Source organism: Martes martes, assembly GCF_963455335.1.
Source record: "Martes martes genome assembly, chromosome: 6".
Classification (NCBI taxonomy): Eukaryota; Metazoa; Chordata; class Mammalia; order Carnivora; family Mustelidae; genus Martes; species Martes martes.
Genome location: NC_137893.1, coordinates 61,961,269 through 62,033,357, shown reverse-complemented (window position 1 = coordinate 62,033,357; position 72,089 = coordinate 61,961,269).

Sequence of the window (72,089 nt, the reverse complement as noted above, 5' to 3'; positions counted from 1 at the left end):
GTCCAAAATTTAAATACTCGTTACTGGGTGTAATTCTCTTCTAATAAACATGAAATTTCCAACTGGAGAGAGGCACATTTCTGGAGTTAATGTCTCTCCTTGGGAAATGAAAGGAAGGAAAAAGTTCTTTAAGGATTTGTATGGGAAAACAGAGATGATAACTGTCTATGAGCTCCGTGTTTTTTTCTCTGTTAATCTCATTTTAATAAATGTAGAACATTGCCTTTTGTCCATTTTATCCATAATGAAGTCATTCATTTTTATTTCTGTTAACAGAGAATTCACGCAAAAGTTGTAGATAGGTTTAGTTATTAATACTTCCTGTCTATGTATATTCAATTGTATGTGTCATGTATACATTTATTTTTTGAAAATGTAGGTTTTTATAGTGAATGTTTTAAGATGGTAACATAAGATACACTTGAGAAAATGTTTGCATTTAGATTCTCTAATTTCTTTGTAACTCTAAGTACCTATTGGTTTATTGTGGCTTTTTTATTTTTCAAGTGTTTCTGTTACCTCTGCTTTGATACTTGCATTTCTGACTTTCTTTGCTACCACTATTTGTAGAGTAGCCACAGGGAAGGTACCTGTATTCCTTGTGATATTGAAGCAAATAAATCATTTGCCTTTTTGAGGAGGGGAAGAGCAAGCAATTTTCTCACCTTCTTTGATTCCTTTCCTTTTTTCTGCAGCTTTGATATATCTAACAGCTCCTCTGTAGACTTCCTCCTTCTGTAGTGCTAAAATAATTTCTCATTAGCCAGACAGTCAACACAAAATTAATGCCACTGCAGTATTAGCTAGTCGTAGGGGTGGGGGTTTAAGTGACTGAGGGGGCTAGTTTCAAAGAACTAGAAAGCAGAAGCTTTCCTGTGAAGCAGCTGAACTCTCAAGGCAACAAGGCACATAGGAAGTAATGAAACTGAGCAGTGTGTCCTCAAGTGCAAACTGACACAGGACAGATTGAGAACGCAATGCTGTGAGGGGAAATGTAAGGGGAGATGTTAATCTTGAAGATGACTGCTGATGCTCATCAGAAAAGCTATCTCCCCAGGTGACCAGAGAGGAAGGAGGTGCACATGCAAATGAGCTAGTCTTACCTGAGTCCCACCTGAATTTGCTTAACTTGTTACAAATGTAATGAGCAATGATGCAAAAGTTCACCTTTTGGAGAGGGGCGGGTGATGAGGAAGGAAAAAATCGAGTGAAGAATGTGCCAGAGCCTGTTAGTGTCTCAAACTCTTCACACATCATTCTATCAATGAAATTTTCATGATACAACGTGGGACGCAAGTGTTATTTTCTCTTTGCAGATGATCAAACTGAGGATCCGAGAGATTAAATAATTTGACCAGTGCTCACACAAGAGGTGTATGATAGGGCCAGGAGTCAGTCTTACTCTCTATGAGCTGTATGTAGCTTATAAGTGCATCATTTCCACTGTGAATATGTAAAAATTGTCTTGGCTACCTTTCATGTTACCAATGGGCATACATTTTTTGTATTTGTATTTTAAAGAAAAATCTCCTCCATTCCCTCACGTTAGAGAAAAAAACTCACATCAACACATTAGTAGATCAGACTGGAGAAATTCAAAATCAATTTAAAAATATAAATTGTACCCAGATCATCAGTATTTGATTATATGTTTTGAAAGTATTTATGTATCTAAAGAAAAGTATAATAATTGAAATATTGGGTTTTATGAGGAAGTAGAAAAAGGTCATCATTATCAGTGTCCTTTCTAGTACTCTCTAAGAAAAGAACTACCTGTTCTGAGAAATTGGTATGTCTAGACACAGAGATAGACCCAATTGACACAGACACTTTAGGCTCTACCATCAAACATTCTCTTCATCTTTAAAACCCTCTCTTTCTCTCCTTCTAATTCAGTGCTCACCAGGGCATCTTAGGCTAAATGCCTATAAAACTTCTACAGGGAAAGAATGTCTTGTTAGCACTTACATCTCCAAAGCATCTTAATAAACTGGGATGGAACTTATCATTCTCTGGGAGTGTGGGTGTTAGGAGTTCATTCTTTAGAAGAGGTTTCAGTGTGGGGGTGGGAAAAGTCAAGTTCCTGGATTTGAAATTCAGAGCAGGGAATTCCCCTTCTGGGGGACTTTGAGCCACTAACTGGACATCCCAAGGTAGTATGGTGTCCGGTGACTTTTTCTCTTGGAACTTCTTCAGTGATAACACACATTGAATCAGGGGCAACTTTCAGGTTTCTAAATTGCAGCATAATATGTACTGTAGTGTTTTTGTGGGAAGGATTTAAATATTTACACTCTATGTAAAGGGGACATCAGTAAAATATTACATAAAGTGTGAATTAGACCAGAATTTTTATAAAGATTTTATTTATTTATTTGAGAGAGAGAGAGAGAGGGAGAAAGGAAACACAAGAGGGGGGAGGGGCAGAGGGAGAGAGGGAGAACCAGACTCCCCACACAGAGCAGGGACCCAAGGCAAAAAGGGGCTGGATCCCTGGACTCTGAGATCTGACCCTGAGATCATGACCTGAGCCAAAGGCAAAAGCTTAACGGACTGAACCAGTGCCCCTAGACCAGAATTTAATGTAGAAACATTTTATGTGGAAAATCTTTAGATGCTAATATATGTACTGAAATCTCTTTCTTACATTTTTTTTTCTATATTTGGAGAAATACCACATAATGGTAAATATTTTTGCACCTAAATACAGTTGACTGTTGAACAATGCCAGGGTTAGGGGCACCAATCCACTGAATGATTGGAAATTCACATGTAACTTTTGATATTCTCAAAAACCTAACTACTAATAGCTTATTGTTGACCAGAAGACTTAGTGATAACATTAACAGTCAATTAATACATATTTTGCATGTTATAGGCATTATATACTATGTTCTTATGATAAAGTAAGTTAGACACAACAGAATGTTATTAAGAAAATCACAAGGAAGAGAATATACATTTTTATTTTTATTTTTATTTTTTTAAAGATTTTATTCATTTATTTGACAGACAGAGGTTACAAGTAGGCAGAGACGCAGGCACAGAGAGAGAGGGGGGAGGAAGCAGGCTCCCTACTGAGCAGGGAACCTGATGCGGGGCTCGATTCCAGGATCCCAGGACCCTGAGATCATGACCTGAGCCGAAGGCAGAGGCTTAACCCACTGAGCCACCCAGGCGCCCGAGAATATACATTTTTAGTATTGTATTGCATTTATCAAAAAAAAAATCCATGTATAAGTGGACTCATGCCGTTCAAACTCATTGTTGTTCAAGGGCCAACTGTGGGTCTAAATGGCATGAAATTTTGCTCAGACATCTTTTTTGTTGTGGTTAACTTATTTGGAAATGTGAGTGACTTAACAGTGATTCTATCAGGATGTGATATTCTTTGGAAAAAGTTGTTTCTATTTTTTGAAGAATAGACTTTGCAAAATGGAGATGGAGTGGGAGGAGGGGAGGGCATCTGAAAGTGTGGCATTATGGGGAAACCTCAGATTTTGAAAGCAATTAATTCAAGGGGCCCCTTTAGGGAGAGGAAATAACCAAAGAAAAAGAGAGAGAGAAAAAAAATCTCAAAAGAAAGAGAGAGAGAGAGAGAGAGACGGAGCAAGGGAATGAAGAGAGTGAAATGCTAAGGAAAAGGAAGAGAAGGTAAAGACGAAGAAAGTTCTTCCTGTGAACTATAAGGCACATGATAAATATCTCTTGGGTATTTGACTATTTATTAAAACAACCGATTAACTCATGTACTGCTTTCAGCTTGCTGTTTCTCTCTGCCTATCTTTACTTGCTACAACTCTGAGTGTCCTTACATCTGGGAAGCGCATCTGGCAAGAATATGTTTATGATTCCTTTGCTGGTATTCAAAGTAGAAATTCTCAACCTGCTACTCAGCCGTTTTTGGGGATGGCCCTTTTCATTAAAAGGGCTTGTTGGTGTTATTTGGAACTGACGTTCAGACTGTAATTCCCCTGAGAAAACAGTAGTCTGTCTAAGCAAACCCTTGATTTCAGCATGCTCATGTACATTTTTATTACCATTTCAGCCATTTTATGTGGTCATTAATTACTACAAAATTGAACCTCAGTTCATTTTGGAATCCTGCAGCTATGACTGTCATTTTATCTCTTTGAAATATAAATATTCCCTGTCCAATATTATGTCTGTTTTACAGAGGCTGAGAATTCTATTCTCAAATTAATGACCTGTTTATTTAAATGATGACGATCATCCTCAGAAGCAGAGGAAAACCATTTGTTGAATCTGACAGCCTGATACATTCTTTGTGTTTAGTCATTGTTCATGAGGCTTCAGAGACTCTGAGAAGTACAGTTGGAGGTCACCTGGGAGGCCTGGTGGGTGGATACCACATCTCAGCCCACTCTCCTACCACATCCAGAATGCATGGGAATCTAGTCTCTGTGTGAACACATGGAGAGGCAAGATTCTCATTATTTTATGAAGCAATCAAGGCCATTGTTGGACAGTGTTGATGGCTAGGCAATTCTTCATAACAGGAAACTAAAGTCTGTCCCTGTTTCTGGGAGCAGGATAAAGCAGCGTTGTTCAGCTTTCCTATAATAGTCCTGATGGCAGAAGGCCCTGTCCAAACTACCCGCAACCTCTGCTGGGGTAGGAGACACCTGGGCATATTAATGTGAGCATTTTGGTTCCCTTGTCAGGACCATGCCAACCATGATGCAACTTCTTGGGAGTCTATTATGTGCCAGGCTCTGTTAGTCTTAAATATCTACTCTTTCTAATCCTTATCACGAATCTGTGCCATATGCATTATCTTCAAGATATAGACACTGAAACCCAGAACCAGTATATTGAACAACCAACCAAGATAACATGGCACCCCAAGAGGTGGAGGGGGAGATGTTTGTAGTTCTGCCCATATCAAAGCACATTTTTTTTTCTTCTCCACATTACGTTTCCACTCTGTGTCTTGCATTAATTAATACTTGCTTCCAGAAGAATTAGGTTCTTCATGATATAATTTCTAGACTTTCGTCATCCTGATTATGGCTTCTCTCCACTCCCTGAACATAATCCAGTTGTCAGTAGTTCAGTATTGAAATGCAGATTCAAGCACGATCTGTGCACGTGTGAGATAACCAGCAGATTTTCCATGAAACACTGTTAAGCCACATGTTTCTATACATGCAGACTATATTTAAAGCAATGTATCTAAATTATATCAAAGGGCTTCCTAACTGGTTTTGCACCACAGATCCTTACGTCACTGGTTTAAAATGTCCATTTCTCAGAATAACGTTTTTAAATGCATAAAATATAATGCATGTAATTACAAACCAACAAATTATGTAAAAATACAATTATAAAGTACTGAAAAGAAACTGATGGTTTAGTGTTATACCGTGTGTATGTATACATCTCGTCATTCATATATTATTATAAGGCCTACTGGTGGGTCTAATAATTATACTAATTTTGAAATAGTAGAGAATAAATACCATTTTGAGAAGTATATGCAAAAATTATAATGTGATAGGAAAATATCTGTGATTGCTGTTCTGACAAAATTGCAGTACTACTACTACTACTGTGATATTTTAACTATTTTCATAATGGAAGACAATGCTAAATTTCAGTCAGAGGTTAGTGAAAATTACCATACATACTTTCTCCCCCTTCAAGTTCATGGAACCCTTAAATTCTATCCATGGACTACTAGATTGTTGTGAATCTGTTAGCTTACCCTTCATTTCTAATTAACTAAAATTACCAGGCCTTTTATAAAAGCAATATACCTATCCAATTGATTATTTAACTTGTAAGTAAGATTTAATTTTTAAATTTTAAAATTTTTAAAATTTAAAATTTTAAAATTTTTAAATTTTAATCTTATTATTAAGATTTAATTTATAAATTTATAATTTTAAATTTTAAATTTTAAATTTATAATTTTAAATTTTAATCTTATTATTAAGATTTAATTTATAAATTTATAAATAATTTAATATTATTATTAAGATTAGCATTTCAGGCTATTAAGATAATTTTGAATCTTGTTTGTTGCTATTTCTTCTAGCTTTAGGAGATCCCTTCTATCTTTAGCCAACTTACCCATTTGAAAAACAAGACTGGGGACCCTGGGTGGCTCAGTTGTTAAGCAATCCAACTCTTGATTTTGGCTTGGGTCATGATCTCAGGGTTATGAGATGGAGTCCCACATCAGGCTCTGCACTGGGCATAGAGCCTGCTTAAGATTCTCTCTCTCCCTCTGCCTCCACCCCCTACCAAAAAAAAAAAAAAGCAAAACAAAAACAAACAAACAAAATAAAAATTAAAAATTAAAAAAAAAAACAGAAAAAAGACAAAAAACCCCAAGACTGTTCTGTGGACTAAGGTTTTAAACAACATATTAGAAACCACATTTTTGGTTAATAAAATCCTTTTAATAAACACTTTTTTGATATGTGTCATGCAGCTATGATTCTACATAACTGTATAAAAAATCAAGAATATCACAAAGCCACGTTCAATAACTTTTGAAGGTTAGATTCATTATATTGGTCTTCCAGTATAGGCATCCATATGAATTTATAATCCAGTGACCCACATAAAAAATAAAATAAAGGCTAATTTACATAACTTTTTCTTAGTGAATCATGCCAGGTTTTAGTGTTCACAGTGCTATTTTCTAAAAGCCTACCTAGTTAGTGTCTGTTTAACAAATCATTCTAGAAAATGGCTGGGGATCAACTTCAAACTCACTACTTACTACATGAATTCTGGAATTCATCTCACTCTCTTTTCTGAGAATTAGGACAACTATCTTTAAGCTGGGATACAATTTGCTGTAGATTCTAAATATTTTAACTTATTTACAACAATAAAATGTGCTTATAATATCTCATAATCTGGCTCCCTTCTTTCTTTTTTCCCTCAGTCCATCCCTCTCTTTCCTCTTTCCTTTCCTCCTTCCTTCCTCCCTTCCTTTTTCAGTGTGGAATCATGTTCAGCTACTGGGGTTACACAGGTAAGTAAGACATGTCCCTAAAGTCAAAGGACTCACATCTTGCCTTCCATAGAAACATTGACCTTCTTGGACTTGATATTTTAACAGCTGGTCCATTTAGGAGGAGCTACTCTTCGTAACAAAGATCAATTCTGTCCAGGATACGTCCTGATTAGTTTTTTTCATCTTACCCTCCTTCCTCTCAACTTGAAATTTCTAGCATACTTGAGAGCTGGGTATGAGTTTTTTTTTTTTTTTTTTTTTGATAGTCATCTATTAACATTAAAGCATTTTTTTTTTTCCTTAGCCATCAATTATTTTTGGTTACCTTTTAGCATTTTGGGGAAGTTTCAGTTAGATTTCACTTTAGCTTTCTGGCACCAAACTAAGCTTTCCTGGTTGTGTATCATTCATCTTCTACTGTTGGTATACATTCATTTTGCATATGAGTTATGTATAGTTTCCAGGATATTAATTTTTCCTTAGTTTTCCACTAATTTTATTATTTGAAATTTATTTAATAGTGTGTTTAGTGTGCTAAGGACTTCCTGATAGAGTATATATCTACTAAATAATCAGTTCATGAAAGAAAATGTTCAAATTTGTTATATACATATTTGATGATTGTTAATGGAAAAGTTTAGTTTATGAACAATATGTGTAGGTTTAGGACAAAAATTTAGGTAATGGACAAAATTATTAATTTCAGCTCTGTTTGTCTTCACTCCTCTTTCTACACTTTGCAAGAATTTTTGATGTTGCAATATGCTCTCTGAACACTGTCTTTTGTTTTATTTACTCTTCCCATTGATTTATGTTGAATAAATTTATTCTGTATAAAAGTTGATTAGTTGGGTATAGCTATACCCTTGTGAAATCTATCATAAATGCAGTGTGAAAATCTTTGTAAATTTGATCACATAATAGTAAATTCATTTCTTTCTTTTCCTCTCTTATTCAGTATGAAAAGTAGCCTAATAACATGATTGCAAGAAGAAGATAAAATATATTTGCAATGTTAATTTAAAGAAGTGGGCATTTCTGCCATTTCTGCTTGGGATACTTTTTTATTTATCTTGGGTACTTTAGATAGCTTTGAAATTAAAAACAAAACATTGCAGTTCATAAATGTATAAAGCAAAGCTATATTTTGTTTGTCCCGAAGCATTCTCATCTTTTTGCTACTTATGTGTGTAAATTGGTATATGCCATGGCCTAAGAACTCTTCTTTGACCAAATGCAGAATTTCTGGGAGACCACCATATGATAGGGAACACTCACTAAGATGGAGAACTCAACCTGATAGATTCTGGATTTCCCAGGGAGCCCAGTGATTTCAGATGTCATGACCAGGTCACCCTCACATCTGTGTGTGTATATGTTATAGGCAAACATTTATACAAACCCCCATAAATATACTTGGTCCCCCGCAGCAAAGAGTCAACATTTTTCTTTGTCTCTATCTTCTTGCTCCCTTTTGTTACACGTGGTCCCCACGGAATTGCCACAGCAGAACAATTAAAACCTAGATACAGTACATTAAATGTTCTCTAAAAGTACTAGCAGTGTTTATATAGCATGACCACCCTGGAGGGAATTTTCAACAACTGTCTCAAATCACTGTCTACTAAGTGTTCCCTTGTTGTGTCCACAAAATGAAGTGAAGTGAAGCATTAAACATTTATTGGATCAATTAAAAGATACTTGATTTTGACTTTCAAGCATTTCATCATTTTTTATTTAAATTATTGGGATCATTTTAGGTATAAGAGCTGAATTACCTGAGTCATCATGTATTTACTTTTCATATTTAGTTGAACATTTCATTAGTTTCTGGGATATTATTTTTCTTTTCATCTAAACAATTCCATAGCAGGTTATTTGCTTCAGTAGCCAGAACAGGAAATGACATTCTGTATCATTTTACACTGTAGAGTTGCATATGGAACCTTAAGTTCTCTACCGACATTCATAGTGAAGGCTTATTGGAGGATGATGTTGGTCACCTATAAAGCAGTATTTGAGAGGCTCCAGGAAAACCTTCCAGATTATCAATAGCCTGTGACAAATGCCTTCATTCCACCATTAGTTAGTGTAATCCTTATGCAAATTCTTGGGTGAAAGAACATATTAAGACATAAATTACGTAGTGGAAATTCATTTTATTAAACAGGTTTTGTTTTTCCTCTGAAGCAGGGATGTTGGGTCAGAAATCAGGTCCTGGGTGCTTGGCAGGCAAAGGCACACTGGGAAAGTGACTGCAAGGAAGAAAGGGCAGGGATGAAGAACAAGACATCTCTGGACTATATCATGATTTCATTGACAACTTGTTACCCAATTCTTGTACACTGGTATTACTGAGTCTTCAAAGAAGGAGGAATCCATGATGGAGGCATGTTGAGGCCCGAGGACACAGTAGAATGGCCATTTTTATAAGGCATGGAAATGTAATAAGAGAAGCTTAAATAAATCTGGACATATGTATAACTGTATTCTAAATGAAACAAAACAAAAAATCTGCATAGTATACCTCTGAGTATTACCACTTTCCAGAACATACTGGCGGGCTTTGAGAGGAAAATGCTGGGGCAGGCTAAGTCACAGAGCCTATTTTCTTTCTATGTCTACATGAGTCCTTATTTAGCATCCTCTGCATATAAAGCACAAGTAAAGTTCATTTCATATCTACATCACTACTCTGCCATTAAGTCTCTCCTCTGGGTCAAATCTTTCTCTCAGATTTATAGCTACTGCTTCTCTTGACCTCCATAAGCAGGAAATACCTCCAAATACAGAAAAAAAAAAAATGTACTGCTGAGTGTTCAGAATCCTTGCTGTCCACGGCAGCCAAACGAGATGACTTCCTCAGCAGTGGACTTTGAGAAGGTTAGAGCATACCTTGAATCAGAAACAAAAACAAAAACACCAGCCATGTGAGGTGTCAGTTTCTTTTTAGAGGAAAGTAAGATAGAATTCTGACTTTAAAGCACGATTTTGTCATGAAGCTTTCTGCCATGTGCTTCTAAGGAGACACTGCTCCTTGGACTTCCTGAAATCACATCCCTAAGCAAATTCCAAGTTTTATGCTCTGGCAATAGGGGATGCAAATTAAAATTGCACTGAGTTCTTCTCCTCTTCCTTTAAGCCACTTCAACATAGCTTGTAATTGGTTTGGAGGGATTGTTTTTAAAAATAACCTTATAATATTTGCTTAAAATGATATTAAGGATGTTTTACAACACCTAGAGGACCACACAGCACTTGAGTGGTGATTACCTTTTTTTTTTTTCCCCCATTTTCATTTGCATCTCCTGCTGTAAGAGTAACAGTGCAATTTGGGAATCCTTCTGGGCCTCAGATATTGTTTCTACAAGTTATAAAGTACAGTGGAGAGTAAGGTGTTGTCTAATTTATTCGATCAAGCTTAGTAGCTAACTTGGAAAATTGGCCTTCTCAAGTGATTTCTTACAGGACCTGTCTGGTGTGCCAGCATACACTGGAAGGGCTCTCCATTGTTCCTCTAACTACATCCACTCATTTAACAGAAGGGTTGCAACGTTACATTGTTCTGCTGCATATTTCAGCTAATTCGGCATTTTTTTCTAATAAACACAAGATGGGTGGTTGAACAGTGTCCTTTTGTTGATTGGGATGATCAACTTTAAAACGTTCCAAGATCCACCGGACCGAATTAGAAGACCACCAGAAACCCTGGAAAAGGTGGGGTCAGTGCCCAGACACAGAGCGCTCGTTCCTTCCATGGGTTCTCTGGACGGTGTTCTCTGCTGTTTTTTTGGTCCCCTTTCTAGGAAAATGCAAAAAAAAAAAAAAAAAAAAAAAAAAAGCTTTTCTTCACACCACTGGACAAATTACCTCAGGATAAATTGAATCCTGTTTACAGCCCAGTGGTTTTATGTAATCAATTTTTTTTTAAACCTGGTTTCAAACTGGAACACTTCAATAATACCAAAAATCTGAGTGGTGCTAGAAGCCATCCTTCTCCCAGATGGTATGGGTAAAGAGCAATGTGACTAAAACTGAAAGTTTCTGTCTAAGTTCAGGCTTGCTTTCACCAACAGCATGGCCTTCAAGGGTCCTGTATAACTCTCAGTATCAATGCCTTTTTTTTGGCGTAATAATACCACCTCGGTGTGTTTGTTTTGTGAATGTCAATGACACAATGTGAACATGCTTTTAAATTCTAAAATGTTAACAAATGTCGAATTATGATTTTGATGATTCTTGTTCTCTTCTCCATAAACTGGTCAACAGCCTCACGCATGAGCCATCTTCTTTGTAAGCTTTATTGTATCGACAATAGCTGGATGATGGGAAAAGGAGGACAAAGGGGGGCTGTCAAATGAGACAAAGGAGACAGTGAGGGCACAGGAAGAAAGACTGGCATATGGTGAGGTGGGGGAAGGGCAAGGCACAGAAGTTACTGGTCAGAGGAAGAAACATACAAACACGCATACGCGCAGACACAGACACACAATCAAACATGCTTCTGGAGAAGAAGCTCTTCTATGAAAAAATGGATGGTAGGGTGGAAATGTTCCCAAATGATGGTTTTTTGTTTTTTGTTTTTTGTTTTGTTTTTTGTTTTTTGTTTTTTGCCAAGTGTTGTCTTGTAAAATCAACTGTCAATTCCAGAGTGGCAGCTGCAACCATGACTATTTAAAAAAATTAATCTCTATCTCATTTTGTGGTTGAAAAGAGGCCTTTAGATGATATCTTACAGGTTTGTTCTTAGGTCTTTCCCTGTAATTACCTATTAAATAGACTAGTCCTCGTGTCCACCAAATACCAGGTTTAAGGTGGTGCTCCGGCTTCTGGGACATGTGAGCAGTTCTGGAAACACCCTCCAGGTGACATGATCAATAGATTTCTCACCTCCAAGTGGCCCTGGAATTACCTGAGCTTTGGTTAGAATGCAGATTCTGCAGACCTTCAAACCGATCACATCAGCGTCAGTTTCCGTAAGCCTGGGAATCTGTATGACGAATGAGATGTTTTTAGGTGGTAGCTGCCCACACAGCAGGGTGACAGCCCCTGCTGTGGACAGCTGCAAGGGCCCTGGGGGGGGGGGCAGCCTCAGCAGGAGGAGCTCCAGGCTGGCTTCGAAGCCTAAGGCTCCCCAGCAGTTGTCCCGGAGGCTTTTCCCTGGAGGAAAGGTACAGGGTCCTCAGCCTCTCATCCTCCTTCAGCCTTTTCCAAATGAGAAGCTTAGAGACACTCCAGGGGCAGTTTCCTCCCTGGGTTTCTTTGCCTTTTATTTTTCATCTTGAGTCTCACTCAGGCCTCTCAGTTTCAGCTTGCTGGTTTAGTTTTGGTTACGGTTGGTGAGTCACAGAAAACACGAGGCATTTTTATCTGCAACTTTTGGTGCGCTCTAGGACTATGCTCCGTATATTTGGACTGAAGGAATCTCTTTTCATGATTTGGGAAAAATGCAGAAGAGAAAGAAAACTTGATACTTAGCACAGAGGCTACTGTCATGCATCAATCTACATCAAAAGAACCGGTGGCTTCCGGCCCGCCTCTGTTCGCCATCTGAAGCCTTCACAAGCCTCAGACCATGCTCGGCTAAGGAAATGTGCGGAAGTGTGTTTTTCACAGGAATTAACTCTTGCAGCTAAACAGGCCCATCAGGCTGCTTTAGATTCCTTACCTCATAAAGGGCCATGTTGTGTTTTCCTCGTCCACACTGGTGTTCTGTTTTGTTATAACTTTGCAAATTCAATGAATGTTTTGCAGGTGAGGAAAAAAAAAAAGCCCATGGAATCTTTATTGCCTTATTTAAAAAAAAAAAAAAAAAAGTCTGTGGAGCAAGAAAGAATGTGACGGCATTTTTATTTATGGTCAATAAGCCCAGATGAATATGTGGTAAACCTTGCTGAGACAGTCACAAAGCAAATCACCATGTCACATGAAATATTATTAAATTCTATAATTTCCTTTTCTGAAAATAGTTTCTCTGTATGGAGTTGGAAAAAGAAAATTACATTCAATATTCACCTTAACTGAAAAGCAGCTGAGTGTGGTGGCTGATATCCTATAAATAGCAGATCTGTGACCTCATTCCTGTTCTCTCCCTTGCTTAGCTGTTTCCAGTTTCAAGCTGAATAGAAAATTGTCAATCATCTGGTGAATCTGGGCATATAGGCCAGCTTCTGTGGAGAATTCTGACCCAGTCCTTGTTTTTCTGTAGTCAGTCAGGTACTGCACCTCCCTTTAAGCAAAGCTGGTCCCGGTCTGTGTCTGTTGCTTTTTTGCCTACATTGCACAGGTAATTGTGATTGTGTGGAAATGGCCTTTCCTGACCTTGGAAAACTGCTTAACCTTTCAGAGCCTCAGGTTATCCATCTGTAAAGCGAATATGGTAGCTGCCTCTCCCTCATGTCAATGGAATGCTTTGAGAATTGATTAGATAGTGTGCATAAAGCAAGTTGACCTCCTCAAGAAGGAATACAATGTATGATTTTATTTCTGGTCTCCCAGCTCTGCGGCCAGGCCTCTCTAGTACAACGTGGTCATTATCTGTGCTTTTGGACTGCCTGGAGAGGAAATTCACACCATTCAGGGCAAAAACAATCCACTCCAGTTTCTAAATGGTGGGGATTGTCTATCTACGGAGCACAAATTCAACAGATGGTTGCCAACCTTCCACTTGATTTTTGTGGCTCTTTAAACTGGGTTCATTAAAACTTCAAGTTGCAGACAGCTTTGTAGAGACTTGAAGGGATATAGGAAAGGCAGTGTGATATAACGGACCCAGCCCTGGTCTTATGTCTCTTATTCTTAGAAGCAGTGGTTAAATTAACGTGTAAAATAACAAACAGGATCACTATCAATAAGTAGAAGGGCTTGCTTCCCACATGTTTGTGAATCTCTTACTGATGGCAATATTTTGGAACTTCGCTAATAAGGATGTTTTGCAGAATACGAGCACAACCGTTTCATATTGAATTTCAAGTTCCCTTTTTTCAGAAGGCGGAACACGAATGCATACCAAGGTTTTGGGGAAACAGAGACCAAATCTGTTTCTGTTTTTGTTTTACCATCTTTGTAGAGACTTACAATGCCATGGCACTTTTTATTTAAAAGTTGGCATGACTTATTTATTCTTTCTCCCTTTCTTCTGTGGGCATGCATGCAGACATGTACTCAGTATTTAGCTTGTGAAGCTTTCATTTATTTAGCAAATGCCTTGGTTTACTGAACATTTTCACTATTTCCTTAGACTGTTTTGTTGCAAGAAATAAATGTGTTCTTTAAATGATTTATTTCTTTTTCTATCAACTTGGGAACCAACATAAAATTGACATTCTCAGAAAACAAAGGTGCTGTAGAACTTGAAAACATTTACTCTGAAATAAAAATTTGTGTTTACTTAGAGCTCAGTTTCTGTTGAAAAACAAACATCACAGACCCTCAGAAAAAGAAGAGAAGCCCCCTGCTGACACATTCTCTCATTGACTGGTGATGTTGGCTTGGAAGAGCAGCTTCAGAAATGGCAATCAGGGAACAAACTAGTCGGGTTTTATTCAATAAAATGCCTTTTAAAAAAAGAAAATTCTTCTCAAAATTCAAGGAATTGCATTTGAAATGTGTGAAACACAGAGGTGCAAGTTAGTCTTTGAAAAACAAAGAAAACGGGATTGTGCCTTGCTCTCATTCCTATGACATCAATCCAGTTTGAAGGACACGAGGCCACACTACAATGTGTGGTGTTATGTGTTGAGAGAGACACATAAATAGGAGTATGACTTCTCTGTCTTCTACTGGATCATACAAACCTAGTACGGGCCTGACCTGAGAACTATATACTGAACTATGTATGCACCAAGATGGAAGTATGAGGCTAAGCATAATAAGGGCTTATGAAACCTTGACAGTGGACCAGGCACAGTGCATTCTGTGTATTAACTCAATTTATCCTCAGGTTGGCTTTATGATAGTCTTTACTCTACAGATGAGAAATGGTACAGAGTGGTTAAGTCAACAGCTAAAGATCACACAGCTAGAGAGCAGAGCTGAGATTTGAACCTAAGGAGTCTGATTCTAGAGTTTATCTCTTGTTAATCTATGACAATTCACTTTGTGTATTAATAATAATAATAAGTCCTTAACACCTTGATTAGTTAGCACAAAGATAATTTTCTGAATTTTCAGTGTTCTCATTTTTCAATCTCTACTTTCAGATATTTTCAAGCTTTATTTTGCTTTTCATTTCTCTAATGAGTTCTTTTATTTTACTGTAAGATTTTTGAGCCTATATATGACCCAATTTAACTCAGTTCATGAGCACTTTCTTTTTGGTTGCTGTGGGACTTTATAAAATTACTTAAAGCAGGTATAAATCTCTCTTCCACTTAGTTTTAACTTTTTTTTTGACATGAATAAAGTATATGTTTTAAATCCTACTTTTAAAGAATAATTTCGCCTACTTATAATAGTATCTGTGTTTTCTTCTCAAGATTTTTAGGAGGAAATAGTGATTTTTGGGTCTTTTCAATGTTGCTGTTTTATCTTCACCATCCGCTCCTGATTTGGGGGTATTGTGTTTATTTTTTTTTTACTCCTCCATTCATACATTAGCAGAACTGTTTATGATAATAAAAGGAAGTCACTTAAAAGCTTCCTAACCATTTATAAAACACTAAAATTAGAGCTTTGATATTTAAAAGAGCATGTGTTTGGAGAGTAAGTTTATGGGACCCTTCCTTGAGGTCTTGGCAGGATTTTATATGTGTATGACTGGGCTCTTGATTTATCCTCAAACAGAACAAATTAGGGAACTTGATTCTATACTACTCATCAAGATTTCTAATTCAATGCTAATAACAATCTGAAGAGTAGCGCACTGACAGCCTTGTGAAATATTAATAGGAAAAGCCTCAAGGTGGTAGGTCTGAAACTTTTATATCATTGCAACACTTACCTGTTACTTATGGTCTTCCCTGGAGCCACGCTGTTGAAGTGGAATCTTCCCTTAAATGTTGTCCACCAATCTGAATGAAGAATCTAATCCACCCTTGCAACATGGTATTGATTTGGGTAGCCTCAATACTTTCATAGTAGAGGTTCATTAAACAACAACTATAGCAAAACCTCATTAAATGAGAAAATTAGGGTGAGTTGCCCAGTTTCCTTTGAAACTCAACAAACCCACCTACCAGGTAGAGAAATTTCCCAGAGTGCTGAGGAGTGAGCCTGTGTGTCTTTGAGTAACTATGGCCTCGATTATTCCACTTATCTGGAGCAAAGTCTTTTAAGTGGTACAAAACAACTGAATGTATTTTTAAAGCTCTGATAAAGATTCAGAAGGTGAAAAGTTTTTCAAATGAGTCATACCATGTACCAAGATGACTAGGCAATGAGTCCTCAAAAGTATTTTCTCCAGAGAATGCAGAACAGTTTAAAAATCATAATCAGGAGGCGATACTGTTACTGGAACTTGTTAGAAAGCCAGAATAAAATAAGAAAATGCAATAAATATCTTCATGAGAATTTGCGGAAACCTGACCCTTCTGTAGATGTCTCTATGTTCTCTAATTTTGCTCATTTTTTTTTTTTAAAGTAAAGTATCATTACTTCATGATTTTCAATCTCTAAATTTCCACTTCGGAACCAATGAATTGTTAAGACTTTTAGTTGTCTTGGACATTTCTGCTTGGAGACACTAAATGCAGACATTTCTTGCAAGATGTTTGGCAGAAAAATAAGGAAAAGACGTAGTGGCTAGAAAGAGAACTATAGGCAAGGGAAGGTTCAAATGAGTTTTCAATTCAAATGAGTTTTAAATCAGAAGATCTGAGCCTCTTTCCTTCCTCTATATTAACTCACAAATTAGTTCTTGTAATCAAATGAGCTGATTGTCTGCCAAATATACATCAGGCGTTGTACTAGGATCTTGGGAAAGACAACTTTTATTTATTTATGTATTTTCACATATATTTATAATTTGCCTCATTGCACACATTTGACGTAAGAGAAATGAAAATTACTTTTAAGTTGCCCTTCAGTGATCAGCGTCTACCAAAGGATAGATTCAGCCGTAGAAAAATTTCAATACAATATAAGTAAGTGCTATTACAGAGAGATGGGCAAAGCAGTGTGGGAGCACAGAGGGCATACGGACTATATCAGCAATCTGTTGATTTTCAGCTGCTTCTTTCACTGAGTCTTTAAAATTTATGTAATTTTACTACATGCGCCAGGAGAAGCCTAGCTTCCTAGACTAAGCAGAAAATTTGGAGTAACCATACCACAATCCTAGATGAACAACCTGCTTAGTAAAGGGACTCTGATACATTTATTAGATCCATGGGCAATTATTAGTTTGTCTGAATCCCCATAGGACAGAAGCACAGATGGTCTAGAATCAATCTCTAAAGATTTTGAGCTTCTATGTAAGAATTGACTATGCCCAGAGATCTTGGGTGTTTAAGCAATGACTATTCTAAGATCCTGCTATTATAAGTAAGGGAAGTATATTTTTCTTCAAATTTTTCAGTTTCAATGGTGATATTTGTGTGTTTGTTTCCTCTGGAGAAACAAAGAAAAAGAGGAAAGAAGGGGAGGAGATTGTGGTCTAAGGATAGCAAATAATTCTTTGCAGTATGTGTTCTTCTGCTTGGACAGAATTTTATTTTCTGTCCATTTTATTTAAAAATAAAAATTTTTATTTTTATTGTATTTTAAGTTATATGTGGGGAGACCAGAAGACGAGGCTGAGTAAATACATAGGTAATTATCTGGCTTCCTTTTTAACTTTGCTCTTAGCAAATGAAGACAATTTGCCCGGGATTGACCGTGAGCAGCTTTACGTGAACAGGTGAAGTCAAATTATGTAGTATCTGGCAATAGTATTTTGCATTGTGCTAGTAGCTTTAAAAATTATTGTTAAGTACTTTTTATATTGCAGCTTCTCCTACACCTTCCGTGAAAAGTAAATTCATGCTGAGTCTTGGCAAAATTCGTGCTTTGTTTTACTTCTGCAGGAGTGCAAATGATAAAAAGTTTTAAGACAGGAAATCCAGAGATTTTCCACATTCCCATCTTAGGTTTGTGTTATAAAGAGATCCACTTTAAGTGTATATTTTAATCTCGGTAATACAAAGGTCAATATCTTTCTGACTGCCTGTTCTATTTCCTAATACAAAGAGTTAATCACAAGTATTTCCTCAATGAAGTGATGACAGATGTTAGTGAAATGTCTGTATTTTTTATAAATTAGTTCTACACACACACACACACACACACACACACACACACACACAGTGAAATGCAGCAAAAACTCTTCTCTTGTTTGAGAGGGAGCTCAAGGTGGCCCGAAACCCAGTAATGATCCCAGTGCACACTAAGAATTAGGCAGCATTTTTCAAATTCCAGAAGGAATCATTGAGAGAAGGGAGCAGAGAACTCTCTCGGAGAGTGAGAATTGTATCTTGGGGGAGGGGAAGAGAATGGCCAGGTTTTATACCCCCCTTCTTTTATAGGAAAAAAGAGCAGCCAGCAGAAACTAGATGAGGATCAACATGGGGTGAGGGCGGAGGGACTCGCAACCGCTGAGACAGTCAATAGGCAGATTGTTCATCGCACATTGCCAGAAGATTAGCTGAGCAAAAGCACAGACAATGCTGATTAGCGACTTGAAATGCATCAGTTCTTACTGGGGAGAACAAAGCCAGTCCAGATCACTGCCCTACAGCCTAACTGCAATAATGGAACCCAGCTATGCTCAACATAATGTTTAGAGCTGAGAAATGTGGGCAACGTGTCTATCTGTTTGTATTCACTAAATTTCTCTCATCTTTGGAATGGCCTCGAGAGATACATATCTATCTTATTTCCACCAGGTTCTCAAGGGACAGTATTCTTATAATCACACCCCCACATATTTCAGCCCCTTGTGGATTGTGCATTTCTTTCCACTTAATCTGAGAGGGCAGATATCATTGAATTGTCACAATTTGGCCTCTTTTTTACACTGACCTTGCAAATGCAGGTGATCATATTGGGGAAAATTTTTTTAAATTGTTCTCAAAATGTATTATTTACTTACATAAAGAACTGGTAACAACTGTTACAAATATATTTGAATATTTTAAAGTTATGCAACAAAGTAGAGAGTGTTGGCCTTTTATCCTTTCTACAAATATGTTTCAGACAAAGCCTGTGTATTCTTTTTTTTATCTTGACCTCCTTTCTTATTATGAGTCTGGAGACTTCTGGTGTTTTTTATTCCACCACCCTGCCTCAGAGCTTTGGTTTGGACACCAGGAAATGGAATATGACCTTGGGATGGCACTAATTCTAAGACAGAAATTTTTATAGAAAACTCTTCATACGCAATATTACTGAACCCATCAAATGTAGCCTTTCCACTTAACTGACATTATAATTAAACCTAATAATAGCATCTCCCTTTACATTTTCTTTACATATGTAAAAATAGTCTTAGTATTATTTATAGATCTGTGTTATTCTTTACGGGAAGGCTTTCTCTTCCCCAGATAAAGGAGCTTTACTTTTCTCATAATGCTCTTAACAGGATTCATCTAGGAGAAAAGCAGTGTAAGGCTGATGTGTCTTTCACGATCCTCACTGACATTTTATACCTTACTGGGCTTGCTGTTTCTCTTCCTTTCCTTTTGTTCTTTGTATTTTTAATGCTCAACCCCCTCTGACTTACTTTATTTATGCATTTTTCTAACACCTGATTATTTCTAGCACCTGATTAGGGAAATAATGAAAAAATTTTCAGAATATTTTATAGGAATAAGATTTTCTTTTTTGAAGCTAGCCATGCCACATTTAAAATATAAAACATATTGGAAGAAATTATTTGCACCGAATTAAGAGACAACAGATTGTTAACCATGATATGTTAAAAACCTGCAAATAAATATTCCAGAAAAACATATAAAAAAACCCAATGCCAAAAGCAAGCAGTAACCATGAATAAATAATTCAGAGATGAAATGCAATAACAAAGAAACTTGAAAAACATGCTCATTCTCACTGGTAAACTATATTAAATACAGACTGAAAATAAATCGCGAGGATATTGACAAAAATGGTAAAAGATGGGTAATATCCAGTGTTGGCAAAGATACAGAGAAAAGAGTAATAGCGTAGTTTGATAGTACTCTATTTTTAGATAATTTTTCTGTATCTATCAAAATGTAAAATTGTGTACTCTCTCATCCATTAATGCTATTGCCAGGAAGTCATTCTACAGAAAATTTAGATGTGAGCACCAGGACTTTTTCCCTTTTTCAAGAATATTGATAGAGAAGCAGTGAATTGGCGGAACTGCAGACATTCACAGCATGGAATGTTAAGTAACAGTTAACAAGCATGATGTCCTAACAGAAGTACCTATGCAATATATTGAATCTCAGAATGGAAATGATGAGTCGCGAAAACATAAGCACAGAATGATCTCATAGACATAAAAGAGAGAGAGAGAGAGAAAAGAAAAAACACCTATCTATGTGTATAAAACTATCACAAATACTTCAAAGGATAATACAAAACTGATATCCAGATAACTCTGAGGAAAGAAACAGGGTTGTAGCAAAGAAAGATGAGGAAGAAACTGTGAAATTGTTCTAGATTTTTAAAACAATATTTTATTTTGGTAACACAAACCAATAAAAAGAGTGGATGTTCAAATGCGTAGATTAATTCAAATAAAGCTAATGAGAATGTTAGCTGGTAGAGTTCTGCAAAAAATATGTTTTCATGAATAAATAAGAACAATGGCTTACTTGTGACTAGATCATCATATAGTTATAACATTTGTCTTGAAAAACGTGAATTATTTTTCCAACAAGATTGATGGATTAGGGAATAATTTGAGTATAACACAAGTGTTCTATTCCTTTATGTTTGTTTTATCCATGAGAAACACCAGGTGAATGCAGAGAACAGCAGGGAGCTCAGCTGAGTCATGAGGAAAACACAACACTCACACACACACACACACACACACACAGACATGCCTCAGACATTTGCTGCTTATCTCAGTCACTGCGTGTATTATGAGTCACACCCATGTACATCTGTTGTTACATTTTCCATCTGATTTTAGATAACCCTCTCTGCTTCACAATAACTCAGAACCAAAATTCTCAACAGTCACTTCCACAAATAAACTTCAAGTTTTTTCAAGGTAAAGTGTCATATTTACTGGAGTATTTATATTTAGCTAAATATTTCATATGCGTAGAGCCACACTGCTGTTTTTATTAGGTTTCTGTATTATTTTTAGTGTGTCATTGGCAAAGCTTTTGAGTGTTGTGCTCCTTAAACCATTTTTTCCCATAAGCTCTGTTATTTTTATTGCATAATTTTGCATAGCATGGCACTTTTTAGGAATGCCTGTTACATGATTGTAGAGCTGATTCTGTTCTACGTGTGATAGAGCTGTGGATCTTGGAGGCTCGTACTCTGCTTTGTTGGAAGTCAAATAAGTAGCATTTGTAGGGAGATAATCATCTATAGGTGTCTCACTTTTCTGCCCATCTTCAGAGCAGAGGCACAACTCTGTGTCTTTCTACCAGATGATCTTTTCAAGGATGTTTATATAGCAAACAGTCTCTGCAGTTAGAGAAAGTATCTCTTTCTGGAGCAAAGGGCAGGTATGTTTATAACACTGGAAGATATAACAATGAGGAAGGATGCTTGCTGCGCAATAGAAAAGATTTGGTTCCCTAACCCAAGGATTTTTTTCCTGCCATCAATTGTCTGTCCATGTGTCATTTGACCCTCTTTGCATCACTTGACGGGGATTGAAGTTTTGGAGAAGTAGTACAAAAATGCCAATTCTTTGGCCACTAATATTGCAAATACACTTCTCTTTGTTGTTGACTCACAGTTTCCGTGTAGCATTCATGAGGCTGTGGCAGATGAGCAGATTGACTTGTAAACAGGGTAGAATCTCAGTTTTTGGCAGTATTTTACAGGATATCATGGTATTACAGGAGCCTTCATAAAATTATTGTTCAAAATAGTTCAGGACTTTATTGCTAAGATAATGATCATTAAATACCATCTTTTTTTTTTTTTTTTTTTCATTTTAAAGGGTGATGTATCCAATAACAGGAAACTAGAGGGTGTGTTTAAGGACTTTTGAACTAAACAACATCTTTAGTGGTCAAAAAGAGGGGTTGAGAATATTTCTGGTTTTCATTTTACTTGATTGAATGAACCACTCTGTGTTTACATTACTTAAAATAAGAATTATGTAGGTTAACATCATTTTGGTCCACATAATTGGTTATCTTCGAAATTCTTAGAAACAACTTACCCTTTGCTGAAATGTAAATAATTCTGCTATAGTTTCATTTATTTGATTGAACAATAAATATTAAGTTTCTATCCTACATAATACACTATAAAGGATACAAAAATGGAAGAGATTTTCTGTGCTTTCAAAGCTTTGCACTCTAGTATGGGATAAAACAAAACAAAACATATACATTATGCATTATGTTCCAACATGATAGGAACAAATAAAGGATTGCAGGTGTTCTGAGGAAAGAAGGAGAGGAGAAGACATCAAGGAGGCGGTGGAGTTAAATTAGGAAGGAGAACATCTGAAAAGAGGGAAAGAGTGTGTGCAGGTAAAGTTAATGACCTAGTGGAAGAAAATTCTGAAAAGTAGAATTGGGACGAGAGTCTCAGTTCTAACAAGTCATGAATGGTTAAGGATATTTCATTGATTCTAAGACAGACATTTTAAAAATTAGGCCAACTCTCTAATGCATTTAATAATCTATGATATTTTACAATATCTGGTATTTTATAGTTGCTTTAAGTGTGTTAGTGGCCATTTTATAGCTTTACAAGCATAGCTGTTTGCCACTTTCTGATAACATCAGGAAAGTTCCAAAAGAATCCATTTTAGATTAATGTTGAGTATATTCATGTAGTTGTAGGATAGAAACATAGAACTTTGAAAGGGACCTTTAGAATTTGTGGGTGAATCTTCTGGCTAGCCCACTTTTTATTTGTTAAGTATTAATAACTACTGTTTACTAGCATAGCATTTCAGATTTACTCCATTGCCATATATAAATCTTACAAAATTCCTGAGACACAGATCAGCTCCACTTTATGGATAAGAAAAGAAGGGTTAAGACAAGTCTTATAAGTAGAGCAAGGTCACTAAAATTTGGATTTGGGTAGTTTGGGGATTTAAAACCAATTCTTGTTAACTCTCAGAACTGTTTTCTTAATTATTCAATACCTTCTATAGCATGTCTTTGCTTAACTATACATGGTGATGGTGAGCTTTTTTAGTCTTTTGGAGACAAATGTGGAGAAGAGATGATAGGGATGTCAGAGAAGGCTTCTATGAGAAAGTAACTCTTCAATCTAAGATTGATCATCTGTTTTGTTACTCACTTAAATGAAAAAATATTATTTTATGTATTCATATTAATGTCATTGCATATTAATTTAAAGCTTCGATAAATTCAATGCAGAGATGTGTTAAAGCTACCATTGTAGTTAGTCTGCTAAAAATGTAACCATTACATGAAATTTTCAGCAGCTTCTCCTTTAATTAATATTATTAATTTGATTTAAAATATAGAGCAAAAAGATAAATATTTTATTTATTTATTTATTTATTTATTTATTTATTTCTAGTTTATTTTTTGCATAATTTTCAATTAATACATGAGGGTTGAGGCCCAGACAGGTTGGATGTTTTGTACAAAGTAACACAGCAAGCCTATATGGAATATTGGGTTCCTGAATAGCTTTAATATTCAATGCTAAGTAATCTGAGATACATCATCATTCATGTTACGTAGCAAAGTTGGTCATGCATTGGAAGATTCAATTGTTGAATTGTGACTGAAGTTTCTGAGTAAAGATCCACTTATAGTCATTGCAAACCCCAAACATCCCATCCTTCAAATTCCTTTTTTCACTCCCTCTAGTGTTTAAAATATGTTGTACATTTGCTTTTCCATCATCACTTTTGTTCTACATCAAAGTCAATTCTGGGATTGGATGGCCCTAGAATGACTTTATAGAAATCTTAGTTTTCAACTGAAAACCTCAATGTCTTGAATGTACTTTGCTTATCAAGAACCAATGTGATAAGCTCAAATTAAAATATGAGTCAAGATATTTTATTAGAATGTTACCAGTGGGTGAAGTGGCAAAATGAGATGATGTGTTGGAGAGCACCAAGGTGGTAATTGTTTAGAATTTTGTTTGTTAAAATATTCTTTGGGGTTAGGGCTCTTTTAATAATCATTGCTTTCCTAGCTAAGTTTTTTGTTTTATGTTCCACTCAAACAATAAAACCTTCAATATTTTGAACTTATATGAAAACATCAGATCTTTAGATCTATCTCTATATTCTTTCCCTGAATTTGATTAAAGTTACTAAATTGGACTATGAATTATATAAAAAGGATTAGATCAAGTGGTCACAGACATTTTATAGTTCACCCTGAACTTGAACCATGTGTTATTTTCTTAACTTGTAAATTATGTGCTAGGTTAGAATATTCATTTGGGAGTTATTCAACATGAATAAATCAAGCCAACTTCATATTTTAGAGACAAAATTTTAGATTACTTGAGCAATAATCATCATAATTAGAAGTAGTCATGATAGAACCATGATATGTGAGGGAAAATAGACAGTATGACAGTGTGTGCATGGTATATCTAGATGATTCATAATTATAGACCTGCAAATTCTCAGTAAAAACTGATAAAACAATGAGTCTCATTGATATTACCATTCTACTAAAAATGTTCTAATATCATAATTAGATAAGCTAGGCATATCTTTTTTTATAAAAACTAAAAATATTGAGAAGTATTTTAGTAAAGTCATGCTCTTCTTTGAGAGTTAGATTCATACACGTTAGTTGTATGTATTTTAGATTTAGTCAAGAAAATTTATCGTATCACTTTCTTCTGACAATGGATGAAATTAGAAAATTAAATGTTAAAATATATACATTTTAATATACATAAATGGGATGCAATATGTGAAATCAAATGTGATACCATATTTATGATTTTATATGTGTGTGTGTGTGTGTGTGTGTGTGTGTGTGTGTGTGTGTATACACATATAATGATAATATTATTTCAAATGTAAACTTCCCATTATCCCCTTTGGAACACTGGCATGTCAAGGATGACTGACTGTGGTTTTATTTGTATGACAACCGAATGAATCCTCACAGAGACTTCATAGTTGAACTGATGAAGAAGGTACTCAATAAAGGGTAACAACAATGGGCAACCCCTTCAACTTTTGCATAGTTCTGCATGGGGCAAAAAGTTACTGTAAGAGGATAGTTTTCCAACTTGGGCCCTGTCAACTCCAAATTTCCCAAATGATCACCTAAAAATCTGTTGTATATCGAAGCTACATTTATTAGACTTACAGCAGAAGAAGGGAAAATGTACCTGAGAGACTTAATAATGTCTCAGAAAAGTCAGAGAAGAATATTTCTAGCCTTTAGAGTGTGAACTGGATAATTTTAAGGTCTTTCAAGGTAAAAAGTCATTGGAGAGTAGGCAATATTTATAATAGTTTTGGTTTGGGCATAGAGAAGTAAGGATCTTGAAGAACTTTTTATGTTCAATTTTGTTTTTAAGTAAGCTAAAGTTCCAATGTGGGGCTTGAACTCATGACACTGAGACACATGCTCTACTGATTGAGCCAGCCAGGTGTCCCTTGAAGAACTTGATGAAGAAGTTGTTAGCTATAAGAAGTAATTAATTATTATTGGTTTATAGTTTATCTTCAAGGAGCAGATGTTTTTTGAAGCAAGCAGCTAAGTTATCTTTTCTTGTTCTCAGTATTGTGTAACACAATAATGAGACAGGAATTTATGCTTGATTATCCAAGTGGTGTTTCACTTAGGGGCAAAGTTGGTTTTAGTTCTGTCTCCTTATTGGTCATTCTTCAGTATAAGCTGGAAGAGAGGCGATTATCTTCTCGAAAATGATCAGTCCAGAACTGCATCACTGTATAGTGTCTAGAACTTCTGATGGTATTTGTCCCCATCTCTGTACTTGTCTAATTTTCTTGTTTTTTAAGTGGGAATTTTATTTGTTGGAGTGTTTTCCCATAGCAAATGCATAGCAGCATTTAAGTCTGTCGAGATCACAAATTTGAGAACTGCAACACAAATATGAAGAAAAGGACTATGATCATTGTAACATATGTCTAGGCCAGGAGCTAAGGGTTCCCAAATTAAAACAAAAGAACATATCCACTTCCTAATCCAAAAAGTCTATAGAATCATGTAAGGGATATTAGCCAAATTACCTTCCTTCATGATTTGGTTGTTTCCAATATTTATTAGTAATATACTTGCAAGATAGGTAGGTATATACATGTAGCTTTCTTTCCTTCAGAAAGCAGTTGTTTCATCTGGAGAGCTCAGGGTTTAAAGTAACTCTTTCAAACCATCACTGTAATTTTCATGAGTCTCTTGGCCTTTGTTAGAGACAGAATAAAGTCCTCCAACTGTATCCACCTCCCAATTCCTAGAACCTATGAATATGCTGTCACATGGCAAGACAGAACTAAGGTTGCAGATGGAATTAAGAATTCTACTCAGCTGGCCTTACAATTGAGAGTTTATCCAGGTGGGCACAGTGTAATCACAAAGGCCTTATAAGTGAAAGGAGGAAGGAGGACAATTACAAAGAAGGAATTGTGACTATAGAAACAGTTATCAGAGTGATGAGATTGTTGGCTTTGAAAATTGAAGGAGGTCATGAGCCAATGAACGCAGATAGTCTTTAGAACTGGGAGACTCAGGAGATGAATTTTCCTCTAGGGACATCAGGAGGATCTCAGCTCTGCCAATGCCTGGATGTTAATTCTGTGATACGCATTTTGGACCTCTGACCTCCAGAACTGTAAGACGATATATTTGTTTTGTTCTAAGTCACTGAGTTTGTGATAATTTGTTGCAGAATTAATAGGAAAGCAATATAGCCTTAGTGACACAGTCCTGTTCATCTTCTATTCTCTGAATGATAGCATGTGTAATTTCCCCCCTGTTTAAAGAGAATTTGATACAGAAGGAAACAGTTCAAATTTCCTCTTAATGATTAAAGTTTTTAACTTAATTCAAGGCTCAATTTTTGTCTTTGAATTAAATTATGTCAAGATCTTTTTTTCTGGAGGCAGGAAATAGGCCAGAAATACACTTGATTATATCAGAGGATACACTGAAGGCAGGTGTCAGCTTACCAACATAACAGATACTTGTTTAATTTGCAGGTAATAGGCAAGAAACTTTTGTGTCATAAATCTAATACTAGAAGACCACGTAATGATATATTTTTAGTCAAGATATCTCTATATAATTTTTAAACAGCATTATAATAGTTGGTATCATTCATCAATTACAGTCCTAAACCAGGTGATGAATTTGTAATACAGAGATCATCAGCCAGAAAAGTTAGGGTACAGCCTAAGTGGTATGTCTTTGAGTAAGGTTTGTAAAAATGGGATAGTTTTCAAACATGTATTATCATCTTTTCCTTAACTCTTTTAGAGTATATAGCTCCTGTGAAAGTTCTATAAGGATTCATTCTGAGAGATGTCTCTTTTTAGGTTTGACATGATTGAGAATTTTAGATTTCTACTTTTCTGGTTTACACATACATATATATTTGAGGCAAATCTGGTATATTACATTATATAAGTTTTAGGCGTATGACATTATAATTCAACATCTCTACGAACTACAAAGTGATCACCACTAAAAGTCTAGTTGCCATCCATCATCATACAATTGAGCCCCTTCACCTATTTTGCACAGCCCTCACCCCCCTTTCCCTTAGGCAACCACCAATCTGTTCTCTGCATCTATGAGTTTGTTTTTGTTCAACTGTTTTTTATCTCAAATCTTCTTTATCCATTCATCTATGGATAGACATTGAGGTTGTTTCTATTTCTTGACTGCTGTAAATAATGTTGCAATAAAGATAGGGATTCATATATCTTTTCAAGTCAACATTTTCGTATTCTTTAGATAAGTGTTCAGAAATGGAATAGTTGGATCATAAGGTAGTTCTAGGCCCAAAAATAAGGTAGTTCCAGGCCCAATTTTTTGAGGAGTCTCCATACTGTTTTCCACAATGTCTGTGTGAATTTACATTCCCACCAACAGCGTGCAAGCATTCTCTTTTTTCACATTCTCAGCAACACTTTTTATATCTTGTCTTTTTGATAACAGCCATTCCAACCAGTGTAAAATGATACTGTGGTTTGATCTGAATTAATAGTAATGTTGAACATCCTTTCATGACCCTGTTGCCTATCTGTATTTCTTTGCAAAAAATGTCAGTTCAGATCCTCTGACCAATTTTTAGGTTTGTTTGTTTTTATTGTTATTGTTGTTGTTGCTGTTGTTGTTGAGCTATATGAGTTCTTCGTATATTTGGATATTAATACCTTGTCAGATCTGGAATTTGCAAAAATCTCCCTTTCGGTAAGTTGCTTTTTGTTTGATGATAGTTTCTTTTCCATGCAGAAGTATTTTAGTTTGATGGAATCCCATTTGCTTATTTTTATTTTTGTTTCCCTTGCCTTTGGAATCAGAACCATGGAAATATTGCTAAGATCAATGTCAAACAGCTTATTGCCTGTGTTTTCTTCTAGGAATTTTATGGTTTCAGGTCTTACATTGAAGTATTTTGCCCATTTGAGCTAATTTTTTGTGTGGTGCAAGGTAGTGGTCTAGGCTGGCTGGCTTTCTTTCTTTCTTTCTTTCTTCCTGCCTTCTTCCCACCCTCCCTCCCTCCTCCTTCCTTCCTTCCTTCCTTCCTTCCTTCCTTTTGCATGTGGCTGTCCAGTTTTCCCAACATCTTTTATTGAAGAAACTGTTCTTTCTTCATTGTATGTTCTTTAGTTCTTGTCATAAATTAATTGTCCATATAGTGTGGGTTTAATTCTGGGGTCTCAATTGTTTCATTAATTTGTGTGTCTGTTTTTATGTTAATGTCATAGTGTTTTGATTAGTATAGCTTTCTACTGTAGTTTGAAATCAGGGACCATGATACCTCCAGCTTTGCTCTTTCTCTTAAGGTTGCTTTGGCTATTCAAAATCTTCTTGGTTCCATACAAATGTTAGAATTATTTGTTCTAGGTCTGTGAAAAATGTCATTGGAATTTTGAAAGAGATTGCATTCAATCTTTAGATTGCTCTGGGTAGTGTGGGCTTTTTTTTTTTTTTTTTAAGATTTATTTATTTATCTCAAAGAGAGAGAATGAGAGATAGCGAGAACAAGATGGGGGAGGGTTAGAGGGAGAAGCAGATGCCCCGCTGAGCAGGGAGCCTAATGTGGGACTCGATCCTGAGACTCCAGGATCATAACCTGAGCTGAAGGCAGTCCCTTAATCAACTGAGTCACCCAGGTGTCCCTAGTTATTAAATGTCCCTGGGCATTTTAACAATATGAATTCTTCCAATCCATGAACATGAAATTTCTTTCATTTAATTGTGTCTTCTTTAACTTCTTCCATCAGTGTTTTGTAGTTTACAGTGTACAGATCTTTCACCTTCTTGGTTAGTCAGCTATTTTGTTCTTTTTGATGCAATTATAAACAGGATTGTTTCCTCTTTCTGTTAGTTCATTATTAGTGTATAGAAAAGTCACAGATTTTTGTATGCTAATTTTTTATCCTGCTACTTTATTGAATTCATTTGTTAGTTCTAATTGTGTGTGTGTGTGTATTTGTGTAATGTTTTACGATTTCTATATATAGTATTATGTCTTCTGTAAATAGTGACAGTTTTAATTCTTCCTTTCCATTTTGGGTGCCTCTTATCTTTTTTCTTTCCTAACTGCTGTGGCTAGAACTTCCAATACTACATTGAATAAAAGTGGCAAGAGTGGGCTTCTTTGTCTTGTTCCTGATCGTTCAGGAAAAGCTTTTAGCTTTTCATCATTCAGTATGATATTAGCTGTGAGTTTGTCATAAATGGCCTTACTGCATTGTGGAATGTTCCTTCTATACCCACTTTTTTGAGAGTTTTTGTCATAAATGGATGTTGAATCTTGTCAAGTGCTTTTTCTGCATCTATTGAGATGATTATATGATTTTTAATCCTTCATTTTGTTAATGTGATATTAATTTGCAGATGTTAAATCATCATTGCGTCCCTGAAATAAATCTCACTTGATCATTGTGTATGGTTCTTTTAATATATTATTGAATTTGGTTTGCTAATATTTTGTTGAGGATTTTTGCATGAACATTCATTAGTGATACTGGTCTGTAATATTCTTTTTCTATGGTGTGCTTGCCTGGTTTTGGTATCAAGGTAGTGTTGGCTTCATGAAATGTTTGCACGTGTTCCCTCATCTTCAATTTTTTTTTTTTTCAAAGATCTTGAGAAGGATATAAATATAAACTCTTCTCTGAATGTTTGGTACAAGTTACAATAGAAGCCATCTGATCTTGTACTTTGTTTGTTGAGAGGTTTTTCATCACTGATTCAATCTCCTTACTAGGAATTGGTCTATTGAAATTTTCTATATTTTCATGATTTGGCCTTGTAAGGTGATATGTTTCTAGGAATTTATTCATTTCTTCTATGTTGTCCAGTTGCATATAATTGTTCATAATAGTTTCTGATGATCCTTTGTATTTCTGTAGTAGTTGTAACATCTCCTCTTTTCTTTTATTAGAATCCTTTCTCTTTTTCTCTTGGTTAGTCTGGCTATGATTTGTCTTTTTTGTTAATCTTTTCAAAGAATCAACTCTTAGTTTCATTGTTTCTTTTTTTCTCTTTTTCAGTCTATTTCATTTATTCTCTCTCTGATGTATATTATTTCTTTCCTTTTACTGACTGGACTTTTTTTGTTCTTCATTTTTTAGCTCCGTTGGGTATAAAATTTGGTTGTTTCGTTGAGATTTTTCTTGTTTTTTGAGGTAGGTCTATATTGCTATGATCTGCCTTCTTGGATTCATTTCTGCTGCATCCAAAGATGTTAACATACCATATTTTTTTTTCACTTGTCTGTAGTGAAATTGATTTCTTCAATGACCCATTGGTTGTTTATCAGCATGTTGTTTAATCTCTGTATTTTGTGCTTTTTTTCAGCCTCTTCCTGTAATTAAATTCTCATTTCATACCATTATGGTTGGAGAAGATGCTTGATTATGATTTTAAGCTCCTTGAATTAATTGAGAATAGTTTTGTGACCTAACATGTGATCTGTCTTAAAGAATATTCCATGTGCACTTGAAAAGAATGTGTATTCTATTGCTTTTGGTGGAATGTTCTGCATGTATCTCTTAATACATCTACATGGTCTAAAGTGTCAGTTAAGGCCAATGTTTTCTTATTAAGTTTTCGTTTGGATGATCTATTTGTTGATAAAAATGCGGTGTTAAAGTCTTCTATTACTATTGTATTGCTGTCAATTTCTCCCTTGAGGTCCATTAATATTTGTTTTATATATCTTGGTGCTCCTATGTTGAGTGCATATATATTTATAAATGTATGTCTTCTTGTTGGATTAACCCCTTTATCATTATATAATGCTCTTCATTGTTGTAAGGTTTATTTCACCTATGAAGAAAGCTATACCAGCTTTCTTTTTGTTTCCATTTGCAGGGCATATTTTTCTCTATCCCTCACTTTCAGTGTGTATGTCCTTAATTTTGAAATGAGTCTTTTATAGACAACATACTGATGGGTCTTGTTTTTTAATTTTTTTTTATTCATTCAGCCACTCTATGTCTTTTTTTTTTTTTTTTTTTAGATTTTATTTTTTTTTTTAATTTATTTGAGAGAGAGAGAAAGAGAGAGAGAGAGAGACAGAGACAGAGAGAGAGTATGTGGGGCAGGGGAACACAGAGGGAGGGAGAAGAATCTCAAGAAGATTCTGTGATGAGTGTGGAGCCCCATGCAGGGCTTGATCTCATGATGTTGAGATCATGACCTGACCCAAAACGAAGAGTCAGACACTTAACTGACTGAGCCATCCAGGTACCCTTAACCATTCCATGTCCTTGATTAAAGTGTTTAGTCCATTGCCACATTTGTGGCATGGTGGTAAATGGGGCTGGCACTCAGCCCAGCTGTGACATGTGACCCCACTGAGGCAGGAGTAGGCTGGGTTGTAACCAGAATGGCTGCAACACACAGTTATGCTGGGGTCTGGGAGTAGGCTGGGCTGTCACCTGGTCTGGATGCTATGTCTAACTGCTGCAGAGGTAGGTGGGGTTTTCAGCTGGGTGCATCCACTGACTGTAGCAACTTAGAATGGCAGTTTCAAAATGCACCCATCAGTGCCAACCTTAGCAAGGTAGGATGAAGTTACAAATATGGTGCTTACCAGTGTCTCCATCCTCACAGAAAGTCCCAGTAGTTCCCTGCCTCTCTAGTATGCACTTTAAGATTAGTAGGTGGCTTCCTTCACATATGGTTGGCACTTTTCAAATTGGTGTTTTTGTGAGGGTCCTGGGGAAAGTGAGTCTGCACACAAATCCTTTAAGAGAGGGCTCTCTGTTCTCTACAGTTCTATGGTTTTACTGGATATAATTCCCATTAATTTTCAAACCCCAGCATTCAGGGGTATCACCTCTTTTGTGGAAGATTGAAAGGTTGAGGTGCCTGATGTGGGGTGCAAACCCCTTATTCCTTAGGAAAAGGTCCTTTGCTTTTGAGATCTCTCCTGATTGTGTATTGTTAGGTGTGGGGTGGAGTTTTTGCTGGTGAGATGATGTCTCTGTCTCTCCTATCCGTGCTGATGCTGTTTTTTCGTCATTTGTTATGGCAGCTTTGTTCATCCAGTTTTCTGGGATTTTTCAGAGTAAATTATTCCATATGTAGTTGTATATTTATTGTGTCCACAGGTAGGAGGGAGTTTAGAATTTTCCTACGCAACCATCTTGAACCCTCTATATTGTTTGTAATTTTAAAAGTTGCTTAATGGCTTAATCCAGTTACTAAGGAAACCAAAAGATTAATTTACAAGTGACTCTTATCAGAAGAAACTTGGTAACATCTAGGAAAATGAGCACAAACCCAATAATCATTTTGATTGTATGTTTTTTGCCAAGTCATAAGCAAATTTTAGCCAGGTACTGACTTTATACTAAAGAGAGACTAAGAACACTAAAGGCAATATTAAGGATAAACATCTTATAAATGTCAAAGTTAAGAGATAATAAGAGTCTGTTAAAAACCCAGAACCTTATAATAGCTAAGAGGAAAGAAAATCACTGAGAAAATAAGAAATAAAGCATGCAGATTGAAGTGTAACAATCTGTGGCTCTTGTTTATGAGTCTTGCCTAGAAGCTGTTTATAGTCATCTTTATATACACAAACTTTGAGTGGAAGCTTTATCTTCCCAAATGTCATCTGCTTTTGGAAGACTCCTAAGAATGTCTCTGGTTAGAACATGATTCATAAAAGATGTTTGTGTTTTCAACTGAGAAATGTGAATCTAATGACCAACACTTTAGAGTTTTATTGTTGTGTCAATTGTTAGTAGTATCTGATAGAGTCTTTATCAGATAAACAAAGTTTTCTTGTCATGGAAATTTTATATTTACAGTATACTGTTAAATTTGTTTTCTTTTATTATTTATACATCTCTGAGCCAATGTTAAGATATCTTTTTATGTATATGTTTAGATACATATCTATGCAAAGGGATGATAAAGTTGAAGTTTTTAATCTTATCTTTAAATATAATTAGTTAAATCACCTACACACAATCAGTATATAGGTTTTAACATTGCTATTTCAATAACCTAGAACCATTCTTTTAAAAACCAGATAAACCATATTTATTATCTTGTGTACATATACCCATTTTTCTGTATTCATTTATATTAATTATAGCCTTTAACTAAAGGAGCCAACTTTTTGATGTGTAAACAGTAGAAAGAACTAGAAGGTAGTACATCAATAATTATTAAGGCACTTTTTTTCTCCATAAACACATATTTTATGCAACGGGAGCATATTTTAAACTGTCAGAATAAACATATGTATTATATAATTTAAAGGAAATTACATATAATATATACATATAAATACATATACATATATATGTATATATATGTATGTATATATGTATATTTATATGTATATTTATATGTATATATATATATATACATATAAATATACATCCTACTCCATAGGTACCCATTCTATGTATAAAAGTAAGGAAAAATATTGTTTAAAGTAATATTTAGTGACCAATGTTTGTAGTACTCATTTCATATTTAGAACTTGTATATCAAAAAATAATTTATTAAAAATAGTTATATAGGAGGCAAAGTTCTCCAAGTTAACTATAAATCTGGAAATTTATGAGTTAAGTCAACACATTAAATCCTTTTAATTTTTAGCATAAGAATATACAATATTATAAAAAAAAGAATACACAATATTAAAGAGATATCTATTATTCAGCTTCACTTAAACATTTTAATGTAGGTGTATAAAAATAATGATAATTTGCAGAACTCATGGAATTGGTGTAGGAAGTTTAAAAAGCTTAAAACATGAGAAATTAAACCCACACTATGTGTTAACTAAAATATTATGTTTGCATTACTTTTTCTGGTAATGATACTATGGAGTAGACTAAAATTATTGTCAAATTAGAGTTAATCACTCTTTTTTTTTCTTTAAAGATTTTATTTATTTATTTGACAGAGATCACAAGTAGTCAGAGAGGCAGGCAGAGAGAGAGGAAGGCAGAGAGAGAGGAAGGGAAGCAGGCTCCCTGCTGAGCAGAGAGCCTGATGTGGGGCTCGATCTCAGGACCCTGGAATCATGACCTGAGCTGAAGGCAGAGGCTTTAACCTACTGAGCCACCCAGGCGCCCCTAGAATTAATCACTCTTAATTTGTCTAAGTAATCATCTATTTATATTGCATGAACTTAAAAAATAGAAATTAACCTCTGTATTTATACATCGGAAAAATAAGATTCTGAATTCATGTCAGAAGCTCTGTGTGCTTAGCTTTTCTTTTCATCTAACACGACCATTATCCAATTCACAGATAAACTTTTTCTTCTGATTTATAGTTTTGGCAAGAAAAAAAATAACATTAGAACTATTTGTTTTCGTTTTTGGAAATTACTGACTGCTTATCTGAGCTAAATGTGACTTGAGTATGTACAGAGTAACAAAACACGTATTGTTTTAAGAGATTATTTATTCATTTGAGAGAGAGAATGAGGGGAGGGGCAGAGGGAGAGGGAGAGAGAGAATCTCAAGCAGAATCCGTGCTGACCATGGAACTCCATACGAGGCTCAATCTTATGACCCTTAGATCGTGACCTGAGCTGAAGCCAAGGGTTGGATGCTTAACCAATTGAGCCACACAGGCAGTCCCCAAAACACTTATTTTTTTGATCAATTACTCTCCAAATTTTTGCAAGAAACAAAACAAAACAAAAAAAGAGTAGGAGAGGAAAGGAGAAAAAGTGAGAAGAAAAGTTTTCAAATAGATATTAAATGATCACTACAAAAGGCAAATGATCTTGTTCTCTGCAAGAAGAGAAGCCTGAGGTTCAGGAGAACACATTTTCACACACATGCACACACACACACACACACACACACACACACACACACACATACACATAGAAAAAGAGAGAAGGAGGAAATTATTATAACTGATTTAAACAGAAACTCAGACTTCTTGCTACTTCATCAAGTTGTGTGCTTTTTAATTGTACATAAAACTTTGAAGTATGGTCACCAGAAAGGGAGAGTTTCCTATTTCAAACAAAGAAATCCTTCATCGAGACAGACAAATCAGTTTGAGAATCTCTTTATAATCTCTCTATTTGTTTTAGTGCCTCTCTTAAATAAACATTCTTGTTCATGCCAAAAGTTTCCCAAAGTGGCTATTGAAATTTTAGGTTTTCCTGGGTAGGATTATGTTGGAGAGACATACACAAGAGTGAATACATAAAAAGAGATCCTCATAGATTGCAAAAGTCAGAAGGAGGTGGTAGCTCCTACTTTATGTCTTTAGACCTGGGCAAAGACGAGTTGTTAACAGCTGGGAGCTCAAGGCAGGCAAAACTAAATAAAGCATTTCTAGAGATGCAAAGACAAGGCTCAGGGAAGTTCTTAAATGTTTATCTTAAATCACCTTTATTAACACATAACTTATGATAATAAACTATATTCACTCCAAGCATACTGCAAATTCTGTCCAAAGGATGCCAGTCTTACACGAGTTTCTGAATTCTCTAGTCTTTGGGGATGGACTTACTGGATCTATGCACTGGAGATGGACTTACTGGATCTATGTAACTTCTCTCCCTGTAGGCTTTCTCATATGGACTCATAACAGTGGGCCAGACAGTAATATAAATCAAAATGTTAAAAAAAAAAAAAAGGTGATGTTTTCTAGTTGCTCATTGAAGAATTCATAAAATGCTTTATTCTTCATTGAGAAAGTAAAAAAAAAAAAAAAAAAATTATGAGCTGATGAAAGGAAACTAGAGCTTAGACCCAATTCAGGTCATACCTCACCTGGATTTAGAGGATCCCCTTCAATCTCAACTTAGAGAATCAAGAGCTCCTCATAATTTCTTTTGAATGGAAACAAGTATTGTGGCTCCACTGGGAGTCTAACTCGGGATTTTCTGCATTTCAAGCAGATCTGGTGATTATACCATGGAACCTGAAGTTCCTGCTTAGAGAATCAGGGAGCCTCAGAGGAATTCGGTTCTGCAGATATTGGGGAAAGCAATGAAGAGATGTTGATAAGATCCTTATGAAAACTCTAGGTTTGTATACTACTGATTCCTTGAAGTCCACTGGAAACACCAGTTGGTCAAGGGGGAACCATGTGTATTAGATGAGGAAGAATACCATCTTTACAAAATCTTAGTATTGTTTTAGAAGGGAAAGTCAGGTAGGATATCAAACAAGGTTTTTAGAACCTGGACAGGGAATATTTTCAATCCAGTCTTGCAAGATAGAATACTGTATTTTGCTTTCAGGATTGTTTCATGTATGGGCAGAAAATTTTGTTTTCAGTTTTCAAACCCCATCTCCCAACAACTGCTAAGGAACTTGTTTCAGATTTCCAGAGTATAGAACTGTTGTTTTAATTCAATAGAAGTGTGGTAAAACTGGGTTACTGTAGTGACTCAGACCTCGAAGCCACCCTATTTGGGAGACCAAAAATAGGCATTATCCCAATGATTTCCAATTAAATTAGCCATATTTTTTAGTGTGTGTTTGTTTGTTTATTTGACAGAGAGATTTATTTATTTATTTATTTGACAGAGAGATCACAAGTAGGGGGAAGCCGGCTCTCCTCCAAGCAGAGAGCCCAGGGCTCAATCCCAGGGGCCTGAGGTCATGACCTGAACAGAAGGCAGAGGCTTAACCCACTGAGCCACCCAGGCACCCCTTTTTTAGTGTTTATTGATTGACATACATACAACTTTACAGTGTAATGATTTTTATGTATATTTGTGTTCTATTAACACAAATATATATGACCAACAAATAAATAATCTTGAATTTATAGATTTCATCCTACTACCACCAAGTGCACAGGATGGGGTTCATTACTGGAGGTGAAGTCAGAGGAGGAATGCATTGACGTAAAGGTAATTATGGTGATGACCATGGTTCTGATAACAAAGTGGACAATATTAAAGTCACACTTGTGTTATGAACCCACATCATCAGAAACAATAGTAAGGCAGAAGAATAGACCAAGAAAGGAGACAAACCTTCACCAATGTATGAAAATACCAGGAAGACCCTAAGTGGATCATCTAGAACTTCAGCATGGTTGAGGCCCTAAGGATATAAAATAAATTTCTATCTGACCGTGGCTTTAAGGAGAAAAGTGATTAATGACCACGAGTGGAAATCTGAGTTACTCTGGAGCCATATAGAGAAGAAAAAACATGGAATATGGCTAGTAAAGAAGAGAGTTCCAACGATTACCCTTGTATTGTCATTGTCACCCATATTTGCTTGATTGAGCTCTCTAGCACCACATAGTTGGAAGCAAAAGGGATGAAAGTCTCATTTACACACACACACACACACACACAACTGTTGAAATCTAAGGGCATGTCAAATTCATTACGATCAATCACAATGCGTTAAGAATAGACAAATCTGACCCCTAAAAACAGGCGCCCTGACAAAAGTCCGAGAGCTGATTTAAGAGCTCTTGAAGCAAACACAAATTTATAAAGAAAATACCATTTCTGGGGCGCCTGGGTGGCTCAGTGGGTTAAAGCTTCTGCCTTCGGCTCAGCTCATGATCCCAGGCTCCTGGGATAGAACCCTGCATTGGGCTCTCTGCTCAGCAGGGAACCTGCTTCCCCCTCTCTCTCTGCCTGCCTCTCTGCCTACTTGTGATCTCTGTCTGACTTGTGATCTCTGTCTGTGAAATAAATAAATAAAAATCTTTGAAAAAAAAAAAAAAGAAAATACCATTTCCATGCACTAGTTTGAAAAAAATGATTTTTAATTTTTATTTGGTCATTCAACCTTTTAAAAACAATTCTGCCTCAATTTATAAAATCACAAAGTTTACAGCCCTTCAAACTTCTAATTACTTTTCACACGTGTCAGTGCTTTCTGATAGGAATCACCAGCCCTAGTAATTGCAGGACCCATGACCAGGTGCTAGGAAGCAGGTGGCTTTATCAGTTTCAGTAGGGTTGTGCTTATACAAATACTAATGGCTAATCAGGTTTGACCTATTTTACTTGGATGGAAGAAACAACATGGCTCTCCATGTGATTCCTTTCTCTGGGACTGGGATGGCATCTGCTAAAGATGCCAAACCTTGAATATCTATCTTTGAAGGTCAAGAATCTTTAGTGTTCCTTTAGTGGAAACTTATCTGCCCTTTATTTCTTATAAGGGAACTTAATGTCAGTCCTTCACAGCTTTCTGGGGGAAAACAACCTTTGGGTATCATTCTTGAACCTGTTAGTCTATTCCCTGGGGTTTCGGTGAATTCAAGGAAAAACACTAGCCTGCAGTCATCCAGCCTGGGGCTGTAAAGTTGTCAGATCTCATAAGCTAGGCATAGTGTTTGGGTCTGGCCAGGACTTGGATAGGAGAACTCAAAAGAAAAAAAAAAAAAAAGTTCGTGGAACACACATCTGCTATGCACCAGATGGCAGCTGTTATTTCATCTCCTGTGGAACTTTTTCCTATAATTCTTGTTACATTTCTTCTACTGCAGTACTTATGGGTTTTAAGGGGAAAAATCAAAATATTTTGGGGAAAAAAATAAGGTGAATGTAACATTAAAACCAAGGCTTTAATTGTTCCAAAACTCAGGATTTGCAGAGCGAAAGTTCCCACAGCAATCCTCCAACTGTGCAGTGTGTATTATAATGGAGCCCTCATTACATAATCACCAAACCCCGGGTAATGTTACAGAGTGTTCAGCAGATAAAGGGCACAAAATAATGGAAAGGAACTGCACTTTTTCTCTAATCTTAGATGTACAGAGCGTATTATGTTACTGCATAAATATTACATGATCATGTAACAAAATATACTAATGAAATACACAGATGCAAAGCAAGAGTGCAAGGGTTGAGATTGCACTGGGAACAGTTAAATCGATTTCCTTATTCTTTGCTAATTCAAATTCAAACTTAATTTAACATTTGTGTCTTTTTATGAGAATATAATATGTCATGGGAAAACTGACAATTTTTAATGGTTTATAAAATGGTGCTTAGAGTCCTATAGACATACAAAAATATCATTGTCTTTCACGTCCCAGGTTTCTGTTCCTGACTATGTCTCAAGCATTTTATTATTGACCTACAGGCTGATTTTTGCACAATGATTCTTCCTGGAGAGTACTGCATATTTGTTCTTTATATTAGGGACACAAAGATTGCCTTTTGGGGTTGGTGGGTTTTTGCCTACGTTTGTCACTTACTTACTTGTGTGCAGATTTCTCAGCCTATTCCAATAGACACCTTCTGCCAATTGATTAAAAACGCATTTACATAGCACCTACTTGTATGAAGAGCTCTGTTCTAGATTCTGATGTGACAGAAAGAAATCATCATGGTCCTGCATTGAAGAAATTAAGACCTCTAGTTGCTGATGGCAGTGTTAATCATATTCACTTTGAGTCAGTATTGCATTGTGTACCCTAAACATAGCTTTGATGGTGCTGGCATATCTTATTACATTTTTTCTTTCATTTTACAAAAGCTCTATTTTATGCAAAGATGTCCTATTATTCCTACCACTGTTACTTGGTCTTCTTTTTTTTCTATCTTTAGATATTTTTATCTTTTGCTTATAAAATGTTTATTAACATTTTATTTTCTTAGGGCATTTTTATGTTCTATGCAAAATTGAGGGGAAGGTACTGGAATTTCCCATATGTTCTCTGCTCTTCTGCATTCACCACCTACCTACTTATCAACATCCCCCACCAGAATGGTACAGTTTTTTTTTTTTTTTAAATTTTATTTATTTATTTGACAAACAGATCACAAGTAGGCAGAGAGGCAGGCAGAGAGAGAGGAGGAAGCAGGCTCCCCGCTGAGCAGAGAGCTGATGCGGGGCTCAATCCCAGGACCCTGAGATAATGACCCGAGCTCAAGGCAGAGGCTTTAACCCACTGAGCCATCCAGGTGCCCCCAGAATGGTACAGTTTTTATAATTGACAAACGTACATTGTCACATCATAATCACCCAAAGCCCATAGTTTACATTACAGTTCACTTTTAGTGTTGTATATTCTGAGTTTGAATTAATGTGTCATGGCAGCTATCCATCATTAGAGTATCATACAGAATATTTTGAGGGCTCTAAAAATCATTCTGTGCTCTGTCTATTCATTCCTTGCCATTTTGACCCCTGGCACCCAGACCCTGGCAACCACTGATCTTTTTACTGTCCTCTTTTTGGTTTTATCTTTTCCAGAATGTCATGTTGAAATCAGACTGTACATAGCCTTTTCAGATTGGCTTGTTTCACTTGGTAATATGCATTTAAGATTTCTCCATATATTTCCATAATTTGATAGTACCTTTCTTTTTAGTACTGAGTAATATTTTATTGTCTGAATGTACTACAGTTTATTTATCCATCACCTACTAAAAGACATGTTAGTTGCCTCCAAGTTTTGGCAATTATGAATAAGGCTTCTATAAACATTTGTGTGGAGATGTTTGTGTGGACATCTATTTTCAATTTCCTTGGGTAAATCCCAGTAGGAATGTGATTCCTGGATCATATGGGAAGTGTATATTTAGTTTTGTAGGGAGCCACTATTTATCTTCCAGAGGGGTTGTACTCTTTTGCATCCCTATTAGTAATCAATGAGAGTTCTTGTTCCAGATCCTCACCAGTGTTGTCCATGTTTCAGATTTTGGTCATTTTAATAGGTGTGTAGTAGAATCTCATTGTTGTTTTAATTTGCATTTCCCTGATACTATAGGATATGAAGCACCTTTTCATATGCTTTTTTATTATCTGCATGTCTTTGGTGAGGTATGTGTTAGGGTTGTTGACCCACATTTTAATGGGTTGTTTGCTTTGTTATTGTTGAGTTTTAAGAGCTTTTTGGATTTTGTGGATGACAGTCATTTACCAGTGTGTTTTTTGCAAGTATTTTCTCCCAGTCTGTGGTTTTTCTTCTTGATATCATCTTTAATAATTTTAATAAAATTTTAATAAAATAAATAATAAAATTTTAATAAAATCCAACTTATGAGTTATTTCTTTCATGGATAGTGCCTTTGATATTGTATCTGTAAAGCATCGTTTAGGTTTTCTCCTATGTTACCTTCTAGTTTTGTGTTTTACATTTAGTCTATAATCTATTTTGAATTAATTTTTGTAAGTTCTGTGTCTAGGTTTTTTTTTTTTTTTTTGCATGTGTATGTCCAGTTGTTCCAGCACTATTTGTTGAGAAGACTATATTTGCTCCATTATACTACATTTGACTCTTTGTCAGAGAGCAGTTGACTATATTTATGTGTATCTCTTTCTGGGTCCTTCATTCTCTTCCATTGATTTGTTTGCCTATTCTTTTACCAGTACCACACCATCTTGACTACTGTAGCTTTGTACTAATCCTTGAAGTCAAGTAGTGTCAGACCTCCATCTTTGTTCTCCTTTAGTATCATGTTGGCTATTCTGGAGCTTTTGCCTCTCCATATAAATTTTAGAATTGGTTTGTTGATATCCAGAAAATAATCTGTTGAGATTTAGATTGGTATTGCTTTGATTTGCTTTTGATTGGTATATGCATTATAACAATATTGAGTCTTCCTATCCATGAACATGGATATCTCTATTTTCTTTAGTGTTTTTTTTTTCCATTCATCAGAATTTCAGTTTTCCTCTTATAAATATTGTACATATTTTGTTAGGTTTATATTTAAATATTTCATTTATTTTGGATGCTAATGTAAATGGTGTTGTGTTTTAGTTTCAAATTCCACTTGTTTGTTGCTGGTATGCAGGAAAGCAATTGTTTTTTATATACTAATCTTGTGTCCTATGGCCTTGCTGTAATTGCTTATTAGTTGCAGGAGTTTTGTAGGTTTTTGTTTTTTTTTTTTTCCTGCTGGTCATTTCTTTCTGATTTTTCTACATAGATGATCATGTCATCTGTGAATGGAGACAGTTTTATTTCTTCCTTCCCAATCTGCATACATTTTCTTTTCTTTTCTTGTCTTTTCTGCATTAGCTAGAACTTTCAGTATAAGATTGATAAGCAGTGGTGAGAGGGGATATCCTTGCTTCATATCTGATCATAGTGGTAAGGCTTTGAATTTCTCACCATTAAAAATGATGTTAGTTATAGGTTTTTTTGTAGATGTTCTTTATCAGGTTGAGGAAGTTCCATTGTATAGTTTACTGAAAGTGGATATTGGGTTTTTCTCTCAATTAATATGATCAGATGATTGTTCTTTCTTAGATGATTGATATGCTGGAGTACATTAACTAATTTTCATATGTTAAACCAGGCTTGCATACCTGAGATAAATCCCACTTAGTCATGGTGTATAATTCCTTTCATACATTGTTAGATCTGATTTGCAAATATTTTGATTAGGATTTTTGCATCTATTTTCATGAGATGTATTTGTCTATAGTTTCCTTTTCTTGTAATACCTTTGTCTAATTTTGGTATTAGAGTAATTCTGGCCTCATAGAACGAATTAGAAAATATTCCCTCTGCTTCTATCTTCTGGAAGAGATTGAGGAGAACTATTTAGTTTCTTCATTAAATGTTTGGTAAAAATTCACTAGCAAACCTATCCAGACCTGGTGTTTTCTGTTTTGGAAAGCAATTGCATATTGATACAATTTCTTTAATAGATACAGGCCAATTCAGATCATCTACTTCTTGTGTGAATTTTAGCAGATTGTGTCTTTTAAAGCCTGGTTCATTTCATCTAGGTCATCAAATTTGTGGGCATAAGTTTATTTGTAATATTCCTTTTATGTCCATAATATTCTTTTAATGTTTAGGGGATCTGTAATGATGCACACTCTTTCATTTCTGGTATTACTAATTGATATTCTCTCTCTTTTTTTCTTAGTTTACCTGGCTAGAGGCTTATTAATTTTATTGATCTTTTCAAAGAAATAGCTTTTGGTTTCATTAATAGAGCTTTTTCTCTATTGAGTCCCTGTTTTCAATTTTATTGCTTTCTGATCTAATTATTATTATATATTTTCTTCTGTTTCTTTGAGCTTAATTTGCTCTTCTTTTTCTAGTTTCATATGGTAGAAATTTAGATTCTTGATCTTAGATCTTTCTTTATTTCTAATGTATGCATTCAATGCTATAAATTTCCCTCTATGCACCACTTTTGCCATAACCTACAGATTTTGATTAAGTTGTTTTTGGACTTTCATTTAGCTCAAACTACATGCTCTTCATAGATATGATCACATATATGGTGCTTTGTGTGAAGTTACCCTTAGTCTTGTTTTTAGCATGCCACTAATATCAGTATCTGGCAAGAAAACAACTTTAGAGAATTTCAGAATATCAGAACTGGAAGCAAAGTTAAACAGCATCTAATTCTTTTTGAAGATGAAGAAATTGAGGTTCCGTGTTACCCAAGATCACAAATGTGTTAGCAGCAGAGCAGACCAAAAGCAGCTCTCTCTGTCAATGTGGTTTATCTTCCCTGCACACCACTACTGGAGAGTGGTTGTGGTTGGGTATGTGGTCGCAGAATAAATATTCTTTCAATTACCTTTAGTTCTTAAGAATATAAGCATGTTTTGAGTAAGAAATAGAACAAAAGTCCTAAGTAGACGTTGATGTATGAAAATGTAGACCGAAAAATGTTTCTAAATAAACATTTTAATTTATCACTACGTCAAGTGATAAATTTTTATTTATTCAATTCCACTTATTATTTAAAACTGCAATCTGATCTTTTAAATATTTTGTTATTTGTTTTAAAAATATTCCTTAGTTTAATTTTTATTATTTTTTATTATCAAAGTCCACAATGGAATTACAGCTTGTTACAGATAATTTGTTGTTACTTTATCCTATATCCCTTTAGGTTAATTTTGTAATTCAGTTATCAAATAACATATACCTAGTGATTTTTTTCTAGTTAATCCAGTACCATAGGAAAATGTGCTTTATTAATAATGATCTAAATACACAAATTTGAAATATTCAATTTTAAAATTAAAGAAATTGTTTCTAAATATTGTGAGGGGCAAACATTTTTTAAGTACCTTTGGAATGTTGATAACACAGAATGCTCATGACCTATTGAAGGGTTTTGTTTAAATGTTTGTAAATATAAATTTAAATTTTTCTTGATTATGACAGTGTGCTATATCTCCAACAAGGAAATAATGAAACAAAGAGAATAACTAGTAATAAGGAAAATACCAACTGAACTACAGTCTATTGTACTAATTCTCAATGGAATCAATTACTAGATATCTGAGATAAAGTATTAATATTTATAGCATAAAACAAGTGTTCAGTAATAAATAAAAATAGATATAGTAATAATAAAGTAAACTGTACTTGAGATATTTGCAAAGATCTGTATTCATATATTATTGTGGGGAATTGGAAAACTGCAGGCCAAATAGTGAAAAATACTGAAAAAAATATGGTTTTAAATGCTCTCATATTAAGTTTCTACTTATTAAATAGTTCTACTTTTAACATTCTTGTTTATACTCTGTCACTTAAAGCTAACATAAATCTCCAAACTTGCTGAGAAAGTTTTGTTCAGCAGTCTAATAAGAAAGAGACTTTTGAATTGGTCCAATGAAGCAGGATTTCTTTTATTAATCAGAGAAAACTTCAGTTCTATCATTTTACTTTGTGCCACATGAGGTATAATGGAACATACCATGAATGTTGACAGTTTTATTTGCAGTATTTAGTTGTTAACACATTTACACAATTTTTTTTGAAGTTGGTCCCGCCATAGTTCATTTTTATAGCCGTAATTACTATGTCTGCAAAATCGGGTTCACACTTTTACCAAATTTGGCTGATTTTTGCCTTAAGTTAAAATCTATCCTAACTTTGATCAAGTCTGATATATACTGTTATGGACATCTTTGAAATGACCATCTGCATGGGGTTTCCAAATTATTTTATCACTGAGGATCTGTTAGCTTTTAAATATGTCCTAGAAAATTCCCAATAAGACAAAAATGGGTTTATTTATTCAGTTAACTTATGATTTTAGTTCAAAACACTATTAACACCTTCTTCAAATTAATCATTTATTTAAAAACTGTTTCTTCAGGATGTTCTTAGAGCAATGTTCCCACGGGTATATTAATAACTAAGTAAACTGCTTCTTTGGTCTTATATTTCCATTAGACACTGTTCTATTTACCTAAAGTATTTAAGTTTTAGCTAGCACCTTAAATTTGACAAAATACTGTGATTATCTAAAGCATGTCCTTTATATTTATTTTATCATATTGGTACAATTTACATACTACTCAGACTTTGTTACTCTCCCAAATCACTGTTCAATGAGAGAACCATTTGCAAACTCTACTGTATTATTTCACTCTAAACATGCCTCTTCTTCCTCTGTTTGTTTACATGGAAAGATCAAGATAAGTTAGCATGTGATTACAGGAGGCATGACTCATTAACTGCCAATCAGAGGCTGAGAGTAAATTCTTTGGCAGAAGGACAAATATTTGAAAAACAATGTGATTTTAAAGCAATGTAAAGCAGAGTGTCAATGCCACTGATCTATAAACTCTGAGGAACTCCTTTCCCAAATATCCATTCCTCTCAGCTAGATACATTCATCTTATTTTTCTTGTCCAATGGATTAATCAGCTCTACCCTACTTAAGTGTGCTCATTTGTCCTCTATAAATTCATGAACTGGAAAGTCTTGCACAGGAACCCTATACTTTCAGTGTTTCAGTTCTAAATTCACTTACTGCTCAAATAAACACTTGCCACGCATCTATTGTGTGCTTGGTACATTGATAAGGATGCCCATTCCTGTGAGTCTCAAAAATCTTTGATAGGTTTTTAGTATATCCAATTATCTCAAAATTCAACATTTACTATGACATTTTTTAAATCATTGAATTGACTGAGAATTGAATAAATCTTCTCCCTTTAGAGTGACAATATATAGTAAGTAGAAAGAATGTTAGTTTTCAGAGTAACAGAAAAGATCCTATTTACCAAAGTGTACTTTTTCCCCCTAATATTTAATTTTGAAGTTTTTTTTCCTCAATAGGTAAAAATTCCACAATCTATATTAGTGACCTGATTATAGTACAATGACCTATGACTTTCCTTTACTACAACTCACCTTTTATTAGATTGAATTTTAATAACTTGTCCCTTGATGCTCATTCTTCTTCAGGATCCTGTTGTTTTGAGGTTTGGACTATGAAAAGGTCCACAGATTTTAGTACAACATTAAAAAGAGAACAAAGAGATAACAAACAAACAAAACAGCACAAGCTTTAGAAATCTTTTGGAAAGGCAGCAGGACTAAGTGTCTATTTTCCTGGACAGAAAATATTTGTCATCTGGAACAGGGTGCCCCAACCCTATTTATCTTGAAATGACATTCACTAGATGAGAGCAGACATTCATTGTTATTGGATGGTTGGGCCAGTAGATCTCTTTTCTTTGCTTTTTCTTTTTGAAACTTAAAAAAAAATTTTTTTTTGAAATGAAGACAAATTGAAATGATAATTAAGGCAGATAAAAGTAAAAATAAAATAATTGAAAAAGAGTTCTATCTAATGGACTTGACCATTCTTCTGAGCACTTGGATTAACAATCAGGCGCTTCTCTCAGCTACTTCCCCTGGAAATCCAAAGGCTCCTGGGAACAACCACCAGACCTGTGAGAAGATCAAGTGGGGAAAAACAACACATACATTTCTGCTTCAAGATTCTAAGTACTTTTAAACCTTATTACTCAATTAAACACTTAGCAAAGGCAACATTTCATGTTTATCTCATAGTCTTCCAGTGCCTGGTAGATCATATGCACTTAGAGACTTACTAACCCAAATTTTATAGAAAAAAGTTTCTTTACCTTGAAAGAAAATACTAGTAATTTTTTTCCCTCTTAAGCACTAGAGAGATAGTTAACTGAGTCCCTCCTGTTTTTTAATTTTTTTTTAATATAGAGAATGAAAGAGGGGCATCTGATTTGATTTTGGCTCAGATCATGATCTCGGGGCTGTGAGATCGAGCCCAGTATTGGGCTCCACACTGGGCATGGAGTCTGCCTAAGATTCTCTCTCCCACCCTACCTCTCTCTCTATCTCTCTCTCTCTCTCTCAAAAAAAAAAAAAAAAAGAAAAGAAAGAAAAGAAAAAGAGAGAGAGAGAATGAATGATGATTTTCATATATCAGTTTTGTTTCACAAAAAGAACTGACTAGGCATGACTTAAAATGGCAAAAGGTAAATGGAGATACACATTTAAAGCAGTAAATGAAACAAGGAAAACAAAGTGCTGCATAGTAGTTATTTCTTTACCCTAAGCCAACAAAACAATGTGTTCCAAAGTGTTTCAATCTGCTTCAAAATATCTCCATTATAGGCTTGCCATAGACCCAATCTTCCCTCTCACTTGACATTAAATCACCACCAATAATATTACTTAATCATTTCACAACATTTGGACATTGTCTTGACATAACCAGGATTAAAGTAGCCAAGAAGGCTGCTAGAAGACTCTTTCATTTCAGTTTTTATATTAATATAAAAAGTGTTCATTTTGTGAAATGAAAGAAGGGTCTCAGAGACTTTGAAGGCTTGTGATGGGAATGGTCTAGAGCAGGGGTGAGCAAGCTATGATCTATAGGCCAGAGGCTTGTTTTTTTTAATAGATAACATTTCATCAGAATATAGTCATGCCCGATGGTTGACTTACTGTCTGTGACTGCTGAAAAAGGCAGAGTTAAATAGTTGTGACAGACATCTTGGGGCCTGGAAATCTGAATTATTTACTATTTTCTATTCAGGGAATTTTAAGAAAACATTCCCTGACCCATGATCTTGAAAAGAACTTTCCAATAGAACAATTTCACTGTAGTACTCTGTGTGATAATGAAAATATTCTATATCTGTGCCTTTTAATATGGTAGCCACTGGCCACAGGTGGCTAATAGGTACTTGAAATGTGACTAGTATGACTGAGGAATTAAATTTTTAATTTTATTTCATTGAAATTATCAAAATTTAAATTTGAATAACCACATGTGTCTAGTAGCTACTATATTAGCATAAATATAGGTATTTCCATCGCCACTGGGTTCTACTGAGCAGTGCTTCCCTAGACCACTTAGGAAACTGTCTTAAAGAGGCACATGATAAATCATGTGACTGTTAGCAATCAGAATGGGGCTAGTGAAAATGAGAAACTAACGTTTTAATTTTTATTTCATTTTAATTAATTAAAATTTAAGTAGCCACTTGTAGCTAGTGGTTAGCACAATGAGTACAGTGGGATATAGCTGTAGTCCTCAAATTTTGACATATAGGCCAGGGTCAACAACATCAACTGGGAACTTTTAGAAATGAAAATTCTTGGTCTTTACACCAGATCTACTGAATCTGAAATTCTGGGGATGGGCTCAGGAAACTACATTTTAATAAAAACTCCAAGGCAGTGTTTTTCAAAATTTATCATCATCAGAATCATCTGGCAGATCTGTTGAAACCCAGATTGCTGGACCTCACCCCCAAAGTTCTAAGAAGTTTCCAGGGAATGCAAAATGCTGTTGATCCAAGGACTATGCTTTTAATAGCAAGGGTCTAGGGCAGCAGTCTTCAGTCGGGTGTGTGTTTGGACAATCTACTGAGTTGCAGAAAAACATGAAATTTTCTGTTTCTATTTACTTTTCACCTAAAGGAAATAAAGCAGGCTTTATTAACATGCATTATGCCCTCACTCTGTCCTTATGTCAAATGGTCAAAATGTCAATAGGTTGACTATAGCCTCATTTACTTTTTATTTTTAATTCTATTTTTAAAAATTATGAATACAGTAAATTTGGCTTTTTTTCTTTTAGTTCGCAGTTTTATGAATTTAGGAAATGCATAGGTTCGTATAACCACCACCATAATTTGGATCTAGAGCAGTTCTGTCACCATAAAAAGCTGTTTAAGTCTGTCTCTTTACAGTCATGCTTTCCTTCACACATAATCCCTGGCAACCACTGATCATTTCTCCATCTCTACAGACTTGTCTTTTTGAGAATATTATAAAATGGAAATCATAAAATAGTGACCTTTGAAGACTGGCTTCTTTGACTCAGCGTGATTCCTTGTTCCTGTTTACTGCTGAGTAATATTACCTTGTGTGACTATCCATGGTTTATCTACTTACCCACTGAAGTTTATTTGAGTTGTTTTCAATGTTGGCAATCATGAAAATAGCCTTTTAAATATTTGTGTGCAGGTTTTTAAGTGAACATAGTTTTCATTTATCTAAGGTAGATATTCAAGAGTGGGATTGCTGGGTCACATGGTAAGTATATGCTTAACTTTTAAAAAAAATATTTATTTGTATGAAAGAGAAAGAGAGAGAGAGGAGGAGAGTGGGGGCAGGGGCAGAGGGAGAGAATCCCAAGCAGACTCCCCACCACCCATGAGATCTTGACCTGAGCTGAAACCAAGAGTCAGATGCTTAACTGACGGAGCTACCCAGGCACCCCAGTATATGTTTAACTTTATAAGAAACCATCAAAATGTTTTGAGGAATGATTATACCATTTTGCATCCCCACCTGTAATATATGAGAGTTCTAGTCGTTCCACATTCTTGTCAGCATTTGGTATTATCAGTATTTTTTATTTTTAGTCATTCTAATAGGTACAGAGTGGTACTTCATTTGTGGTTTTAATTTGCATTTTCCTAACAGCTAATGACATTAAATATATTTTTATGTACTTATTTGCCATCCTTATCTTTTCTTTGTTTTCATCTGCAAAGTATCTGTTCCTCTCTTTTGTCCTTTTGTTGACTCATTTATTTTCTTATTTTTGGATTTAGAAAATTCTTTATATATTCTGGATTCAAGTCCTTTTGGGTATGTGATTTGGAAATATTTTCTTCTATTCTTTAAACCTCATATGCTTTTAATAATGTGATATGTTAAATTTCATTAATTTTAAATTCATTAATTTTGTTAATGTAAAGCTACATTAAGTTGATTAATTCATTACATTATCTAGTTTAGGTAATGGACAAAATAGTCAAGTGTATTAATAAGATTCCTGTCACAGAAACTCTGGCTGAGAAATGATTAGCAAGGCAGACACATGGAAACAAGAAAATGGTGCAATTGACATGTGTCCCTAATAGAAGCTCTTTATCATCCAAATTATGAGGAAACTACTGTCAATGGTAAGTGATCTGGCATATATAGCTGTAAATGTGCCATTTTCTATAAGAAGTGAAAAAGCAACGACTCAATTTTGAAAGATATGTGTGCCCTAGAGAAAGTTTAGAAAAAAAAAAAATCATGCGAGGAAAATTTGGAGTGATTTTGTTGCTAAAAACAATGTGACTATGTCATCTACTTAAAGTCTCACATCTGAATACCTAAAAGCTTTGGAAAAAGGATTCCCAAGGCTTTTTTGATATATTTCAGCTGAGGGACTTCAAATTTGCCTACTTGTCACAAGTATAAAATTATAACACCTTCAATTTTTTCTAAAACAGCCACATTTCAACAAAATTCTTTTCAAAATTATTGGGTGGGGTTAAAAAACTAGTATTCTGATTTTATAAGACTATCCCTATCTTTGAGAGGTATCTTTTTCAGAAATAACAGCCACAAAAATCAAGAACCAAAATAAGGGGTGCCTGGGTAGCTCAGTGGGTTAAGCTCCTGCCTTTGGCTCAGGTCATGATCTCAAGGTCCTGGGATTGAGGCCCCGCATCAGGTTCTCTGCTCAGTGGGGAGCCTGCTTTTTTTCTGCTTTCCTCTCTGCCTACTTGTGATCTCTGTTTGTCAAATAAATAAATAAAATCTTAAAAAAAAGAGCCAAAATAAATTGAAGTTATTACCATACATTTTCAACTAGTATACCTGTAAGTATTAAACTTAAAGGTTTTTAAAAAGAATTCACTTTCAAAATTGCTTTCCCTAAAAACAAAACAAAAACATTAAAACTGAGAATACATTTTCTGAAAGCAAAATCTTTTGTACCATCAATAAGGAAAATGAAACTTCTTTAGAGAATATGTATATCTTCCTTATTTCATTCTATTAAAATATCTATTCACAAGTATATATATACATGTTGTGATACTGTGATTTATAATAAGAAATATACATATATTTGACCTATGTCCCTGTTCCTGGCCCAGAGCTTCTAAAAGTCCTGAAATTTTTTAATTGAGGAGAACCATAAATGTGTCTCTTGCTATGTAAATAGGGTAACTTTTCAAATATTCCTGAGTCTCCTAAGAATGAGGACTGGTTACCAGAGGAACTAACTGTGTGTTAGAGGGTTAGAACTTTCAGTCCCATTTTCTATCCCCTCTCCACCTCTGAAGAGGTAAAAGGGGCTAGAGATTCAGTTCAATCTTCAATAGTCAATGATTTAGTCATTTGTGCTTACGTAATAAAGCCTCCATAAAAATCCAAAAAGGAGTTCAAAGAGCTTCCAAGTTGGTGAACAGGTGTAGGTTCAGAGAGAGTGGGGATACTGAGACAACACGGAAGCTCTTTGTCCCCTCCCGCCTACTTTGCTTTATGCATCTGGCTGTGCCTAAGTTATATCCTTTTATAATAAACTGGTAATGTAATAAGTAAACTGTTTCTCTGGGTTCTGTAAGCCACTCTAGCATGTTAATGGAACATGAGGAGGAGGTCATGGAAATCTTCTGGGAACCTCCCTATTATAGCCAATTGGTCAGAAGCCCAGGAGACAATCTGGACTTGGGACTGGCATCTGAATTTGGGGTGGTCTTGTGGACCCTTAACCTCTGAAATCTGATGCTATCTCCAGGTAGATAGTGTCAAAATTGAATTAATTGGTTGGTAGTGGGGAAAAACAAACAAACAAACAAACAAACAAACAAAAAAAGAACCCTGAACATTTAGAATCAGAATTGAGTGCAGAATTGTAATTGTATAAATATGTTAGTTCAAAAGATTTTATGGTTGGGGTACCTGGGTGGCTCAGTGGGTTAAGCCTTTGCCTTCGGCTCAGGTCATGATCTCAGGGTCCTGGGATGGAGCCCCCGCATCGGATTTTCTGCTCAGCGGGGAGCCTGCTTCCCCCTCTTTCTCTGCCTGCCTCTCTGCCTACTTGTGATCTCTCTCTGTTAAATAGATAAATAAAGTCTTAAAAAAAGGTTTTATGGATGAGGTGGTGATCACCTCATCAATAAGTTTTGAGACCTCTAGGCAAGAGCATGACAAAATTCTTGAAAACAGGTCTTCATGGAGATTCTGTTTGAACACCCCAGAGAAATAAGGACGAAAGAAAGAAGGAGTGGGGATAGGCAAGGGTCATGTAGTATGGACATTTCCTGGGTATCTACCCTGAGGCTATTAGGCCAGAAAAACTAAGGCGGAGGGGGGAGGAGGAAAGGGAAGAATTACAAAATTGAACATAACATTGAGCTTGTCTTCACAGACATTGAATTACAATGAGAGGGTCAGAGATTTACAACTTAAAACATCACTTACTCTGTAATTTTGTCAAGAGCTTTCTCTTTGGGCTTTCAATGTTCTTGAGAAGACTGTACCTTGATAAGAGTGATCTGTATCTTTTGGATGCAGACGGCAGGATAAAGATATCTGTTGAGTCAATGTTATCCATAAATGCTGTGGCCACCAAACCAGATGGCCTCAAGGTCAGATCCAGGACATTCTCTCATTCTGTAAGCAGCAACAAGATGCTCTAAAACTAACTTTAATCAAGACAACAGAAACATTTGCATGATCCTAATTATAATTAAATACACGAATACTCCAAAAGTTTTGAAGTTATACAGAGAATCATAGGTGAAATATATGAGTAAAGAGAATAATAAATTTAAACTTGAAAAGCAATAATTCTTCCAACTTAAAGAGTTTAATTTCTAAAAAAAAAAAAATAGGAAGCAAACATAACTTGTTTCACATGGTTTTAGTTAGGCGTCAATACTTCTTATATATACAGTACTTTTTTTTTTAAAGAAAAAATCAAAATAGCATACAAAAGTAATGAATAACTAAACAGTGTTGAGTGATCAGTGTTGAGGAAAGAAGAATGGAAGACTTGAGATCTGCCTAAAAATGAAAGGGACATTGGTGAGTAGACATGGATTGATTACACTCATTAATTAATAAGTAGTTTTTAAAAAGATTTTATTTACTTATTCTAGAGATAGAGAAAGTGAAAGTGAGAGAGAGAGAGAGAAGGAGAGAGCATGAGTTGGGGTAGAGGCAGGGGGAGAAGGAGAGAGAAAATCCCAAGCAGACTCTGCGCCGAGCGTGGGACTGCATGGGGCATGACCCCACGATCTGGAGCTAATGATCCAAGCCGAAAACAAGAGTGAGGGTCTTAATTGGCTGAGCCACCCAGCTGATTAGAAACAAACAAACAAACAATAAATTAGGAAAAAAAAAAAACCCTCCAAGAAATATAATAAGCTGCCAGGGAAAATGTCAGGGAAAAAACTTTTCAAGGATGTGTTTGGAAGATAACCTAATTTTTCAAACCCTGCTATTAAGTACATGGTGAGAATAGGTACACATGTGGACTCCTTAGCCCGCTACACTGTAAGTATTTTCTTGTCTCATATGAAAGTCAACTTAATTGTTTCATCAAACTTTTAAATTTGCTGGAGAAGAAAAAGTGAGTTGAAAGTAGAGCTAGCCTTTATGCTTGATAGCATTTAGACTCATTTTATGCTCTATGAAATTAATAAACACATACCATAGAGTATTTAGAGACCTTGATGTGAGGAAAAAAAAAACAGTAAATTATTCATTTCTCCTACTTTTCTCTTATAGAGTGACTCTTGCCAAAAGTTCTTAAAATCTATTTTATATATCTGTTTGACAGGTGTTTTGTTTTTTTCTTTAAACATTCTTTTGTTTAAAACTTAATTGTTAATCCCATTTTATGGTTGGGAAAGGAGACCAAGCATCATATTCAAGTCTGAAGAGAAAGAGAAGAAAAATGGGGGACCATGGGAAAAAAAAGAGGGACCATGAGAAAAATAGGATGAAATATAAAGCCTGTTGGTCCTTATGTCTTTCCACAGGTCTTTGATTTATCAGGACTGTGCCTTATGAAGTTACGCTCAATTGGCAAAAATATTACATCCCCAAACATATTAAAAATCAAACCCCTGCCTCCTCTTCTTTCCTACTTCCTTCCCAGCCTCACTCACACCTCCCATCATCTGTGAACAACATGTCACTGTTCACATGTAGGCGAATGAGGTCTCTCAGGGTGTTTGTCACTGTCATGTTTTGATTGTTTGTCTACAGCGCCCAGACTTTGTTCCATCTTTGGCACACAGACATTGAAATGAAATGGTATGTCGGAAAATCCAGGTTGCCTTTATAACAAAGAGCATGTTGCCTCTTTAGGGAACAATGAAACACGATGAATAGCTATTCAATTTTTTGTAGTACTTCCAACACTGGATAAAGCAAAAATCTGGCCCAATGTTGAGAGTGGCTATCTCTTTTGTAGCCACTACTGGAATGGTTAATTACTTTGTGGTTCTCGAAGAAGCAACAATGAGCAATCTCCTGCCACTGCATCCCAACCCAAAACAAAACAGACAGTTCGCACTCCACAGCTGAAACAGATGGTTGCTTATGGGGCTGACAAAGCAAGCATAAACCATAGAGGCTTTCTTCTCTGCTACAGCCCCCAAGAGGTGAAAAGAACACCTTCCTTTCGGAAGGACTCATATGCACACATCACACCACACCACACCACACCACACCACACCACACCACACCACACCAACTAAACTCTAGCATGCTGTTGCTTCATAAACTATTGCAAAATCTTTAGCCATGTGAGATGGCATTCAGGGGAAATTGAAATATGACCTTGTGCTTTTCTACAAACATGAAGAATAATGGACTTTAAAAAATATTGTGTGGACAGGATAGAGGGAAAAATGCTCCCACTGCAAACCTGCCTCTGACTTATGGATGACAGTTTTTCAATCTGTTCATTTTTAGAACTGAGAAAGGCAGAGAATTTATTAGTATGCTGAAAAGTCACAAAACTAAAGGAAAGGTATTTTCAGATTTCAAAAAACAGTTCTCTTAATGAAGATTAAAAGCCCAGGTATGTGTCCTTTGGCTCAACAATGGTTAAATATACACTATGGTAATTGACAATATGTCTTTCCAAGATGTTCATGAGGTAGAAGGCAGGGACAAGTTCAAGGATATTCCAGCAGGTACCCAGAGGAGATCAGTCATGAAATGAAGGAAAGGAGAACGTGGACTGAAACTCAAGAAAACCAAGGTTGCCTCAATAGCCAACACTTGGGGACATTCTTTCAAAATACGTTTGCGTCCCCCTGGCTTCAGGTATTAAACACTTGGTCATATCGGATGGTGGCTAGAACCTGATAATAATCACAGAAGTGCTGACCCTTGTAGAACAGAAAGATGTCTGACTGGCTTTCAGAACCCTGAGACACTTCCACTGTCTTCTTGCTCCTCTGTGACTAAGAGCTCGAGCTGTCAGCTCAAGGGTGTCAGCTCAGGTTCCTGCCAAGAGGAACTGCAGGTTTTGGAAACATGCTGGAGGCCTCGGGAAGAAGACGGCCTCCAAACTAGGTCTTGGTAACATTTGTGCTACTCAAGTGATCAGGATAATTGAATTATCTCCAGGTTGTATAATTTTCGTGAAATCAGTTAAACATTCTACTTTGTATTTGGGTCCCTTTGCCTCATCAAATGCCTATTTTATTGGACAGCTTTCTCTTCCCCTTTCCACTAAATTTAATACTTCCTCTTTCTAATCCACTGTATAATCCGATTTTTCTTTTTATTACTTTGCCACGTCTTTCAGTGGCCTGCCCCACCTTTAGACTTTCCCATTTGGTCTTCTTCATCTGCTATTTTACCTGGGGGAGCTTGTTAACTCACCAGGCCTCAGCCGCCACCTGCTGCACGTGTGAATGACCCCTCATGTTTCTCCACCTTCTACTCTTTGCCCTGTTGTACTCACCTACCTTTCTTTTGCCTTTCAGATACAACCACCTGCACACTACAGGAGGTCAATATACCCCAGATGCAGGGGAGTGGAGGAGTGTCATAAAACAGTTTATTGTTGAGTTTCTCCCCAAACCATCTCTTCCTGACCAGTTTTCTGTTCAAATGGCCAGTATGTCTTTTTATTCCAACATCTCACTTAGAATTAGGGAGAGCATTTCACTTCTGCTTCCCCCTGTTTATACAGCCCCTTGACAAATAAGCTTTTCTTTCTTTTTTTTTTTTTCTTTAAACGTTGCACCGACCAGCTTCACAATTCACCTCTTCCTTTCTAATGTTCTCTCTGAGCCAATATATTTATCACATCCTTTTCATAATATCCTCTCTGACCTTATCTACATTGCTTCTGCTGTTTAACCCTGCAGAATTGCCTTATCATGGCGTTGTTTTCGGGGGGAGACACCAGGAGATTGGTCAAATTTTCCCCTCCTTACAGTCAGCAGTTGAAGGGACCAGGCAAAGGGGAAGTTATGAAATGTGATTTATTCTCTTCTTTCCTTGAAGAGGATAGTCTTACCCCCCTAAAATCATCTCTGTGTGAAAGTCCCTCTTGTGTTCACTCCATTCTCTTGTCCTCTGGGTTTTCCCATAGGCTCTTTTTGTCATTTCCAGTGAAACATTCATAGCTGAAACATGTTTCCTCCCGTGTAACTGTGTGTGTCCTTTTTGTCTTTTTCATGTTTGTGCCAGGAAAATCAAGCTCTCTGTGTTTGAAATGTAAACATTGCTTCTTGGTGTTCCAAATCATCAATTATCATGCCTCTAAGTTATACATAAAATTTTGATTCCTCAATCTGGACTTTTCATCTTGATTGTTTTAGATGAACTGATGTCTATTGCTGGCGAATGATATAGCTATCATTCCATTTGGTTGCTCTGCCTCAAGGAACTGACCTGTAGGGTCTTATTTTTCTGGGATCTGCTGATTCATCATGTCTACTGTGGTTCACACTGAAAAGTGGGTATGTCAGGGGCTGAGTAGAATACCGTTCACTGCCAAGCTTCAGGTTATCTGTTTTAATGATAGATAAAAGTTCTCAGGAAACAGCTTGTTTTCCTAAGCACTTAAAAAAAAAAAAAAAAATCCTTGCAAATATTTACTTCAGTTCTCCGGTGGTCATCTTCTGTAAAGCTAGACTCTGTATTTTAAAGAAGAAGCCATTCTCTGAGAAATGTGCTTCTGTGATTGCTTCTTTTAGTGTTCTATAATGTGTCAACATCCATAATTGGAAATTCTATTCCTCCTTTATGGATGTGAAAAATACAGCAGAATGGATCCATGCTCCATTATGACAGGACTTGTCTTTGTGCTATGGTGGCTTATAAATAATAAACAACACTTTGCTTGTGTGAGAGTGTGTCCGTGAACTAATATATTAACCACAGGGTGACATAGTTTTTATTTAACCCAGATGTCTAGAGGCAGTACCTTGCTCCAAGGACCGAACGTGAAACTTGGATATTGGGTTTGAAGGGAAGTTGATGGAGATGCTGTGGGGAGAACTCATGGCCATCCTGAGTGTTCACGTTTGGCTCCACTGATGACCACTTTCCAACTCCTGGCACAATCACAAGCAAAACTCAGGTTGCCAGTTCTGTTCACTGTTCTGCTTCGAAAACATAACTATTACTTTAGTTATTCTGCTATCTTGGGATACTGTCGTGTAAGAATTGCTTGGAAGTGCTGAGTTCTTTCCTTGCCATATAAATATATAGTTCATTTGAAATTATTAAAGTACAGTGGTTCTGTGTTTTATTCTTTATTCTCACATATGCTCATACATACACACAAATGCCTATGCTTTCTTCACTGTCTTAAGTGTAGAAAATAATCTTTAAGGGAATTTTTATAGTCTAAATGCCTAGGTAGTGTATTCACTAAGGATTTGGATACTGGGGGCAGACTGAATTTGTATACTGCCTCTGTGATGGCTAATTCTATATATTAATTTGGCTAGGCCATGTTACCCAGTTTTGATTAAATACAGTTTAGATGTCGATATGATGCTATTTTTTTTGATGTGATTAACATAGATCAAATACCATCTAGATGTCAATATGAAGGTATTTTTTTTTGGATGTGATTTTTGAATGTGACTGAAGTAAGATGAGTAGGCCCCATCCATTCAGCTGCAAGCCTTAAGAGAAAAGACTGACATTTCCAAGGAAGAGGGAATTCTGTTAGCATCCTGCCTTCAGATTCTAATGACAGGATCAACCCTTCCCTGGGTCTCCAGCCTGCCCTATAGATTTCAGACTTGCCTGTCCTCACAAACGTATAAGCTAAGTCCTTAAAATAAATTTCTCATTTTACATACACATCCTATTTGTTCTGTTGCCCTGGAGAATGCTTTCTAATACAGGTTCCGTCATTTAATAGCTTTGTGACTTTCAGCAAGTTATTTAACATTCTGTGCCTCAATGTTTTTATTTCTAAAATGGATATCATAATAGTACCTATATCATCAGGGGAGTCATGAGGATTAATACAAATAAGAATAGTATCTGACACATGGTTAATTGCTGTGTAAGTCCTAGACATAATTGTTGCTATTTTTATCATGCATAATATAATTATATGTATTTTTTATTATCACTTTTAGCAATAGGTGTCTAAAGTTCTACTTCCTTTTTCAAATTTAATATTTTGTTTATAAATATCAGTCTTTTGGTCTGTTTTTTTTGTTCGTTTGTTTGTTTTTGTTTTGTTTTGTTTGTTTTTTTCTGCTCCCAACCATTTTCTAACTTGCTAAGGTATAGGAGAGATTCTGAGGGTTATGTCATGTTAATTCGGCAACAAATTTTACTGAGTCCTCTCTTTATGCCAGGCTCTTTGCTGGAGATTAGATATCCTAGTGGTGAACAAAATAGACAGGTCCCTGCCCAAGGGGAGCTTACAGTTTTTGAGGGAAGATAAACAGAGACATTACATGGGATTATGCAATGTTCAAGAGAAACTGTGAGTTTTATGGGAGAATAATCTAGAGGTTCCATATTAGATGTAGGAAGGGTAGTCAAACCAGTTTTCTCTGAGACTTTGAGTCTGAAGCTGGAAGACTGAGTTTTATTCAACTGCAGGAAAGGGTCAAGAAAGGCTGGGCCAGTAGAAGAACTCTGGGTATCTGGACTGAAGCAGTTTGAAGTTAAGACATTGGAGGGGAAAATGGAAGAGGGTTTTGGGGCAGAGAGGTGGTTGCAGTTGGATGTACTTCAACTTCAATTTGTAGAAACCCCAAACCAATCAGTCACTGTAAAAGTCCATGACTCATTCCACTCTAAAGTGTATTATTCTGAAATCTATTATTGCTCTTGTTCTGGAATCTATTCTTTTTCTTTCTTGTTTTCTTTGATAACTGCTCTTGTGTTTTCTTACTCCTTAATACCAAATTATGGCTTTACCTTGTATGAGATCTTCTCTCTCCTTCCTTCTTTCCTTTTTTGAATTTCTTTTTTTTAATTTAAATTCAATTAATTAATGTATAGTGTATTAATAGTTTCTCCTTTCTTTTCTTTATAATTTTCTACATATTAAAAACTTCCTTCATTGTGAAATCTGGGAGGTTCCAGCTAACTGGGAGCCCAGCTTCATTCTGACTTGATCATTCTGGGGAGAGGGATGTCCCTGAAAATGTTTTCGTAAGAACATTTGTCCTTAAGTCACTCTGGTGTGTGTGATAGATAGTATATATAGATATATATTATATAGATAATATGTATATTAGATAGATAGTATATACATTAGGTTGATAGGTTATATGTATTAGGTTATATATATTAGATTTATAAATATAGATGCATTTTGCATATGAATATAATTTACATATAAATTGTATTTATTTATAAGTACATAATTGACATAAATAATTTATATAGAATATATTAATTATATACAATCTAAATTATATATATATGCATATATATACATATTTTTTAGAATATATATTTAGATAGATAGATAGAGCCTGAGAGAAAAACTAAGGAAGATTTTTTTGGGTCTTTATTTTGTTTTTTTTTTGTAACCAGTACAGTGTTAAACAGTTTTTAAATTAGTTCTGCTGAGTAAGGTTCCTGCTAATGGATTTTGCTTTGGGGGGAAGTTGTGAGGCTCCGTTTCCCACCCTGATTACTAATTATTATTGCCTTTGTCTTTCAGTTCTGTGTAGAGATCATAGAGCTTTATTTAGCCTCAACGTGAGGACTCCATGATAATTTTGAGAAATATTTTACAAGATTCCACCTTCTCATGATTTTTACTTGTAGCGAGTTTATATTTATATATGGAAATGTTCAGTTAAATCCAATCTATGGCTCGTTACAAATGTGGAACGTGTATGTGTTGATCGTCCTGCTTTCCTCACAGTGCACCTTTGCCTGATTCAGTGTCTGAACCAGAGGCTGTTTCTCCCCAGTCTTCCCTTAAATCCTGTCTCATATGCCTCACAATTAGAGTCAGTTGAGGAGGTGAACTAGCTTGAGACCACTCAGTGATTTTACATGCTGTGGGCTGCCAGCACATTGTGAATCCCTAGGGATCCGTGGAGCCCATTACCAACCCAGTGAATCACTCACTCTGTTTGCTTTTCCACAAAAAAGAAATGTGCAGCTGCTTACTTCTGCCATGGACTTTGGAATTTTGTTCCCTTTTCCATCTGCCTTTTGTGTAAAGAAATTCTGCCTGAATAATTACTTGTCTGTCCCTTTTGCTCATTCCCAACATCATCATTCTTCAACCTTCTGTTTCCAATTAGTTCTTATCTCAAATGGCTTATTGGCATCAATCTGTTCTCAGCATCACCAAAGTGCACAAAACTACCCTGAAACATGGGGGAATCTAGATAAGGCTGAGACTTACCAATCAGTCCAGTGAAGTCTCTGCATTTCACCCCTATGCCTTCCTTTTTTCAGGAAACCTGAGATAGGAGATGGTGTCGAGACATGTCATTGATATAGCACATTCTGGAGCAAAATGACATGCATGAGCATTGCAGAGACTCTGTAAGGTCTGTGAAAATAGCCATTGTTGGACATCTGGTGTCGAAAGAGCAGTTTCAAAACAAGTTCACAGTGTTAAATCATGGTGTAGACAGCTTCTGAGCAGCTGTCCACTGCTGGAGAGGGTGCCCTGAGATCTGTTTGTCCATGATTGCACTTTAAGCCTTGCTAGTCACTTTGGTTACAAACCTTTGTGCCATAGTAACATGGCTAAAATTGGGCCAAAAAGACACTGTTGTCATTCTTAGCCAAGTAGGTTTAAAGAGAAAGTGGTAATAGGATCAGGCAAAAACAAAAACAAAAACCAAAACAAAAAAAAGAAAACAAACAAAAAACCCCCCAAACCCCAAAACCCAACACCCAAAAGTGTGTCCGCACACACGCCCACACGCGCCTGTGCATGTGTATGTATATATGTATGTGTATATGTATATGTGTATGTGCATATGTATATGTATACACATATATGTATGTGTATATGTGTACATATATATGTGTGTATATGTGTGTACATATATGTGTGTGTATATATATATGTGTGTGTGTGTGTGTGTATATATATACATATATATATATAACTTTTGAGCAGACTAATGAGCTTGGTTGGTTAAACTATACACAAACAAGTCCAAAGACTCATGTTTGATATCCATTTAGTTAACTATGCTCAGAAAAAAGGGGTCTCAGAGATTATTTGTCCAAAGTACTTTCTCTATAGAAACCAACATCCAGGAGTATTACATGGCTTTTCAAATGTCATAGCTAATTAATGGTAGAACTAGCATCCTAACTTTTTTCTTTTAAATCCTAGGAGATTGCTCATTCTAAGAAATCACATTCCAAGACCATCTTTGGGAAAAGTAGCTTAAAGTATAGGTCAAAGCCAGACTTTACATTCTATGAGGGTCTGGATTTGCCTTCCTCAGCACTACTTAACCCCAGGATCAAGTGTAATGCTTAAAACATAGGAGATGTTCAACAAATATATTTACTTTTTTTTTTTTTTTTTTTGGTAAGAGTGGAGAAATGAATCCAATAACGGTAAGAAATTAGTACATATTGAGTGCCTCTTATGGGCCAGACACTTTTCCTATGGTATTTCATTTGGATCTCATCTTGGTAAGGGGTCCTGGGACTTGTCCTGGATGTCCTGGGACATCTTCCTAGACTCTTCCAGGGAGAAACCACTTTACAATGAGATTTAAACTGGCCACAAAATTGTCTGTTAAGAAATTTAAAAGCTATAGGCTTCAGATATAAACATGTCTGAGGCCTTTGACTCTAACACCACAGTCTGATTTGGAAATCACTAAACATTTAGGATTGGATTTTAGCTATCATTTAAAAAGCTGTGTTTGGCTGGGGTTGCCTAGCCAATGGTAGGCCCCATCTTCTTGGTCACCCTTGACAAATTCCACCCTTAAACACTTCCTTACTCTAAATGTGATCAGGCTGCCTCCTACCCCTATTATATCCAGGCTCTACCCAGTTCCATTGAAACTATAGACTAGGGCCTTTTTCGAGTCTTTCTCTGGGATAGTTAGAGGCCACAGACATGAATTTGGCTTGACATTCTGCTCATATCCTTCCTGGGATCTTCTGATAGAAGTTCTGTTATTCCTTTGGCTTGTGAGAGAAGAACAGGGTTTCTAAGGGTAAGTGGCTGTCAAGATAAGACTGCCGTCCTTCTTTGTTGTCAGTATATCCCATGCCTGGTTGGAGTGGTAAAGATGTGTAACCCTTAACATCCCTAGCTGATTGGAATTCTTTCCCTTTCCTTATCTTTTCAACATTGGAGAAAAAAGGTGGCATTGAAGTTTGCTTGGGCAAACTTCATTTATCCCCTGTGAGTGTCTGCTTCTATATACTGGTACATTAATGAAGAGGGGAATGAAACATCATTTTACTCCCTCCTAGAGTAGAAAAGTTGACTTTAAACATGAGATAGTTGTTATCAATCCTATACATAAATGAAAAAACCAGAGTTTAAAAAGATTTGTAGGTGTGATTTCAAATTCCCTCAACTAGTAAATAGGAGAAAGCAAAATTAGCATACAGGTTGGTCTAATTAAGAAGCCTAAACTGCTTTTACATGAGAGAAGATAAACAGGTATGAGAGTCAATACCATCTCTTTTTTGTAGATAATAAACAAGATTAAAGGAAAGCAATAGTTGATTATAGAATTATAGTCCTCATTTATACAATGTCCTGAGAGAGGGAAGGAAAGGCATTGCTCATTCATATTTATCATATAAACACACTCAAGGTCAGCAAAATTTCATGATAAAGTCATGCAAAGTGCTACTCTCTTAGCATACGCTCAGGTTTTTGAGACCCTCTTTCATATTTTGAGACTCTGCCCCCACTGGTACAAAATGAACTGATGGTGTCAAGTCATGGTCTACTAAGAAAACATGTTAGCTCGGTGCCAGAGAGAAATCACTAGGTTTCACTCATTGTAGCCGCTCCTGGAGTAATTGGTTCACTGGAGTTTAGTTTAAGTAAAAAAATTTAATTCCATAAAGATTATCATGAAAATATTACCAAAGTTTTTCTTTAGGAAATGGTTTTAGATAGTCTTTGTGAAATCTCTTTATCCAAATTCACCTAAAAAACAATTATAAGTCCTAAAGGTTATGGACAGAATAAAACCCATGATTTTTGTGGTTCACATCACTAGCCCAAGTGAGAGATGTTTGCTACCTGAGCTACTTCCCTACCTCTTTTATTTATGTATATATTTATTTTTATGTAATTTCTGGCATTTAGAGACCAAAAGTTTTTTAGCAAAGAATTATAAACAATTTTTCAGTGGAATAAACTGGAGACTTTGCTTTTCTGAAAAGAAAGAAATACATAGTTCTGATGCTGGGACTGTAATATTCAGAAGGCTTGCTAACTATGACTGGTTGATTGATTGCACGATTTAATATTTACATTGTCTTTTGGACATGGTACATTCACCTTCAGAAAAGCTCCAAGGGAGGCATCATCCTTGCCATTTTAAAGACAAAGAAACTGAAGATAATGACGCTTAAGCCATATGTTCAAACTCACTTACCCAATATTTGTCAGAGCTGAGATTAAAACCCAGGTCTAACCATAAAGTCTCTTGTAATGTCCAACTACATTTTTCTAGTTTAAAGGAAAGTTTCAAATCTGAAGCTAATAGTTTCTTTTATAAGTGATAGGCAACAAAATCACCTTTATGGATTGCATGTCTAACACCTCTCCTTCTTCTAAGCAAATTATGGAGCTTTGAAATATGGTTTTGATATTCTAAAATCTCCACGAAGCCAATTAAACACGTCAGTGATGCAAGATTATTTTGCATCACAAAATAATGCAGTTTCAGTGACCACACAAGCTACGTGCATGTGGGACAGAACTTTGACACCTCTACTGAACTCTTCTTCAAAATACAGAGCCATTTTCTGGAGAAATACAAGACAAAGCAAAATAACAAAAAAACAGATACCATCTGCACATCACTTCATGTGCATGTGATTTGGATATTTACTATGGCAAACTCATAATGATTTTATTCAGTTGTCATAATAATATGCCATCTTTGTGTCTGGTAGCATGACTGGCAACTTAGTATACCTAAATGATCTGCCATATATCTTCCACCAGGAGCTCGGGGAGATGCTGATATTCAAGCAAGATATTTTAAGTAATTATTAATTATCGGGTTTTCAATATTGCTTATCATAAATTTCCTTTAATGCCATGTTGCAGAAACACGCATATCTGTACCCTTTCTTTCTGCCACCTTTTCCATTTTCTCTCCATTCCCCAGCTTCACCTCTCACACTGCCGTTCCAGAACTACAACTTTTAACGTGCACTTGGCTTCAGTGTCAGAGCAATATAAGGAATAGCCATGTGGAACGTCTTTATATTGCTTGTAAAATTGCTATGGGGGACATTATGGAGCTCACTGCCCTTATATAAAGAGCATTTTGACAAATTCATCTTCGAACTCAGGGATAGGAAAGTTTGCCTCTGTTGATGAACTGGTGTGCTTTCTTTCCGTAGAAAATGATAGCCCTGTAATCCATCATGTTGTCCCTTTGCTTGGGCTGTTAGGAAACAATACACTAGGAGTTGGCCCAATTACAGCACTGTTCCTCAGGTAGGATTTCCTGCCTGCATTCTTCTTCTGGATTTTTCCTTTAGTGTTTATCTGTAGTCATTATTTTGTCATAACTTTTTTTTTAATCTTTCTGTATTTACACATTTTAAAAATAACTCATTATTTATTCTTGTTCAGATAGGTTAGGACGTAAGTGAGTTAATAGAATTATATGTATTTGCAGGTGTGTGTGTGTGTGTCTGTGTGTGTGTATGTGTTAGAGAGAGAGATACATTTCTCAAAATTCATAAACTATATATTATTGCTTATCTCTGTGTAATCATCATAAAATTATTCAGACTCCATGGTGACTTGACATTGTCCTAGATAAATGCAGAAAAAAAAATACAGCAAAAAATCTTAATTTGTGAGTTGGAGGGCCATGAGACTATATTAACACTTAAAATTGTGTGAATTCTGCCTTATAACTTCCAAGATCTTATGGAGGTTATATAAGAAAGTGGTTGGAGAGGTCAGCCAATCTATTACTCTAAACATAGATCACATTTTTCTGTGTGCCTTCAATTAAATTTAGCAAAACAAGATTTATTTATTTATTATTTCTTTTGGTTCCAAAGAGAATTTGAGCAGTTATGTTGATAGGAACTACGTATCTAATTGACATGTGATTAAATTAGAATAAAGTTCATGCTAAAATGGATAAGACTGAGAGTTTAATGGATTCTTTACTTATTGGTGTTATTACTTCTAAGTAGTTCAGTACTGTGGCTTTTACTTAAGAATGGAAACCACCTTCTCTGATATAATGTAAACATTTATTTATAGACGTTTATTACCAGAGGTTTGTACCTTTTGACCATGTTCACCCAGTTATAAAATACATGTCATGGAGATGTAAGGTACAACATGGTGACTATCATTAACAATACTGTGTTGTATATCTCAAAGTTCCTGAGAATAGATCTTAAAAGTTCTCATCACAAGAAAAAACATTTGTAACTATTTGGTGATGGAGGCTAACCAGACTTACTGTGTGGTCATTCACAGTGTACACAAATAGCATATCCTTACGTTGTACACCTGTAACTAATATCATGCTCTATGTCAATAATTCTCAAATTTTTTAAAGAGGGTGTTTATTACTGTTTTAGTTTATTTTTTCTTTTTTGTAAATGTGATATATGTTTTCTGGTAAGTGGTTCCACAATACAATCTCTTAAAGAGTTGCCTAGGAATCTAAAATGATTTCTAACAGAGAGCAATTCAAAAAAATCAGAAAGATCTGGCAGAGTAATACTGGAATTAACAGGCATGGCTGAGAGATCCAAGCTCCTGGTTTATGCCATTTTATGACTAACTGAGGGTCAATTTTGTTTGCTGTGAACCCATGTACTGCAAGGGAAGAGGAGCTGGCATTTCAGGAATGCACTTCTATGTGTGCTTAATTTTATGAAACACAGTGAAGTTTCTCTCTCTCCAACTCCTCTTCACACCTTCCCCCCGCCCCAGGCCCTGACACACACATGCTTCCTATCTTTTGTTTAATTCCTTTTCTTTAAAGATTTTATTTATTTATTTGACAGATCACAAGTAGGCAGAGCAGCAGGCAGAGAGAGTGGGGAAAGCAGGCTCCCTGCTGAGCAGAGAATTGGATGGATGCAGACCTCGATCCTAAGACCCTGGGATCATGAGCTGAGCCAAAGGCAGAGGCTTAACTCAATGAACTACCCAGGCGCCACTTTTGTTTAATTCTAAATATGGTGTCTACATTCTCCCTCACTACCTTCAACTTTGCAGCTGCCTACGAATGAATAAGTGCTAAACATTATCATAGCTGATACGAACTTAAACAATTACCTTTTGGAAAATATTTACTTTCAAATAGGAAAACCAATAGGTAGATGTATTACCCAATGGCATGGTGTCTCAGGACTGATATTTAGTCTCCATCATAGGCCAGAGACTGATACTGGAGGAAGAGAGATTTCTGTGATGAACTCATCAAAATCACACCACAGAATTGTCTGGATCTGCTGTCATGTATGTCATTTGGAATCTGAATTTTTACTAACTTTCAGTTCAGTAAAGGGAAAGCATTGATATTAAAGCCAAGATATTTTGAAAAAAGAAGTCATCAGATACATAACATCAGTTTTAATAATTAATGTGCTCCTACAGAACACTATGTGCTTTTCTTAAAAAAAAAAAAAAAAAAGGAATTCTGTAACCCCACCACCACCAATGAGAATTTTGCAAAAGTTCATATTCCCTCTTCCCTTAGGTTTGGAAATTCTGAATTGTCTTCTGCACTTTCATCAAATTTGCCAGCATATTTTTTCTTTCTAGTGTTGGAATAAAATACTAAAGCATTTTAAAAATTCGTCCATCAATTATCTTTTCTTTTTTTCCTTTAGAAAACTATTAACCTCTTCTTCATTGATTTTACTGCCTCATGGTCAAATCAACTTACCTGTATTTGTTTTCCATGGTTCAGTGTGCAGGAATGAGCAATGATTTCCTTCATCAACCATCCACCTAAAAAAATTGTTTTGCTTATTAGTCAGTATAAATTGTTTTACTGCCAAATCATAACATATTGGAATGGAGGATTTATTGCCCAATTTCATTCTCCTAGGTTTTCACTTGTCCATTACAGAAGCATAAAAATACAGGTCTCTGATGTGCTGTAGGATGAGAACAACAGAGTTCCCAATTCTCTTCAGTTTACCTCACAGGTGCAGCCTTATCTCCTTTTTGTTCCCTGCATTAATCTCTCTTCTATCTCATCTGGACCGCTTCCTCAATTTGCTTTTTAAGCCTGGAGTCCTCTTCATAAATGTATTTCTTCAGTTACTGTCTCCTAAATACTCTCTTTAATCTATGGGTGTAAAGTGAAACTTTTTCTTAACCTTCAGTCTGAGCTACTCATATGACTTCAATCGCTTGAAGCTTGAGTATAGATTTTTGTGCACTTGTATACTTGCCTTATATTCCTGAATGGTTATGAGGTTATTCCACCACCAATACTGAGCATCTACCACATGACAGATGCTGTATTATGGACAGAGGATACTAAGAAAAGTAAGATATAATCCCTGCCCTGGAAAGTTCAGTTAAAAGGAAGTGTCAAACATTTTCATGAATAATTAATGTACAGTATCATCAAAGAGAGGAACTGACAAAGTGCTAATGAGACCCAGAGGCATATCATGCATGTCATAGATTACCTTCATCAAGACAATGACATCTGAGTTGGGCCTTGAAGGTAAAGTTTTTAGAAAGCAGAAGGGCATTAGTAACAGATTTTCAAGGGGAAGAAAAGAGCATAGCACAAATAGGTGACAGAAATAAACAATCCAAAATTCCAAAAGTTTCATAAACTAAAAGTTTTGTCTTTACTCTTTTGGTGTTAACCCTGATCTGATTTGACCTCAGTTGTCAAGAGAACCTCACTTGAACTGGCGTTTAGGTGATTAGTCTTGCTTTATTGCAGATGCATTGATGTACTTGATTATATGGTGTTATCCCAGACCTCTGGTCATCTAAAGTTGGGTACTGAATTATCATTCTAAGATCTGAGAGACTGTAAATTTTAAGGCACGTCTGTTCCTACCCCTGTTGGATAAGAGATGATAGGGATACAAGATGAAATTCTGTTAAGGATGTTAAGGTGGAGTGAAAAAGATGAAACTGGAAAGATAATTTGGAGCCAGACTGCGTAGGATATTTTATTCAAAGGCTAATGAGTTTGGACTTGCATCTATAAACATGAGAGGAAGCATGCATGGAAAGCCTGGCTTAATATGATTTTCAAGGCCTGCATTTTATATTTTTATTTTAGGCTTTAACAATGATATCATATCCTTTCTGAAACTTTCTTTATTCACAGGTACAACTAATCACTTGTTTCTGTTTCCCCATGGCTTTATTCAGAGGATCATGGTAATGTAGCAGATTGTATCACAGGACTTACTTGGTTTGTTTCTCCATTTAATTAGAACATAAACTCCATCAAGAGATCATTTATTGTAATTCATTCGACTGCTTTTGTTAATTAATTAATTAATTAATTAATTATATTTTATATGCTTATTGGCTTGCCATCTTCAGTGCACTCTGGCTATGACAAAATATCACAGACTCGGTGGCTTGTAAACTGTAGAAATTTATTTCTCACAGTTCACGAGGTTGGGAAGTTCAAGATAGTGGTGCCCGCAGATTTATTATCTGGTTGGGCTTGCTTGCTGTCTTTTAGATGACTGTTTTCTCTCTGCATCCCCAACTCTAAATACCATCTTGCTGAGGATTTGGTATTAGCATAAGAATTTTGGCGAGGGGGCACAAATATTCAGTCTATAGCACTGACCTACAACCCTCCTTTTACCAAAAGGATGTAAGATAGCCGGCACCATCTCTCAATAGCTTTGTATTGAATTCATTAATTTAAATAAATACTACATTTAGAGGGCTCTTACCTAGCACCGAACACTATTCTTAAGGTTTTACAAAAATCACAAAAACCACCTTATTTAATCCTCATGACTATCCTATGAAATGGGAGATATGGTGATACTCATCTGTAAGCTGGGGAAATAGATGCTCAGAGAGGCCAATGAATCTGTTTCAGGCCACACAGCTAGTAGCTGTTAAAGTTAGAGCTTTTCATCCTAACCATGAAACCACACTGTCTTTTCATAAATGAACTCTGCCTTCCCTGGACCACCTAGCAAAAAGTCTTCCATGAAATATGTTCTCAAGATAAATTTGTTGATAAACTGGATGCACACAATTCGATATTTTAATATGACAATTGGCCTGTAGTTCAGTGGCAAATGCCACTTCCTTCTTTGAGCAACTTCCTGTCACCAGATTCTAAGAGCCACAATGGGGGGGTAAAGGCAGATCGTGCAGGTACATTCTATAATATATAGAAATGGGTTTGAATTTTGAATACTCAAGTAAGTCAGGGTGCCTGGGTGGCTCAGTGGGTTAAGCCTCTGCCTTTGGCTCAGGTCATGATCTCAGGGTCCTGGGATCAAGCCCCGCATTGGGCTCTCTGCTCAACAGGGAACCTGCTTCCTCCCTCCCCCCCCCCCACCCCCGCCTGCCTCTCTGCCTTCTTGTGACCTCTGTCTGTCAAATAAATGAATAAAATCTTTAAATACTCAAGTAAGTCATGCTCACTGTAAAAAAAAAAAAAAAAAAAAAAACTGAAAAAAAGATACTGAAAAAAGTCACAGTGCCCCTTAATTCCTCTCTTCCTCTCCCTAGATTTTATTTCCCAGTCTGTTCTCTGAGCAGTTGAGTTTCTGCATTGACATATGCGTTCATTCATTCACATATGTACATAAAAAATAGCTTCACATATGTCATATAAAACTGTTGATTCAAGTGTCTTTAGAAATTTTAGCCCAGTTGATTTAATATAACTTATTCATATATCAAAATTATGGCTGCCATAACTGTTACAAATTTTAGTAATCTTTTAGCAAGGAATGTTCAGGGTTCTTCCTTTTGGCAGAAATGAGATACCAGCATAGCTCCTGCATTACTTAAAATATTATTGTTCATTTTGGTATTTTGTGAGGTAAAACATTTTATATGACAAGGCAATATGGGGTCTATTAGGAGTTCGTTGTGGTTTAATTTGCCACACTTTTTAATGATCTACAAGAGGGGATAAAAAAAGCACTCCATTAAATTTATAGATGATGCTAAATTGGAAGATGTTGAGAACATCTGTAAAGATAGATATTTAAGGAAGTTAGAAATATGTGAAAGAAATAGTAAAACAATATTTAGATTGCAAAATATTGATTTGAATGTGTTAAAGGCTTATTAATCAGTGCACCAATTACTCATAGGAAGTGGAAGGAGGCATAATGACTTCTGCTCTTATGATGTCACATGACTGTAAAACTAACATTCGTTAGTTTTAAACATTAGCAACATTTTAAGCATAAGCAACATCAGTTCATACCAAGTCAGTGTACCTTGTGAATCTCTTAGAAAAAGTAACTCACAAGTTACCTACTGTTCTTTTGAGGTCACTCTAAGTTGTTTCATTCCAGAGAAAAAGCTAGGAGGAAATTGATACTTAGTGAAACCTACTGTCCTTGGTCATTTTATTTGTGTGGATTGTCTCATGTGATTCTCAATATAACTGTGTGGAGAAGATACAGTGTTAACATTTTTGTTGTTCATTCTTATTTCAGTTTGTGTCTTCATTTGACAATTTATTTCCTGTTGTGAC